Source organism: Trifolium pratense, linkage group LG4 (genome assembly GCF_020283565.1).
Source record: "Trifolium pratense cultivar HEN17-A07 linkage group LG4, ARS_RC_1.1, whole genome shotgun sequence".
NCBI lineage: Eukaryota > Viridiplantae > Streptophyta > Magnoliopsida > Fabales > Fabaceae > Trifolium > Trifolium pratense.
The window spans coordinates 43724110-43794624 of NC_060062.1; the positions used below are offsets into that span (position 1 = coordinate 43724110).

The 70515-nt window shown below is 34.4% G+C and overlaps 6 protein-coding genes and 2 pseudogenes across 14 annotated transcripts; 3 read left to right on the plus strand and 5 right to left on the minus strand.

The window, feature by feature from the left end:
- The first annotated feature begins 9452 nt into the window (after positions 1–9452).
- Positions 9453–18974, plus strand: LOC123923823 (phenylalanine--tRNA ligase beta subunit, cytoplasmic-like). 4 transcript variants are annotated; one of them, XM_045976559.1, is made up of 21 exons: positions 9453–9690; positions 10478–10590; positions 10692–10747; positions 10891–10988; positions 11801–11930; positions 12017–12132; positions 12619–12685; positions 12942–12983; positions 13225–13266; positions 13446–13522; positions 14135–14261; positions 14351–14518; positions 15476–15604; positions 15709–15840; positions 16057–16191; positions 16909–16983; positions 17416–17520; positions 17794–17889; positions 18004–18087; positions 18398–18486; positions 18638–18974. In XM_045976559.1, the coding sequence occupies exons 2-20, from the start codon at positions 10533–10535 to the stop codon at positions 18464–18466; spliced, it is 1806 nt and encodes a 601-aa protein (XP_045832515.1). In that variant the 5' UTR covers positions 9453–9690; positions 10478–10532; the 3' UTR covers positions 18467–18486; positions 18638–18974. The 4 variants fall into 4 exon arrangements, with proteins under 4 accessions (XP_045832515.1, XP_045832518.1, XP_045832517.1 ...); XM_045976562.1 differs by having other exon boundaries at positions 18642–18974; XM_045976561.1 differs by having other exon boundaries at positions 9458–9690; positions 10404–10590.
- A 1475-nt stretch (positions 18975–20449) lies between these two features.
- On the plus strand, positions 20450–22066 carry LOC123923824 (annotated as a pseudogene).
- A 5773-nt stretch (positions 22067–27839) lies between these two features.
- On the minus strand, positions 27840–34236 carry LOC123923825 (ubiquitin fusion degradation protein 1 homolog). 2 transcript variants are annotated; one of them, XM_045976564.1, is made up of 10 exons: positions 34104–34236; positions 32922–32967; positions 32618–32695; positions 30586–30610; positions 30457–30489; positions 30231–30352; positions 29987–30117; positions 29409–29632; positions 28257–28504; positions 27840–28123 (listed from the first exon to the last, which is right to left on the minus strand). In XM_045976564.1, exons 2-10 carry the CDS (start codon positions 32922–32924, stop codon positions 28031–28033), a joined length of 957 nt encoding a protein of 318 aa, XP_045832520.1. In that variant the 5' UTR covers positions 32925–32967; positions 34104–34236; the 3' UTR covers positions 27840–28030. The 2 variants fall into 2 exon arrangements, with proteins under 2 accessions (XP_045832520.1, XP_045832519.1); XM_045976563.1 differs by lacking the exon at positions 34104–34236 and adding an exon at positions 33312–33377.
- Positions 34237–36294: 2058 nt separating this feature from the next.
- Positions 36295–37637, minus strand: LOC123923828 (annotated as a pseudogene).
- A 1460-nt stretch (positions 37638–39097) lies between these two features.
- On the minus strand, positions 39098–48914 carry LOC123923827 (phenylalanine--tRNA ligase beta subunit, cytoplasmic-like). 4 transcript variants are annotated; one of them, XM_045976568.1, is made up of 21 exons: positions 48822–48914; positions 47574–47657; positions 47406–47461; positions 47143–47240; positions 46190–46319; positions 45988–46103; positions 45435–45501; positions 45130–45171; positions 44846–44887; positions 44590–44666; positions 43838–43964; positions 43581–43748; positions 42495–42623; positions 42259–42390; positions 41908–42042; positions 41112–41186; positions 40575–40679; positions 40206–40301; positions 40008–40091; positions 39608–39696; positions 39098–39456 (listed from the first exon to the last, which is right to left on the minus strand). In XM_045976568.1, the coding sequence occupies exons 2-20, from the start codon at positions 47629–47631 to the stop codon at positions 39628–39630; spliced, it is 1806 nt and encodes a 601-aa protein (XP_045832524.1). In that variant the 5' UTR covers positions 47632–47657; positions 48822–48914; the 3' UTR covers positions 39098–39456; positions 39608–39627. The 4 variants fall into 4 exon arrangements, with proteins under 4 accessions (XP_045832524.1, XP_045832521.1, XP_045832522.1 ...); XM_045976565.1 differs by having other exon boundaries at positions 47574–47686; positions 48473–48885; XM_045976566.1 differs by having other exon boundaries at positions 39098–39452; positions 47574–47686; positions 48473–48870.
- Positions 48915–50681: 1767 nt separating this feature from the next.
- Positions 50682–52985, plus strand: LOC123923829 (H/ACA ribonucleoprotein complex subunit 2-like protein). The gene is made up of 4 exons (XM_045976570.1): positions 50682–50921; positions 51641–51710; positions 51875–51980; positions 52692–52985. Exons 1-4 carry the CDS (start codon positions 50786–50788, stop codon positions 52851–52853), a joined length of 474 nt encoding a protein of 157 aa, XP_045832526.1. The 5' UTR covers positions 50682–50785; the 3' UTR covers positions 52854–52985.
- A 1302-nt stretch (positions 52986–54287) lies between these two features.
- LOC123923830 (inorganic pyrophosphatase TTM1-like) lies at positions 54288–61955 on the minus strand. Of its 2 annotated transcripts, none has more exons than XM_045976571.1 (11): positions 61315–61955; positions 59859–59973; positions 58856–59051; positions 58623–58736; positions 58353–58526; positions 57709–57903; positions 56173–56295; positions 55986–56098; positions 55794–55917; positions 54859–55134; positions 54288–54731 (listed from the first exon to the last, which is right to left on the minus strand). In XM_045976571.1, the coding sequence occupies exons 1-11, from the start codon at positions 61658–61660 to the stop codon at positions 54513–54515; spliced, it is 1995 nt and encodes a 664-aa protein (XP_045832527.1). In that variant the 5' UTR covers positions 61661–61955; the 3' UTR covers positions 54288–54512. The 2 variants fall into 2 exon arrangements, with proteins under 2 accessions (XP_045832527.1, XP_045832528.1); XM_045976572.1 differs by having other exon boundaries at positions 59859–59929; positions 61315–61843.
- A 4583-nt stretch (positions 61956–66538) lies between these two features.
- LOC123923831 (serine/threonine-protein kinase OXI1-like) lies at positions 66539–68321 on the minus strand. The gene is made up of 2 exons (XM_045976573.1): positions 67753–68321; positions 66539–67631 (listed from the first exon to the last, which is right to left on the minus strand). Exons 1-2 carry the CDS (start codon positions 68151–68153, stop codon positions 66725–66727), a joined length of 1308 nt encoding a protein of 435 aa, XP_045832529.1. The 5' UTR covers positions 68154–68321; the 3' UTR covers positions 66539–66724.
- Positions 68322–70515: the final 2194 nt, after the last annotated feature.

Genomic DNA, 70515 nt, shown 5'->3' on the forward strand with positions numbered 1-70515 from the left:
ATTTGCGCGAGCAGGTGGATGGGACTTGAAAGGACGAGCCGCTTTGTTTCCTCTTGCCACGTGTAAAGGCTATTTAAATAGCACTCGAGTGGCTATTAATCTGAGATTTGAATCTCGAGGTCGTCGTGGACCGTTGGATATTCGCGCCATTTCGTTTCTCCTGAGACTGAATCTGGGCCGCTTGATCGCGATTGATCTGGTTCGTTGGATCGAATCTGCGGTTCATATGGGAATGGCGCGGATTTTCCTTTACGGACGTGTTGGCCTATATATAGGAGGGAGGTTCTTTCGTTTGAAACTTTACAGTTTCTTACTTCTCCTACCAACTTCCTTGCTTCCATTCCCTCCGGTGATTCACGTCTCCTTTGCTGCTACACTACAAGCGCCTTCTTCATTTCCATTAACCAACAAGTAAGTGCCTTATCCTTTTCTTTTTTTTTTTGATTTTGCTTTGATTGTTTGGTTAAGTAGGACGTAGTTAGTTCACACAGTAGGTAGTTTTGTAGTGTGTTTCTCATATAACTTGGGTAGTCTTTTTTGAGTTGTAAGTGGTGATTAGCACCCTTTTCCCCCCAAAATAAGGATTTTTCGGGGTTTTAAGGCGAAAAATCGCCGCTTTTTACCCACTGATGGTTGGGTTTTTGCTTTAGAACAATGTCGAGCACCACATGCGTTTCGTGCTCGGTTGTTTTTATGAACTTAGCGCCCGGAGGAATTATTTTGTCCCTTTCAGTTTTCGCGTAGTCCTTTAAGTGTTGTTGAGATCCTCGCCCTTTCACTTGATTTGGCGGTGGAAGGGTGGATTTGAATGTCGAATTCACTTTTCCTTCCTCTGCTTTTTCAGGTTTTCTTTTAGATGGCTGAAAGGTCTCAACAAGCCCCATCTCTAGGGCAACAACCTTCTTCCTCGGTTCGTGTTCGAGTCGATCATTCGTGGGTGGCGGATGAACCTCGAGAGACCGAATCGATTTACAAAAATTGTCAGGACGACATTCCTGATTCGATGTGCACGGATATCCAAACCCCCCACTGAAGATTTCGAAGTACGGATCCCAACTGCTCGTCATAGGATTTGCAGTAATTGGGCGTGGGGGACGATCCCCATGTACGAGATCGCGTTCAAACATCTGGGCGTGAGGCTGCCGTTTTCAGATCTCGAGGTGTCCATTTTTCGCCATCTCCACCTAGCCCCCTCGCAACTTCATCCAAACTCTTTAACCTTTATTAGGGCTTTTGAGATGACTGCTGAACATTTGGGTTTGGGCCCTACCCTGCCCTTATTTTTCTACCACTTCGGCCTTCAGCGGAGTTGTCCTCGCGGGGAGAAGGCGAAAGGAAAGCGTATAAAAGGGGCCCCAACAGCCGATACTAAGCACGGATGGGTTTCTTTGAGGCAACGACAGCGCCTCTTTGACATGTACGCGGAATCAGTGCGGGGGTTTAAATCCGCCTTTTACGGGGTCAGGACGATAACGACGAAAGGCTGGAATAATTTTGTCCGCAGGGGACATCGCCTAGACAACCAGGGGCGTGAGGTTCTGAACGAGCAGGGACTCCCCATCAAGGAGGATTTCGCTATATTTCCCTTTTACTGGCGCAAGGAGCATTATTCCATGTCGTCCAATGAGTTTGTTTATAAGTTGGGGGTGCTCACAGCCGATGAAAGGCTTGATTACAAAAAATTAAAGGAATTTGTGGAGGGCTTGCCTCCTTACCTCTTGAGCGATCCTGATGGCGAGCCCTTGTTTGGGGCAGATGGTCAGAGGTTAACCTGCACGAAGGTGATCGCTACGAAGGAGTTGATCGCTTGCGACACTCCAGAGAAATTGACTGCTTTTTGGAGTATGCTCGCAGCTTTCTTTTATCTACTTTTACCAACTGTTTTGCTTCCTTTATTTGCTTGTCTTTGCTTTGCTAACTGTTGATCTGATTTGTGTAGGTACAATGACCAGTGCTTCCACCGCTCTCCGCAAAGCTCGCACTGCCAAGAACAAGAGGGAGGCGAGCAGTGCTGCTACAACCTCCTCCGCTCCCCAGTCCCCGACGGCCTCTGCTGGGGATCGCTCAAAAAGGATGCGGTTGACTGGGGAAGAGACTTCTTCTCAACAGGAGCGGGAAGTGGTGGATCTCTCTGGTCAGGACGACCCTCCAAACCTTGGTTCCCACAGGTTGTCCGCTGGCGTCCCCGCAGATGACTTCGTCCTTCCTCCCATTTACGCCCATGGCGTTCTGCTGATTGGAGAAACTAAAGTGAAAATTAATCCAGCAGATGAGGCCATCCTCGCAGACATGGGTCCTGAGGCTCTCCGCTCTGAAATTGCTACCCAATCCATGGCTCTGCTCAAATTAGTCGAGGTGGCGACTTTTTTGAATGGTCGGGAATGCAAGTACTTGGAGGAGAGGGATGAAGCTCGTAAGGAGTTGCCTCTATTGCAGCGAAGGTTAGCAGAATCCGAGGCCTCCTGCGAGGGTTATAGGGAGGAGCGCAAGACCCTCTCGACTAACCTTAAGGAAGCGGAGGATAGGCTTAAGACAGTGTCGGGGGAGAGGGACGGTGCTGTGCAAAAGGTTGATGAGCTGAAGGTTCTGATTGGCGAGCTGGAAGGAAAGTTGGAGAGGCTCCAGGTCACCGGGGTTGTCGAGGAAGAGGAGAAGGAGCTCGACCCTCAAGGGGCGTACGCCTCCTCTTCTCGTGCTGCTTTGATTGCAAAGATCCAAGAGCTTGAGTCCAACATGATTGCTGCTGCTTCTTTTAGTTTCAACAATGCGGTGGCCCAGCTCAGGATTCTCAACCCCGGTTTCATTGAGGAGGGACTAGATGAGGAGAAGGAGGTGCGTGATGGAGCTATCGTCACCCCTCCTGAAGATGAAATGTAATTTGTTCTTTTTCTTTTGTTTGGGCGTTTTGTTTGCCCTTTGATGTAACTAACAATCATGGCCCTCCGGGGTCTTTAAATTTCAGCACTTTTATTTATTTGCTCGTCTTTCTTCCTTTATCTTTGCGTTTAGATTTAGGTTCATTGTGGCGATGTGTTAATTTTCTCTGAATGTTGAATCGAACGATTTTTACATGCTTGACATTTTTAGGTTCGTGCACGATTATCCTTACGTTGCGACGACCTGTACGCCTCATGCCCTTTTGTTTGTGCTCGACTAAGCGTGAGGTTTTTAACTTAAGTAATTTTCCAAACATTCTATACGCCGAGCTATTCATTTATTCGCGCTAGTGTGTGTTTGGGCGGTGGTCATCGTTATGATAGCTGGTACCATTGATGCCGAGCTTAGAAGGTGCGGGGAACCATTCTAAGTGTTTGGAGATGTTTATCCAAACTAATAACGAGGAGAGCGGCTGTTGTTAAGCTTTCCTCCTCGGGGTGTGAACATCCCATCGCGAGCTGGGGTTCTACCGGTCGTGTACTGCGACGATGGCGTTCTGTGGTCTAGAACTTTCCTGGCGATACATTTTCCCATTTAGGATTACGTATGCGCAAGCTCTTCTTTTGACCTTAGCTGCCTCTTTCCTGTCAATCGGGAGGTTTCCCGTGCTCAAAAATTCGAGCACGGGTGTCATCCAACTGTCGGCGTTGATTTCGCATATCAGGAATACCTCGGTGGGTTTCGCTATGCTTGGTTTGGATAGCGTTTCCTGAATAAGCGATTGATTTCCGCCCTTCTTTTTCTTAGTGCTCGCGAGCTTTGATAAGATATCTGCTCTTGCATTATGCTCGCGAGGAACATGTTTGACTTCGGTTTGTTTGAATTTAGTTAATTTTCTTTGATCAAGTTTAAGTATTCCGTGAGTCGCTCGTCTTTTGTTTGGTATTCTCCGGCTATTTGTGATGCGACGAGTTGTGAATCCGTGAATATCTTAATCTCTTCAGCTTCCATATCCTGAGCCAACCTTAATCCTGCCAAGAAGGCTTCGTACTCGACTTGGTTGTTCGTGGTTGGAAAGGCGAGTTCGAGTGAAACTTCTATGAGCACTTCTTCACCGTTTTCGAGTATTATACCTGCGCCACTCCCTTGTGGATTCGAGGATCCATCCACGAAGATGGTCCATTTGTTTTTATCCGGGGTAGATGGTGTGGTCATCTCGGCTACGAAGTCTGCTAGCACTTGGGCTTTTAAAGCCTTTCTGCTTTCGAAAAAGATTTCGAATTCGGACAACTCGAGCGACCATTTTAACATTCGTCCTGTCATGTCCGGCCTCGCGAGGAGTTGCTTAATCGGTTGATCGGTTCGAACAACGATGGAGTGAGCTAAGAAATAATGTCTTAATTTCCTCGCGGCCATGACTACTGCTAAGGTCGTCTTTTCAATTTGTAAGTACCGGAGTTCGGGTCCTTGCAGGACCTTACTCACAAAATAGACAGGTTTTTGCCCTTGCTCAGTTTCTCTGATGAGAACGACGCTGATGGTCTCCGATGCTACGGCGAGGTAAAGGTATAGGGTTTCCCCTTCGTTAGGTCGCGTTAGGACTGGGGGTTCGGATAATGCTCGTTTTAAGTGTTGTAGCGCGTCTTCGCATTCCTTCGTCCATTCGAATGCGGATTCTTTTCGAAGTAATTTGAATAAGGGTAGCGCGTGTTGAGCGGATTTTGCGACAAAACGAGATAAGGCTGTGAGCATCCCATTTAGCGATTGGATTGACTTCTTCGAGTCCGGTGTAGGAAATTCAAAAAATGCTCTGCATTTATCGGGGTTAACTTCGATTCCTCTTTCGGTTAAGTAGAATCCGAGGAATTTCCCAGCTTTTACGCCGAACGTGCATTTTTCAGGATTAAATCTCATATTCTACTTTCTCGCTTGGTCGAACACTCTTTTCAGATGGGCTGTATGATCGACTTCCTCTTCGGATTTGACGATCATACCATCCATGTAGACTTCGAGCATGTCACCGATTTCATTATTGAAGACTTTGTTCATCATCCTTTGGTATGTGGCGCCCGCGTTTTTAAGCCCGAAAGGCATTACGTTGTAATAATAATTACCGGATTAGGTCATAAACGTTGTTTTCTTTTTATCGATTTCAGCCATTTTTATTTGATTATAACCCGAGTACGCGTCCATAAACGATAGTAATTTAAATCCTGATGAATTATCTACTAATTTGTCTATGTTAGGTAAAGGGTAAGCGTCTTTAGGGCAAGCCCTATTAAGATCGGTATAATCAACACACATGCGTCATTTTCCATTCGATTTCTTAACAAGTACAACATTGGATAGTCAGGTGGTGTACCTGACTTCCGAAATGAAATTTGCCTCGAGGAGGTCTTTTACAGCTTTTTCAGCAGCCTCCGCTTTCTCGGGAGACTGCTTCCTACGCCGCTGAACAACGGCACTAGCCCTAGGATCTAAAGTCAATTGATGACAAGCGACCTCAGGGTCGATTCCGGGCATCTCTGCAGCGCTCCAAGCGAACAGTTCAGCATTGTCCTTTAGGCAAGCGATCAGCTGCTTTTTGACCAAGTCGGGGAGCCCAGTTCCAATCTTGATCCCTTTGAGGGGGTCTTCGCCCAGGGGTACCAGTTCGAAATCTCCGTCCGGAATTGGGCGGTAGATTTTCTTTTCAGCAACGGGGAGGTCTTTCTGCTTCTCTTCCTGATGCTCCTTTTTTGTGAGTCGAGCATCGATGTCGACGGAACCTCTAATAGTGTTTACCCCCGGATTTTTCTTTTGTTCAGATTTCTTAGGGGTCACCACGGTGCTCAGATTTTTTGCCACGGCCTCAAAGCATCTTCTCGCAGCAGCTATGTCGCCGTTGATGGTAGCGACCTGATCATCCGGTGTGTAGTATTTCAGCTTCAGATGAACGGTTGACGACACAGCGTACAGCTCGGCTAAGGTAGTCCTGCCGATGATGCAATTGTACAACGAGGGACAGTCGACGACCATGAATTGTGTCCTCACGGATTTCATTGCCCTTTCCTCGCCAAAGGTGACGATGAGGTCCACATATCCCCAGGGTTTGGTAGTCGACCCGTTGAACCCTTGAAGGTCAGATCCTACATAAGGAATCAAGTTCTTCTCCGACAGCTGTAGTGTTTTGAAGAGCCCTGAATACATCACGTCGCACGAGCTCCCCTGATCTACGATGATGCGGTGGACGTCGAAGTTTGCCATACGAGCTCTCACCAGTAGTGGTATTTGGTAGTTTGGTGAGCCCCCAGGAACTTCTGATTTGTAGAAGGCCAGCGGGTCGGAGCCTTCCTCGGGTTTGTAGACGGTGATGGGAGTCACGAGCTCCCCTGATCTACGATGATGCGGTGGACGTCGAAGTTTGCCATACGAGCTCTCACCAGTAGTGGTATTTGGTAGTTTGGTGAGCCCCCAGGAACTTCTGATTTGTAGAAGGCCAGCGGGTCGGAGCCTTCCTCGGGTTTGTAGACGGTGATGGGAGTCACTGAGCAAATACTCTCTAGCTCCTCGAATTTTCTTTTCACCGAGCCGAGGGTGACTTTGTTGAGCCCTCCCCCTGTTATCACTAGTGCTTTGGGGAAATTTTCCCACGAGCCATTCAGGTGGGCGTTGAAATGCCTCATGAGCGCTCCCTCATCCGACCCTAGGGATGGGAGTGGGATCTCTGGTGCCGAAATGGCAAGGGCCTGAGGGACTATGCCTCTGTTGTTTTCTTGCTCGGAGACATCAATGGCCATTGCGACCTCTTGAGGCTCCCGCTGTTGTTGTTGTTGTACTTGCTCGCCATTCTGAACGTATCTTCGGGCATAACCCTTCTGTATCAGAATTTCGATGGCGTCTTTTAGGTGGACACAGTCTTCAGTGACATGTCCATGGCTTTTATGATAGCGACAAAATTTCGTCCTATCAGTATTTGCCTTCATGGGCTGCTGTCTTGGGAAGTGGATCCCAGCCTTCTTGAAGTCCGCAGCGGAGACTTCAGCAAAAATGCGGTCTCTTGACGCATTCAGTGGAGTGTAAGTTGTGAACTTTCCACGTGGAGGTTTGGACTCCTTGATCCTATCCTCCCTTCCTTTTTCGTTACCTCTTCGCGAGGTTCCAGCTTCATCTTTCTCGTGGTTCCTGGGTTTTTCCTGACTTTTAGGCCTCCTTAAATCTATGGCCTTCTGTTTTTCCTCGTAGGCGATGTACTTCTTCGCCTTTTCGAAGAAAGCATCCAACGTTTTCGGATCTTCGATCCCGACAGCTTTGGCAAAATCGTTGTCCCGACGGAGTCCCCTGTCGAGGAGGTACAGCTTCATGCTTTCTTCGACCTTTACCTCGACGGCCGCTTTGTTGAAGCGCTCCAGATAGGACCTGAGGGGCTCCGTTTCGCCTTGAATAATGGCCTCGAGGGTCGCTTCCGTTTTTGGATGGCGCTTCGAAGACGTGAAGTGGGCCCGGAAGCGGGCGCAGAGGTCCGACCAGGAATGTACGGATCCCGACGCCAAGCTCTTATACCAAGCCATAGCTCCTTTCCTCAGAGTCGTGGGAAAGAGCTTACACTTGATAGAGCCTCGTACATTTCTGTACTCGAGGAGAGCCTCCAGATTCTCGATGTGCTCGTCTGGATCTGTCGAGCCATCGTAAGTATCCATTGCCGGTGGTTTCTCGAGACCGGCCGGTAGAGGGAGTTCCCGGATCCTTCGGGAGAGGGGGCCTTGGTGACTAACCCTTTCTTCTAGGGATCGGTGTCTTTGGTGGCGAGGAGGATTGTCCTTTCTCGGGGAGTGCCTCCTCGGTGGGGTGGAGTTTCGAGATATGTCCTCGTTTCTCCTTGGACTCATCCTCCTCTCGCTTCTTCTGCGAGGTGGTGAGCGTGACCTGGAGAAGGTTCTGCTCCTCGCAGGTGTGGGTGAACGGTGAGCTCGGCGGGCTTGCACCGTCACCCTCGATTCAGCAATTGCGTCGATTCGACGGCTTTGGGATTCGAGCCTTTGGTTCTGCTGCTCGAATCTTTGGTTTTGCTGCAGGATAAGGTCCGACTGGCGATTGATCGCATTGACCAGCGCAGCCATGATGTCCTGCACGGGAACACCCGGGGGAATAGCCATTGCTGGAGTCGCCTGTGGCGGGGTAGCCACAGGGATCTGCGGTTCTTCTGGATTGTATGGCTCATCATGCATGTTTTGCCCTCCTTGGCCGTCTTCCGTTACGGAGGCGAACTGGCCGTCCTGCGGGTGGTACGACGCGTAGTCCATTGGTTGACCGTCGTTCTCCGCCACGTGCTCCGAGATTTGGTGGTTGTTTCCGCCAGCCATTGATCGCAAAGTGGTTGTTTGAAGGAAGTTTTTTAGTTTTTGGTTTGAATAAACAGGGAAACTATTGTCCCCACATACGGCGCCACTGATCGTGTAGACCAGAAGAGTTGCGAGTCCGCCGGCGTTTATAGTGGTTGAGAGTGTTGAGACCCCTGTTGAAGCGGAGGGGGGTTGTGTACCTGCAGGCACTCCGACGCTCAAGTCAGTTTGTGTGTAAAGGTTTTCTTGGCTAAAATAATGCGTACCTTGTGAATGTAGTGGAGTCACATATATATAGCCCCCAGCGCTGGGCCAAGGCCCTTGATGGCATTAATGGCCATCAAGTGGCTGCCGGAAAACGGCTTGGAGGCCTTGATGTGCAGTAAATGCCCATCATTCCGGTTTACGGCCGTTACGATACGTAAGAGTATCAGACCATTGGAGGCTTGCTCGGATCTGATGCTCGAGCGCGATGCTCGGCCCAGAACATTTTCAAAGACTTTTTTATAATCAGGATGCTTGACATGAGATTTTAATGAATTTCTTTGGATTTCAAAGTACTTTATGAACTTATAGGTTTTCAAAAGATTTAATAAAAATTAGGATTCTTAACACAGAATTTTGCATAACGTTGCCTTGATTATTGACAAAATGATCTATGAGCACTGTTTTATATATTGAAGAAATTTTATTGGGTATTCATTTGGTGATATGATACATATTGGTGATAATCATTGGGTATATGCATATGTTTTTTTTTTTACGGGAAATCGTTTACAAATGATTCATAACAAATGACATCTATAATGAAATGAGTAAACTATCAAATATTCATAACAAATGACATTTATAATGAAATGAGTAAACTATCAAATATCCCCCTAAAGTATAAAAATTCGTCAAATACCCCATGAAATTTGAAAATAGGCAAATACTCCTATGAAATTGTAAAACATCAATCAAATACCCCTCGTCCGTTAACTCCGGTCAAACTAAACATCAATCAAATCTTAATTGAATATCACGAGATTTATTTAATTTTTATAAAAGTCTTTGATTGAATATCACAAGAATTTTTATCATAAAAAAATCTTTTAAAATATTATGAAATCATAATCCAATACACCCCTAAGAAAGCGGCAAACTTCCCTCAGTCTTTTGCTTAACAAAAAAAGAAAATAAAAGAAAAATCTCTTATTTTTTTTTTCCTGAGGATTGGGCTTATAATAAATACTGGCCTTTTTATCATGGGCCGACAAGGAAACTAACGGCGAAGTTACAGCTTCTCACAAACTTGGAATTCTGAAACCACTTGGAATTCACAAACTTGAAGTTACAGCTCTCAATCCCTCTCTCACTGCTCTCAATCTCTCTCCCTCACCTCGCCGTAACGCCGTTCATTCTTCCGCCGCAGCCGCACCACTGCTCAGCTCACCGCACCACACCGCACCACACCGCACCGCACTCACTCTTTCTCTTCGTCTCGTTTCAGGTAAGCAAACTAACATACTGCAATTAATTTTTAACAACCTAACCTTCTCAATCTAGAATCTTTGTTTGATGATTTGGTGTTGTTTTGAATTTTAAATTTATTAAGCTGTTTTGATTGTTAAGTGATTATATAAATAAGCTGTTTTGGTTATATAAATAAGTAGTTTTGGTTGGTTCTGCAATAGTGTTTTTGTTCTAAAATAGTGAGAATGAAGGGTTTTTGTTCTAAAAACTATTTGATTTCATGATGCCTCTTGTTGTAAACTAACTTGGTGATTTTCTACTTTGTGATATTATTGTCATCGTAACTGCAACTAAAACTTTGTTTAATTGTGGACATTTGTGTTGTGTTCACTTTGATGGATCAAAATCACCTTTGTTGATGAAGCACTTTCTTTCTTTTATAAGCTGATGACAAACCTTGTATTCTTGATCTTAATTTTTCTCTTATACACAATATTAAATAAGAATAAGATAGTCTTGTGATATTTGTATTCAGTTTGAAATGTAGTCTCGTTGATCAGATATCAGTTTCTTTCTCACAGTTGTTTGTTATGGATTTCTTTCATTAGGGGAAATTACATTATATTATGTTGATTTCATAATTGACCAAGCCTTACAATAGGCATACTACAAGTGTATATTGTGAAGAATATTTTCTTTTGCATAAAAAGAGAAGTACTAATGTAATTTAAATATGTTTTTGAATTGCAGAAACAACTTTGTCTTTTAAATATTATTGTATCTAGAAATTTGGTTGATAAAATTCCCTCCAAAATTTTGCCTAGGCTCTCTAATATTACTGGAATCGCCACTGCCTATCTCGACGACCAGAACAACACCATGCCTACCATCGGTGTAGGGCGAGATCTTCTTTTCGCGGCTCTTGGAAAAACTTACAGTCAGCTTCCACTTTTCACAACAACCAATCTCTCTGATTTTATTTTCATAATAATTTTTTATTCAAGATTATCACACCTGCATTTCTTTTCTTTTTTTCAGCACAAGAGGAATTTGAAGACTTGTGCTTCGATTTTGGGATTGAGCTCGATGATGTTGTAAGTAATTTTCCCCCTTTTTTTTGTTGTTGTCAAATTTGAGCTTCAGTTAGTGTTTTTTAATAGTAATTGTCAACATTATCGTTAATCTGAGACGGAATCAATAGTCGTTATCTGATGAATACTGTTTGATTGTATATTAGACTACGGAGAAAGCAATTGTGAGAAAAGAGAAGCATTTGGAAGAAGAAGCTGATGAGGATGAAGAAGTTATCTACAAAATTGATATTCCTGCGAATAGGTACTCCCTATGATGATATCTTTGATATGTTTATGTTATGCTCTATGAAGCACGGACACCGGACACAACACGGAAACGTCCACACCATATTAAAGAATATGACACAATTCAATGTAATTATAAGTGTCGGTGTTTGGGAGACGCCTAATCCGAGAAGTGTCTGTGCTTCATAGTTTATGCTGCATATGTGAATCAACAAAATGTGGTTAATTGTGTAAATGTTTTTTTATGTCCACCTTTCTGCTATGAAGCACGGATACGACACAAATACTAACACTGACACTGGACAATACCGATAATAATTTGAATAAATGAAATAATTCAATGTAATCATGTTTTTTACTGAGTCGGACACTGACACGTGTATGACATTTGGACACGCTTAATTTGAGAAGTGTATGTGCTTCATAGCCTTTCAATTCTCATTCATTTGGTTAATGTGGTTTTATGGTTTTATTAACCAAGTATCCGGTCTAGATTTTTATTTTTTAAATAATTTATTCTGATTCTCGTCTTAATTTTCTTCTTTGATTTGGGATTCGTACTCTATGCTGCATTTGAAATAAGGTTTTAGTACATTAATAGAGACTGACAAAAAAAATTAATCAAACTTGATACTCAGTTAAATTTGAATTAATGCAATAATGTTTCTCTATTGTTGTAAAACAAAGTTGAAATACCCATTATGAATGATTTGGCACTTAAAGCACGACATGACACCCTGTTACTGTTTTGAAATCATATATGGAAAAAATGTCATTTTCTTTAAAGAAAAAATGTCTTGCTAAGCTGCTGTTTATTTTTTTGCTTAGATATGACCTACTCTGCCTTGAAGGACTGGCTCAAGCCCTCCGAGTTTTCTGCGGGATCCAGGAAATCCCTACTTACAAATTGGCTGACATTAGTAAGGATGCAATGCTTAAAATGCATGTGAAGCCAGAGGTAATTAATTATGCTGTGAATACACAGTTTTTTAGTACGAGCCTTTTTGAAGTGGAATGTGAATTCTTTCTTTTGCCTCATTGCAGACATCTTTGATTCGTCCCTTTGTTGTATGTGCCGTATTAAGAGGTTTAACTTTTGATAAAGCGAGATACAACAGCTTTATTGATCTACAAGACAAGCTGCACCAAAATATTTGTCGGTAATGTGATTTCAATAGCTTAGCAGATTTCATATGTTTGGTTCATTTTCTGTAAAACAAATCTATCACTAAATTCTGTTTCTACCTTTTTCCCTGTCTCACATTCTCTCTAGACTCTTCAAACTAAAATAGCGTTGTGAATTTAAGTGCTGTCATGTGTTCCCTTTTTCCCATCCTTGTTATTATTTTTATATCATACATAAATTTTCAGAACATAAAAAATTATCCCCATACTCCGTGTTAACTTTGTTTATTATTTCAATATTTTTTATATCCTAATCTCTTGCTTTTCTATCTTTGATGGAACAATGGGAAAACACTTCTTGCCATTGGCTTTTGGATTCTTTTTATTTCCAATTTATGCTGTTTTCTTTCTAAATTAGGTTCCCTTTTTATTCAGCAGTTTTTTTTTATGTCGTTTCTGTGATATCATCACAACACTTTAAGAAAAAAAAAATTCACTTAATTTGTTTTCATTCTTTCCAGGAGAAGAACCCTTGTTGCCATCGGCACTCATGATCTGGATAAATTAGAGGGTCCTTTTACCTATGAGGTTGATTTCTTTCAAACTCTAGATCATTAAATTATATGTTTTGTGGATAGAAAACTTGACAAATTTAAGATTTTGAAAGACATTTCTGTACTGCTGCTTAATTTGGTGTACTGGTATTTAGGTCCTGGCCCTGTATATGATTTTTTAAGGCAATTTAACCAAGAGAGATCTCAATAATTAATTGCCATTTTCTTACTAATTTGATTATACCTGGCTAGGTTATCAGCAAGTGATTTTTCTCATGTTTTTCTTTCAGGCTTTACCACCTTCAAGTATTAACTTTACGCCTCTAAAACAGGTAACTTTTATTTAGGGCATTCATTTCTGTGAAAGCATATTTTTGATATCACATACTATTACTACTACAGCCTCCTTTGATGCAAAATCACATGTTTTGACTTATACTATGCTCAAAGATAAAAATATTTTGTATCCAAAAAAAAAAACAAGATAAAAATATTTATGGTCTATGAATTTATTAATCATGCTGCAAGTCAAACATTTAATGATTTTCCTCCATCTGTTCTTTGGCATTGTAGGAAAGGAGCTTCAGGGCTGATGAGCTCATGGAGTTCTACAAAGTGAGTTTTTGTATATTGTTCCCTTGCTTTATATATCACATAAGTTGTTATAAACCTAGAACAAGTAGGCTTTTGAGTCATTCAAGTCCACCCAACATGGTGTTCATTTATTCTATTTTTCTGTTTGGACATACTTCCTTTGAGATGTGTCTGAATACTTTTTTGATTTAACTTGACAGTCAGATTTGAAACTGAAGAAATTCTTGCATATAATCGAGGACTCCCCCGTTTATCCTGTTATATATGATAGTAAGAGGTATATAATTTCATTATACCCTCATTTAAATTTGCAAAACTTTGAAATCTTTTAACTCATTATGGTCATTTTGGTAATATTATCACAAGCTTTGTTTGCATATAAGCATATTACGATTATTATCTGTATTTTATTTTAGCGTATGGATTGGAGTGCATGCTAATTTACATTACACTAAACTAATAATAAAATTGAGGATGAATGTTGCAAACTAAAAGTTGGTGTGTAAATGCTCATTATGATTATAATTTAGATTGTTAAAAAATGATCAGGATGTATGAACAAAATTTAATGATAAAATTTTAAGAAAATTTTATTTTCAAACATGTTTAATGTTTATTACTTCTAAACAAGAAAAAATCATGTCAATGTTTCTAAAATTTTATATACTTAACTCTTAAATATTTTTTTCAGAACAAGTTAAATTTTAACTGAAGTATTAAAGTTCTTAAATTCAGAGTCAAACAAGACCTCTAAAGCTTTGAATTCTCCCCCTTATATTTTTTCTATTTATTGCACTTTCTTGTGAATGGAAAATTGTGGCACTTGGCCTTAAATTTTCACTAATTTGTTGCTTCGTATAGTTATTGATATGCTATGATGTTTTGACAGAACTGTTTTATCTTTACCCCCAATTATCAATGGTGCACATTCAGCCATCACTTTGGAGACAAAGAATGTATTCATTGAATGCACTGCAACTGATCTGACAAAGGCGAAAGTTGTTTTAAATACAATGGTAGAGCATTGAATTTTGCTGACTTTTATGTTTGCATTTTCTTGGTGTTACAATGTTTTGGATTATGACAGACTATTCTGTTTTCTTAGGTAACAGCCTTCGCGGAATATTGTGAAAATAAGTTTGTCATTGAACCTGTTGAAGTGATTTCTTCTGATGGAAAATCTCACATATACCCTGATTTATCTGTCCACACTATGGAAGTTCCTCTATCATACATTAATGGACGGATTGGAATATCGTTGGAGGCAGAAGAGGTAATTATTTCCCATATCTTGCTAATGCAAAACTTAAGGAGAAGTGTTCCTTCATGTTGACTGGTTGTAAGCTTTCTATCATCATTAATTAGGCTCGAGGCATCCATTGATCTTTTCCTTTACAAATTATGTTTTTACAATGGGTGATTATGCTTATATTTAAACGTTGAGGTATTTGTTGGATAATCGCTAGTGAGTTATGGCTCTAGAGTATTATTTTTTAATTTATTTTGGGTTTTATACACAGTAGTGTGTATCACTTTTCTTTATGCGATTAATTTTTCTTTCTGCATTTCTTATTAGACAGTCATTTTTAGGCTATGTTTGGATTGATGGAATGAGATGGAATGGAATGGAAAGAGATGGAATAGAATAATGTTCCATTGTTTGGATTTGTAAAATAATAATGGAATGAAATGGAATAGGATAGAATGGATTCCATCACATACCACCACTTACCTTCAATTTTGTTCCTCTCCTTTCTAAAATATATCCAAACAATGGAATGGAAGATTTATTCCATTCCGCTCCATTCTATTCCACTCCACCCTTTTCCGTCCGTTCCATTCCATTATATTCCATCAATAGGAAAAAATAAATAAATTAAAAAACGGTTTTCTGCTGTTGTTCTTTCCAGATTTTAATTTACAGCTTGAATTTTTTGACATGTCAATTTATCTCTTGGACTAAAGGTCTGCATGTCTATAAACAATCGAGAAATTTTATTTTTAAGATTTGTACATATTACAGGTTGACTATGTATTCTTTTGTTTGGTCGTTTTACTTCTATGGTTGAGTTCTTCAGATGTTCATGTCATTTATTACCTTAAGTTTTATTTTGTTTGGCTTTTATGTGCAGTGTATTGTCTCTAATGTAGGATCCAATGCTCATGTTTTCTGATAGAAACTGAATGGATATTGTCATTCTCGTTTCTTAATTTTTCCCAATTTCTTCAGGTTACCAAGCTCTTATACCGGATGCAATTGTATGCCAAGCAATCTACATCTGACAATAAACAGTCCAACATAATTGTATCGGTACCTCCTACTAGAAGTGATGTTCTTCATCCATGTGATGTTTCGGAGGTACTGGCAGTGATAAGCTTGATGATTCATGGATACACATATTGGACCTATTACATATATGTTTGACTGACAAGGCATCCCTCTTTTGGTTCTGTTATCTGCAGGATGTTGCGATAGCTTATGGATTCAATGCAATTATGGATCAAGCAATAGTCGATAATAACGCGTCAAATAGATTAGCAGCTTCCTTGACACTACTTCCTCTTAATGAGATGAGTGATCTAATCAGAAAAGAGGTATAGAATAAAAATATAGATCCTGTGACTCCTTTGATTGGATCTGATTGAAGTATGGCTCCTTTTGATTTTCCTTAAAATATGGCAATCAGTTTGTGTCTGTTAAAAGTTAAAACTAATGCAACAGAATAAATTACTACATGAATATTCTTGAATGATATTGTTAATATTTGACGTACCTAGTTACCTGAATCCTTTTATTCCCAAATTCTTCAGGTTGCAATGGTTGGGTTCACAGAGGTGTTAACATTCATACTCTGCTCTAAGAAAGAAAACTTTTCCATGCTAAACCGCAAAGATGATAAATCCAAAGCGGTTATCATTGGAAACCCCAGGTCTTCAGACTTCGAGGTTCATACACTTCAACTCTTTTAATTGCAATGACAACATAATATCTTCTTAAAATGGTTCTTTTAAGTATTGATCTTTTTGCATTATTCTCCGAGGTGGTTATTCCAGTTGCTGCACAAATTACTAATAGTATTCACTGTTTATTTTCATAGCTCTTTGGATAGCTTTTATTTTTATTATTTTGTTTTCTATAATGTTTGATTTGGTGGAGTTCCTCGTTATTTATTTTCATGATCTGTTGTATACAGTATACACATGCAATAGAAGTCCCCCCCCTCCTAAGAAACACTGTTAATGCTAATTTTTACCAAAAAATAGAAACCTCTATATTTTTAGTTTTCCTGCTGCATGTGTTATGCTCCCACTTTCCTGTATTGGATGGACTAATATCTGAAGTTTACAATCTCGATCAAGCACTTGTATTTTATCTGCAGTGTGCTCATTTATGTTGACCTGGCATATTGTTGGGCCCACTACGTTGACGATGTTTATTGCTTTAACCTTCCCATGTTGCTGAGCACCTAAGATACAGTCCATCCTATCTGTTGATAATCTAATCTGTTCCGTTGCATAATATGCTTTTTGAAAATGTTTTGAGCATATAATTGGATAATTGTATTTGATTGATATAGTGGTTTTTCCCCACAAAAAAGAATTTATCTTTGAACTTTTTAGATTTTTTTCCACTTCAATTTACTTTTTATATATTATATTCAGGCTGTCCGGACTACTCTTATGCCTGGTATTTTGAAAACTGTTGCTCACAACAAGGATCACCCAAAACCCATAAAGGTATTATTTAACTTCCTCAGTTTGGTCATTGAACTTTTTACTATGATCCTATGCAGTAATAGCATTCTATGAAAGTTGGATACTTACATGCACATATTCAGTTTCACTTATACTAAATTGTACGGGATCTTTTGTATTAATTATCTCCGTTCAGTGTAATATTTATTTATGAATCATCTTTTGGAGAAATTAACCTTATTTCTGAAATTGACAATTAAGGCTTAGTCTGGTTTCTTCTTCCAATGAGTTATTTTTTACTAAATTCTTCCAATGAATTGATAATAAATTAACATGTGCAATTAGAAAGATTTAAACTACAGCAAGACAAAATTGATTAACTCTACCTCTGCGTCAGATAATGCAATTTATCATCTCCCCCGCGCTAATATGTTGCAAGCTAATATGAATTTATTTTTGAAACTTTTCGTTCAGATTTTTGAAGTGGGTGATATAGCTATTTTGGATGACAATGATGTTGGTGCAAAAAATCTCCGCCAATTTGCTGCACTACACTGTGGTGCTCATGCAGGATTGGAGGTATATTAATGACTTGATGGCAGTTTATTTGGTTTTTTGCTCTCCGAGTACATCAGTATCTTTACTTGATTATAGATAATTATAGTTAAGGATGAGTGAGCCTAGATTTTTCTTATCCAGAAGTGCTTGGGATTTAATTTACACTTGCTATAATTTAGCAAAAGTGTGATATTTTAAAATAAATACACTACTCACAGTTAGCATATATTTTATCTATATGAGAGAATAATAAAGTGGTTAATTGTACTTAAACTTATCAATGATGATATGCAGATAATTCATGGCTTGGTGGACAAAGTAATGGAAAAGAATGGGATTACCTTCTCACCTGGTGATAAATCAGGAGGGTATTATATTGAGGAGTCAGATGTAAGTGTATATTACTACACAGGATCCATCTGTGTTTTCTTTTGTACTTTGTTTTGTTAGGAACACTTATTCTGCTTCTGACTACTAATTTATGAACTTAACTGCTTATTGAAGGAGCCCGAGTTTTTTGCTCGTAGACAAGCAAGAATTATTTATAAGGGAAAGCAAATAGGGATTTTTGGCATTGTTGATCCGGAGGTACTTTGTGATCACTGAAATTGTGTCTTCTTGGTTTAATATATGGCCAATAGTTTGGTACACAATTTTGCATTCCCTTTTTTTAAAAAAAAAAATATATATTCTGGTAATTGTATATATTTTCTGGAATTAACTCATACACAGTTGCGTTTTTACTAGTTAAAATGATTAAAAAAGGGGCAATTTGCAGAATGGAAGCTTAAGTATTCCATTTTCCTATTGTATCTCTCTTGGAATAAATGCCTCTGTAAATGTACTTGGAGTCATATACATCTAAAACAAATTATTCTGCCTGTGTATTCTTTTTCAGGTATTAAAAAACTTCGACATTACGGATCCCTGCTCCTTTGTTGAACTCAACATTGAAAGTTTCTTGTAATGATTATTTGAAGCAAATGTGTAAGTATTTCCACTATAAACTATTTCCTATGGTCAGCACAGTTTTATATTTTTTCTTGCTTTTTGCTTTTTTGTATCTTTTACCCCTCTTCCTAATTACTACCTCATCTCCTTGTCAAAATTTTGCTACTGATATTTGACTTGTTTTTAGGTAGCCATTGCCCCCTGGACATTTTGACTGTTACCTGATAGAGGATAATTGTACCTTAAATTATAGAGCTATTGTTGAAGGCAGTTTTTGTCCTTAAAAATCAAGACAGATGGATACTGCTGAGTTTTTTTGCCAATACAGAACTAGAGTAGTCTCGAGCAAACATTTCTCACACTTTATGCATGTGTTTATACTATATAGTACTAGTACTTGTTTAAGATTGTTCGATATTTTGTGTTTGATCTATATTTGTTGATGTTAGTGATTTTCTTAGACAAAATGCATCATGCAATCCTTTAAAGTTGTTTAGCTATATCTGCTTAGTCATTTGGTTTTATATTTTTCTCCTACATAGATCATTCAAGTCCCATGATGTGTTTATTGTTGCTCTGTTATGATACAAATTTGGAGACCTGCAATAGCTTCGGAACATTTTACATGTGTATGTTATTTTACTAACATGACGTAAATGAGATTGACCACTTAGGGTCTGTTTGGATTGACCTATTTTTGAGCTTATGCGAAATAGCTTACGTAAATAATTATGTTTTTATGCATTATTGTAAGTTTTTCAAGCTAGTTTATGAGAAAACGGCTTATAAAGATACAATTTTTTATGGTAAAACTTTATTTATTTACATAAGCTATTTTCATAAGCTTAAAAATAAGTCAAATTCAAAGGGACCCTTATTCTATGTGTATCCTCTTCTCATCTGTGTAATTTTGTTTATAAAGTTTTTTTTTATAAAACCAAAGATGAATTAGTCTACGTGGTAAAGGTTTTAGACCGCAGGTTGATTTAAGCATGTGGTTAGATGTTCAATTCCTAGTACTTGTGTATGAAAATAATTTGGTTGATAGAGAGAATACACTTTGTATGCCTGACATATTTCGCGACGTAGATTAGTCATCGTTAATGATGGTGAATACTTTATCTATTATGGTAAAAAAAAATTATAAATTAAATCAATATTTTGTTAAAAGCATTACTCTCTATGGTTCTAACTTCTAAATATAATAAAAAAACATCTTTCTAGATTCATTAAATAAAACATGTACTATATGTCATTTTATATTCAAAACCGGAGTAGTATTATAAATTTGGGAGGAGATAAACCATTAAAGTGGCTGATCACGTATTTCAGTGGAGATTAATAATGACAATCAAAGAATCTCACAAGTAACATACTCCTTTCCGTCTCAAAATATAAGAACTTTTTAACCAATGTACGTATGCCAATACATATTTTTGATTACGAATATCTTTAATTCTCTATTAGTAAAAATTATAAAAATTTGATATTTTAAAAATATACATCGAAACAAATGAAACAAGATCTTATATGATAATATTTACATATACTTTTAGAAAAATAAGGTCAAAACAAGACATATGAATATTGCATTTAGTCAAAGAAGGTCTTATAAAATGGGACGGATGGAGTAATTACCAATATAGTGCTGATACTACAAAGTGCTTTCAAAGAATATATCGGTTTAAGCCATTGAGTGCATATAGTGCATTGCATTTGAAGAAGAGAAGTTTTCACAAGTCACAAAACACGAGATAAACTAAACTGAAAAACTGACAATATCTTTTTATCAAAATTAACTTTATGTTTTATTTCTATTTTTGTTATGTTTAACAAGTGCACCGGATGCACCGTTTAATATGACCTTTTTTTTTAGTAAAATATCTTTTTCCTATTATAATTCTATAGTTTCACATTTGAATTTTCTTCAGTCTTTCACAAGTTATGCTTTGTTCATAAACACATAATAATTTATTAAACCAATCAAAACTTGTAACAAACTATGAACGTTTTCTTTTAATGAGGTTAATAATGATGAGTTGGTAATACATTTTCCACCTACTATTACACTGCATGCATAGCATGGTGCCAATATGACTATAAATATATTGATGTGTACAAAGTTAATTACATCAAAGATCATTAAACTTTTTATTTGCAATCAATCATGTTGAATATGCCTATGGTTGTGATCTCTGCAACTCTTGTGATCTTCCTATTGTGTTCTCATCCATCAGTTGCTACTACATTACTGAACAAGCTTCAGCTACCATCACCAGTGACAGGACCTGAGTCACCGGCATTCGATAGAAACGGCGGAGGACCGTATGTTAGTTCCTCAGATGGAAGAATTTTTAAATATGTTGGTCCAACTGAAGGTTTCATTGAATATGCTTCAACTTCACCAAACAGGTAAATATATAAATCATTTATTAACTTATACCTTGATTCAAATCCTAATATGAGTTGTATATAAGTGCTAATATTTTGGGCTCAGGAATAAGACAGTCTGTGATGGCCTTGCTGATTTCTCAGCAGCACAAGCAACATGTGGGAGGCCTTTAGGATTGGGGTTCAATCATCAGACAGGCGATTTGTATGTAGCTGATGCTTATTTTGGACTTGTCAAGATTGGTCCTTATGGAGGCAATGTAACTCAATTAGTTGGACCTGCACAAGGCAATTCTAATAGGTTTACTGATGGTTTGGATGTAGTTCCTTACACTGGAGTCGTTTATTTTACCGAAGCTAGCGCTAACTTCCAGCTCAAGTAAGCATAATTCTTTCGACTTAATTACAATGTTTTCTTTTGCACCTAAATGCCAATTTTACTGCATTACAGTAATAAATGTGCATGTCACTTGATTTTTGTAGAGATTTCGAGACACCGGTAAATAGCGTAGATAAATCAGGAAGCCTACTGAAATATGATCCGAGCACTAATGAAACGACAGTGTTGCTAAGTAATCTTGCAGTGCCATCTGGTGTGGCAGTAAGTAGAGATGGCTCATTTCTACTTGTTAGTGAATATCTAGCAAACAGAATTCAGAGAGTATGGCGGAAAGGACCAAATGCAAATTCATCAGAACTATTCATGCTGCTTGCTGGAAGACCAGATAACATCAAGAGGAATTCAATAGGAGATTTTTGGATTTCAGTGAATAGTTTTATAGGGTCGCCAAGATCTCCACGACGTGCGATTTTTCCTGGGGGATTTAGAGTGACTGAGGATGGTTTAATTTTACAGAAAGTGTCTCTTGCATTGCATCTGAGTATGGTACTGAAGCAGCTAGTGAGATTCAAGAGTACAATGGAACACTCTAGAGTTTTTTACTCACATGTATCTTTGTATTGCTATGGAAAAAATAATACATAGCTCCGTGCGCGCCTCAACCTAATTCTTACTCGAGCGGATCAGTGAGAATTAAATAAACAAATAATTGATCATATTATATATGTGACGATGCTATTGCTATCCACCTCCCTTGTGATGCTATATCTAGTTGATATGGTGCAAATGTACGGCTTTATCGCGTAGTAAAATTATCAATTTATGTAGACTTGTTGAGTACTAAATATATTTTTTATGGTGCTTAGCTAAAAACAATATCTTGGAAGATTTAATATGGTTATGTTTGAGAAAAGATTTAATATAAATAAATATCTTAGAATTACGGGTTCATCACAAGAATACATTCAAATTTCAAATCTTTCATTTGCTATGGAAATTCTATTTAAAAACAAATCTAGATGTCAAATAAATTAAATGTACGTAGCTCATGTCTCCTCTCGAGTATGTCGACAACCACATGAGTGTGTTTTAAACCATTATGGTCTCTTATTCTCATGCATGACTTACAATATTGCTAGAACCCTTTAAGAACAATTATTCTATATCACCTCAACCACCGTGTGTTTGGATGAGGGATTCTAGAAATTCAAGGGATTTTAAATACCAGGCAATTCAATTGATTCAATTGAATTCCCTTGATTTTCAAATTCCAGTGTTTGGATAAAGTGTTGAAATTCCATCAATTGTAAAATTCTTTGTTTGGATAATGTAATTGAATTTCCTTCATTTAATTTTATTTATTTTAATAAAATCGACCCTAAACCCAAAAATTGGCTGAAAAACCGAAAAAATCGGCGGAAAAACCTAACAGTGCGTTTGGGTAAATCAATTTAGGGAGGGAAAGTAATTTTTCAGAGTAATTAAATTGATTTGGGTCAAAATCCACCGTTTGGATAAAAAAAGGAGAGAATTTTTAAATTGACAGAATTTTAAGGGGTAATTTTAAAAGACCAATTCTAGAGAATTTACAATTCCACCCAAAATAAGAAAATTTTGCAAATTCCTCGTCATTCTCTTCACACGCGTTCTCTCTCTCTCTCTCTCGTGAAAATCTTCATCGCTCTCTCTCAACAACTCCAACTCCATCGCTTTATCTCCATGGATCTCTCTAACTCCGAATCGATCTCTCTCTCCCTCTCTCTGAAGATTGTTTTCTGACTCGATTTTACTCTCTCCAAACTTGATCTATCTCTACAATTTTAGTTTCTTTCTCCATATTTGTTCTTTTTTAATAGTAATCTCTAAACCAGCGCGGTTGACTTGTGAAAATTGGTTGTGGCTCTGCTGGTTCCTGGATGTGTGCTGAACACATTACAATTTATTTTAGCCTAGAACTTGTTTTCATTTTAGAGTTCAGGTCTTATTTTGCTCTGAGGTAAGAAACATGTTTTTGTGCTCACTTTGTAAGTATTTTGTGCTCTTCTTCTTAAACAGCTATCACATGCTCTTGCTGTCTTGGCACCCAAGGCACCTGCATCTGCATCACTTTTCATGACTTTGATCATAAAACTATGTTGTTTATGGTTTTTTTTTTCTCAAATGAAATGTTAGTAACAATGATTCAATTAATATTTTGTGTGTGTGTTGAGACTAGACAGTGATGAAAGAGTCACTGTTTTTTTTCTCTGCTTCATGCACTTTTGGTAATTTGCTACAGGAATATTAATGGAGGTTAATGGGACCTACCAATTGGTTTGATCTTAGTGTTGATTGGTTAGAGAGTTGAAGTTAATCTTATTTTGTGCCTTATAATGCTTAGTCCAAATAGTGTCTGGTACATGTAGTCTAGTTATTTGAAGGCTTTTTAAATGGTGATATGCATTTGGCAGGTCTGGTTTGGTTTATGCATTTTGATATGTTGTTTGGTGCTAATGTGCATTTTTTGTGTTGGCAGGTCTGGTTTGATTTATGTAGCATGTGCAAAGATATAGTTGTGCAAAGATCTAGAAAGTGAAAGATGGGATTTGCAGTTTGCGGCAGTGATGTATCTCTGATAACTAGCAAGGATTTGACGATATAAATAGATACCCTTGAAGTACAATATGTGTTGCTTATATATTTTTGTTTGACATTTACGAAGTGATGAAAAAGATTAGACATTTGGTATATGATTGTGCGAAGATATAGTTGTGCAAAAACCTAGAAAGTGAATGATAGCAATTGTAGTTTGTGGTGGTGATGTATCTCCGATATCTAGCAAGTTTTTTATGACACAAATAGATACTCTTGAAGTACAATATGCGTTGTTTATATATTTTTGTTTGACATTCACGAAGCGATGAAATCGGATTATTTTGTTTGATGTATCTACGATTTTTGTTTGACATTCACGAAGTGATGAAATTGGTTGATTGGAAATCCCAATTTACGGTTAATCGGGTCGATTTTAGGGTTCAATTACATTACCCAAACAAAAGAATTTTACAATTAAATATTAATTATAATTATTATGTTAAGATAAATAAAATTAAATGAAATGTACCAAAAAAAAAATGGAGTTTTCACAAAAAAAAGTATGAAGGAAATTCAATTACATTACCCAAACAAAGAATTTTAAAATTGATGGAATTTCATCACTTTATCCAAACAATGGAATTTGAAAATGAAGGGAATTCAATTGAATCAATTGAATTGCCTGGTATTTAAAATCCCTTGAATTTCTTGAATTGCCTGGTAAATTGAATCAATTGAATTGCGATTTGTTTTATTTTGTTTTATTTTTTGTGCAATCTTCTTGTTCACTTCTCTTTATTTATTTATTTATTTATTATTATTCATAGTTTCAACAAACACTCTCTCACAAAATAAAATAATAATTATTTATTTATTTATTATATTCGTTTCGTGTGTTCCTCTCTCAATTCTGAGATCAAACATCATCCATCAGGTTTTTTCTCTCTCAAAAACTCGCTAATCTTAATCTTTCAGTTAATCGATCCTAATTAATCCTCAATTTTCCGATGCTTTCTCAATGTTTATCACTATTTTAGTTCAATTACCATTTAATTGAACGATGATGAGTGTTTTTTCCGCCATAGACTGTTTGTTTTCAACGGTTCTACTTCTACGGGTTTAGGGTTTCCTCAATTGTTTATGTAGAATACCCAAATGGCCACGCTTAGCTGCAACATGAAAAGCGTTCATATCAGACTTGGAACGAATCATGAGAATCTCAAAATCACACAATTTGAGCAAAAAGGTGAAAACTTCCTTCAGATTATGGTTTGCAGCTATGTAAAGTGGTGTTTCACCATGATCGTTTTGAAGAGACATAACATCAGAAACAGAGATAGGTGATGATGATGATGATGACCCATTATTACTATTATCATCATCATCTTCGTTTTTCAGCTTCTCTAACAGTTTCTTTAACCCATCAAGGTTCCCAGATCCAACCATGGTGAAAATTGATTGGTGGGTCATGAAACGAAGACCCTTTGACTCCATAATGAAAATAAAAATATGATTTTTATTGTTTTTTTTGGTGTTTATTTTTCACTGTTTTAGCTTTGGATTGAAGTTAAAGTTTCTCACTTTCATCATCATCATTATCATAGATAGATAGAAGAAGAAGAAGAAGAAGAAATTATAGAGAGAGAATGAAAGAAGAAGATGAAATATGGATGATGATGAATGTATGGGTGCAACAAGTGGTGATTCTCCATCGCATTCAATTCTTAAAATAAATTAAATAAATTATTTATTTTATTATTTACAAATTTCAATTCAATTATTGATTGAGTGATTGAAAGTGTGTTGTATTAATGTAGTCAAGTCTTTTTTTTGCACACAAAATCCAACTGAATTTGACTTTACACAATGTGACAATAACACTAATAGTGAAGTCTTTTTTATCCTATTTTTTTATATTCACACCAATGGAAATTAGAAAGATAAAAATAAGTGTAACATGTAAAGACTGAGATTAACAAAAAATTAGAGAAAGAAAATTATCTTTAGTCTATAGCATTATTTACTCTTTCTTTCCCGGCATATTATAAAAATTATTGTAAAACAATTGTTAAAATAATACTACATCCGTAATACTTTATAAGCAAAATTACACCGAGTATTTTTTAAAAATATACTGGATATAATTATTATTAAATTATCTTTGGTAGAGAGAGATTAGCAAATTATTATTAAATTGAAAATGATATGATGGAGAAAAAAAAAACTGTTGTTTATGAGTAAAGAAAATATATGCAGGAATTCGAGCCGCAAACACTCCACTTATTCACCTTTAAGGTATAATTACTTAACAAAAAAAATTGGTGATTTTTTTTTTTATAAATAGTTATACAGAACTCCAAAACATTTAAATTTAAAATATGCAAATATTTTAAAAGTCAGCAAAAAAAAAAAGATTCCGCTTTTAAAAAAAATTTAAGCTAAATTTAAATTTTCAGTATTTTTCTATAAAGAGCGTAATAAAAATTAAATGCCAAGGAAACATATTCATCCTTCGAGAGTCAAAAGACAAAACATCCTTCAATATGTCAAAGAAACACAAATATCATCACAATAATTCTTAATGGACCAGGAGAATTTTCGGGTTTGATGTTGAAGGAAACAAAAGCTACGAATTTTCATCACACACGTCTAAAACTATAGTTTTCACCACATTTATGTGTCGCCATTTTTAACTTGGTTACCATGGAAGAAAGTTGAGTCTTTCTGTATACACACCGACATAACATAAAAATTTAGACCATCCTATAATTTGCTCATGTGGGGGTGCTTGTCCCTCTAACAGTGGCTAGTTGCTCTTCTCTTTATTCCATTATTAAGCAACAATAAAGAAGGTGCCAACTCTGAAACTGGAGGATGATTCCATTCAACAGCTATAAACATTTTTCATTAAACTTACTAACAAAAGTTAGTAATAGTAAATTACTATTACTATTGCCAAAGGTCTTGTTTTTGCTTCAATGGAACTCTGCATCTCGAGTTATACCTTTAGGGCCCGTTTGGTGCGCAGGATAGGATAGTGACAGGATAGGATATACAACAGGATAGTGATAGGATAGGATATCAGCAGGATAACCGTTATCCTCGGTTATCCTATCCTATGTTTGGTGCACACAGGATAACAAACATAATAACTATTATATCATATTTTTAATACATATTTGTTCATACCAATATGATAAGATACATAACATATTTAAATGACAAAATTACCCTCGTAAAACAATTGTTATTTGTTAAAAATTATATTGTAATACTTTGAATTTTATAAATAAAAATATAAATAAGTAATTGTACAAAAAGAAAAAGTAATCAAATAAGTTTAAATTTTAAATACAAATCATGAGAAAATAAACAAATTAAGTTTTTTATATGAATCATGATCAAATAAATAACTCAATTATACATGTTAGATAAACTAAATAAATATATGATATATGTAAATAATAAAACTACCATTGCAAAAGAATTATATTTAAGTTGTTATTAAATTTAAATTAATATTCTTATTTTGCAATTTTTTAATAATTATTTTAATTTAAAATATTGTAATTTTAGGAGAATTTTGATTTTTTAGATTATATAAATTACAAAATTACCCTTGTGAGAAAATCACATATATATTTAAAAATTAATTATTTTATTATTAATTTACTATCAAATTATTTTATTAATTTTCAATTTTTTATTTTAAAATATATTTTATAGAATAAATCAACGATTTTTTTTCTTATCCTATCCTGCTGGTAACCCAGCTCAAATTCAGGATAAGGATTTTAACTAGAGAAACAGGATAGGATAAGCTTTAGGATTAACTTATCATATCCTGTTGTGTCACCAAACACTGGATTGAGACAGGATATGATATAGTTATCCTATCCTGTCTCTTATCCTGTGCACCAAACGGGCCCTTAATCTTTAGACTTGAGATTTACCAAATCTTTTTAAAGACAATAATGACCTGCTAACTTTCTAAAAGATGAAACAGCAAAAGGTTTCACTTTAGATCTATACACATGATATTTGATGCAAATCATATGGGCCATTAAAATAAAGTGTCACCTCCTTTAGCGCCAGAGAAGAATATGTAGTCATTGACAAGTAATAATAATTTAAGGTAAACATCTAGTTATTTTTTGTGGCGTCTACAGGTTTGGTCTGTCTTTTGCTTATAATACAAAAAGCAAAAAAGATACAGGTTTTGCAATAGACTTGGATCCATGCACAGGCCAAAAGTGTTTTAAGTTAATATATTAATCAACCTCTTAAAGAATACTTCTTCCCGGTGAAAGGCTGAAATTTATCTTCTTTCTCTTTGGGGGGTTCTTGTTTTGCTTTTGCCTCAGTTGCCTGCAATGAGACAGAGAAAACGGAGAGCTTAGCAGTCCATCAATTACCACTCAAAGGATAGGGGGTCTGAATGTAACAATAAGCTCACGAATTAAATGTTAAAAAGATGCAGTCTCTCGAGCAGCAGAATTACCTTTCCGGTTTCTTTACTGCGGTTTGGATTTGACCCAAACACAAGCTTGCCCTGAGTTTGAGGAGCATTACTTTGTGAACTAGAAGCTGTGGAAGACTGTGAATTCACATTTGGAGCAGCAGGACTCTTGTCCTTGGAGCCAGAGGAAGTAACTGGTGGAGGCTGATAACTCAAAGGCTTTCCGTCCAAGCGTCTCCCAGATCCAGTAAATGGGTTGAACTTGGGTTCTTCAGCAGGGGTTTCTTTATCTGTAAGGAGGAACAAGAGTCTTGATAATAAGTATTAATAACGACACCGAATGGCATCACTACAATGTAGATACTAGCTTCAACTTGAATAACACCCTATTACAGCAATATCTTCAAATCTCAGTAAAAGTACAAAAAAACTAGATGATGTTTTTCATAATTGCATTTTTCACATTCTTAAGTCTAAAAAAAAACTACTTAATTATTCTACTACAATATCATGGAACAAGGGGGGTTGGATAGTTCTGCCTGTTTGAGCTAAGGGTTAAAGCCACTACAAGGAGCTAAAGAACCAGAGTCCAAACCCTAGTGAAGGAGAAAAAACGAACATGATAACTATTATTAGACCAACATTTGTCTATCAATAAAAATTTCGAGGAAACATCTCCACAATACCAGCTCCTACTTACAAAAACATCATGCTTCTTAAAGATTGGATGTGTCCTTAATGAAAATAAGCAGTCAACCAAAAGTACAAAGAAGTGGAATAAGCATACTGTCGAATAATTTTTGCCAATTTAATGAAACATGAACCGATACTCGTTAACTGTAAGAATATCAAGTTCCAGTATGTAATGCAAGTGAGGCATGACCAGCTTGCAGAGCATCCCCATCAACAAATTTAAAATAAAAAACCATCTTCCATTATCTCCAAAATTCAAACCTAAAGACTGTGGTGCTAGGCCAAACTTATTGAGCAAATTTAATATTAGCAAAGAACTCTACCCTGTATTAGAACCTTTCAATATCTTATCTATAATTTATGAATGCAGCCTCTTACAATAAGTTTCCAATATCAATTATAGCAGCATGCAACACACACATATACAAGAAAAGATGAAAGCCATCCCACGGGACAGAGAGAAGACACCAAAATGACAAAGATAAGTCAGTCAAACCCTACCAGCTTCTGGTGCCTTTCCAGCAGAACGTGCAGCAATGGCCTTTTCAGGTTCCTTGTAATCTAAGGGAGGGGCGAAGTCCACTTCACAATCAGTCTCAATGATGCTTATAGCATTGGCAGGCTTGCTTTCAATAATATCAATATAATATTTTTTGTTATTGTAAGCCACCATAATGCTATCTCCAGTAGTCAGGCAGGAAAAATTCCTCAGCGTAGTTTCTAAGCTGCACAGAAAAAATAGTCAGTTATCAACACAGATCTAATTCCAGTCAGTGCTTGCAAGGAAATACAGAACAAATGGAGGGTGCCACGATAGAATTAAAACAAACAAAACAATATAATTTTTTTAAAATAAATCAACTAATTCCCCTGAATCACTAGTGGACATGAATTCATAGACCTGTAACTGAATCTAGTTCTAAACCATATTAAATATAGTTATATGGAATAATTACTTCACATATAAAATTGGAAGGAGAAACACATTTGAGCTACAGAATTACATCCTTGCAAGAGGTATTCATAAGTTGGGATATATCATAGCTTTATTAAACTGAAACAAAATAACATCGACTCACATAGCCTTTGGATTGGAAATATCCAAGAAGTCTTTAGTGTGAGGCTGTAACTTAACATATGTTCCCTTTGGAAGTGTCACATTTTTCACTCTTACAATGTCCCCCTCTTGTAAAAGCATGTTCTCCATCATCTGCATAAGAACCCATGAAGAGCATTTCAATTAAAATCAAAGCTCTGAGGAGAACCATATTAGTGAAACAAGCTTACAAGCATATTCACAAACAATCACTTTTGAATTCCTACCCAGTATGGCATGTATATCATGCCTTCCTCTGCAATGAACTCCAGAACACCACAATGAGAAACCCGCTCAGCAGCATCATTACGAAGTTCGAACAACATCGGATAATCAATATGCAGAGATGCTGCAAATTAGACTTCACATTAGTAATGAAAAGTCATAAGTAAGATACATACAACTGGGAAAAGAATGCAAAATAGATAACAGTCTAACATTGACAGAACTAACCTAGACGATCAAGGGCTGATGGAGGCATTATAACTGCAGCACAACAATAATTTAATTTTCACATTAGACAGGAACTCAGAAAACAAGTTATTCCAAAAATTCAGAGCTAACATGGACATTGAAACTTACTTTTGTCACCACTTTCAAGTTGGGGCTGCAGGATTGAGATGCAAAAAATAACAAGACAGAAAAGTTAGAATTGTTTTTTAAATAATTGATTTAAACTTTTACATGTCACAACTCTCGTGTTAACTACTAGAGATTAATGACACCTCAATTGGATACCTTTGGTTTTTTTGTTTTTTTTGTGGTAAACCAGTTTTTCTTTCTTTAGATCTGACATTTCATTATCCTGACTACTAGTTTAAAGTTTGGGTCAATAAAATTAAATTTTGATAATAAATATCAGTTATGAATTCTTAATTTGATTTTAATGCTATAAGTCAATATATTATGGTTGATTTACCAAATAATATAGATTATTTTATCTCTACCAAAAAAAATAAAATCTATATAGATTATTTTATGTTATGGACTGGGTCAAGGCCCGTGCTCGGCCCAAACAAGATCGGCCCGCGTCGATGGTCCAACCTTCAAACGGACACGGGCAGACAGCACTCAAAATGCATTCAAGGCCCATATCCCCTCCCCATTGATGACAATTCCACAACCTCCGCCTTCGCATCAATGCCAGTCAATGCATTCAAGGCCTAGATTCCCTCTCCCCATTGATGACAATTCCGCAACCTCCGCCTTCTCATCAATGGCCTTCGATGTCAGTCGATGCATTCAAGGCCCAGATTCCCTCTCCCCGGATTCACTCGAAGGACTCAAGTATGTTATCTATACTATAACCTCTCACTTCACACATCTACCGACTTAAGCATGATTGACATCGGTACGTCTTTCTGATCAAGTAAGACCAATTTAAATTTAGAACCCATGATAATCAGGGTATTTGACTCTCTGATGGGTACACCAGGGTGTCCCTACAACTTTGACAATTTTAACCTACTATGGGACTAATCCTCGATTTGGCTGCTTTAGAAGCACAAGAATTAACCCTTGGATTTTGAAACCTCACAACAGGGATGTCTCCCGGGAATCGAACTGGGGTTATCATCATTGGGGTAAGAGTTTGTATCCGGTGCAACCAATCCCTTTTTTAATTTATGATAAACATGACCTAATTAATAGAAGAGGAAGCTAACATAAAGTAACACAATTTGGATCCTCGGCTGCAGTTTTCACTGCTGCAGTTTCTGCTGCAAGAATAACTGCCATTGGATTAATCTAGTGGTTAATATATTATATTAGAAATAAATTATTATTTTAGGAAAAAACAGCCCACCACGATCCCCACCAGTTTTGCGCGTGAACAGTTACTAGTTACTACGAGGGTTAGGGGAGCAATTGTCGGTGTATGCTAAAGTCATGTTTCTATGAGTGCTTCTTTTCTTTTTCCTCTGCTATTTCAACTTTCATTCACAAGCACATCAAATTTTATATTATTTTCTTTGACATCTATTTTCTTTTTGCACGAATTCAATTGATATATTAGCAAATAGAAATAGAAATACAAACAATTATCATCTACTTTTATGTCCGCCATTGTTGAATCACAGAGAGAGAAAGTGAGATCTGTAGGCATCTAGCTTTTAAGGATTTTAGAGAGAAAGCTTGGAGCTTTCTAGAGAAATAGAAAAGGATTGGCATGAGAAAGAAGTTACTGATAATAAGTATGCAAAATAGAGATACAAATAGAAAATTGTTCCATCAAATTCAAAACCCCAAATTTTCACATGCTTAGAGTTGACCACACTGAGTTCCATGAAAGAAGCAGAGTAGTTATCCGCGTGACAGAAGCAAAGGAGGAAGGATCAGCCTATTTTTATCTAAAAAAATGATAATATATTGATCCAATATGCCAGCCGCTAGATTGATCCAACGGCCTTTATTTTTGCAGCAGAAACTGCAGCAGTGAAAACTGCAGCCGAGGATCCAGATCGAAAATAACATCTGTAGAAATAATAATAAATAATTATTATTATATAACCCATGCCCGAGTCTAGTCATGATAAGCAATACATTTAACAGTGGCAATAAACGTTTTCAAAATATGTACACAATATTAGAAACAGATGCTGAAAGGCATGCTAACCTTTTCAATAAAAGAAGCAGGGTAACATCGATACGTCTGCTCAAACGATGTCCCATGATATCCATATCCATCAAAAAACTGCGTCAAGCATACAGACAGTAGTTAAATCACAATATGCAACAAATATCACCACCACAATCATAGCATCATCAATATTGCATACAACTAGAAAAATTTGATCTTGTTTTGGGTTTGTATCCCATTGTCAAATATTTGTCCAAATTAACTTGAAAAGAGAAAATCAAAACAAATACAGTTTCTTATACATAAAAGACACTTAGCATTTGTAGGAAACAAAAGATACCATTTTGTGATGATTGAAACAGCAGAGTATCAAGTCTCGAAGTTCCCTGTGAGAGTAAAATAAATTCTACACATGAGTAACTTATTATATAGTAAAAAACAATAAACTAATCAAAATAAGATTCCTAAACTTAACAATAATAACTCTGTAGTGAACTAATGAAATCAAAATTAGAACAAAAATTAAACAATTGAGGAAACCCTAAACCCGTAGAAGTAGAACCGTTGAAAACAAACAGTCTATGGCAGAAAAAACACTCATCATCGTTCAATTAAATGGTAATTGAACTAAAATAGTGATAAACATTGAGAAAGCATCGGAAAATTGAGGATTAATTAGGATCGATTAACTGAAAGATTAAGATTAGCGAGTTTTTGAGAGAGAAAAAACCTGATGGATGATGTTTGATCTCAGAATTGAGAGAGGAACACACGAAACGAATATAATAAATAAATAAATAAATAATTATTATTTTATTTTGTGAGAGAGTGTTTGTTGAAACTATGAATAATAATAAATAAATAAATAAAGAGAAGTGAACAAGAAGATTGCACAAAAAATAAAACAAAATAAAACAAATCGCTTAGAGTGTGTTTGGATGAGGAATTCTAGAAATTCAAGGGATTTAAAATAACAGACAATTCAATTGATTCAATTAAATTCCCTTCATTTTCAAATTTTATTGTTTGGATAAAGCGATGAAATTGTTTGGATAAATTTTTATTAAGAATATTTAATTAAGCTTGCATCAACTCTTGCAAACCCTAAACCTAACCAAAACTTGCAAATTTACCTTGGACCAAATTTAGGAGAGACTTTGTTTTCTGATTTTTGTTAGTTAGGGGCATTTTAGGTTTTTTGATGTGGTGTCAAATTTTTAGATATGGGTATTTTAGGTTTTTTCAGGGCACATTGGCTTCTTATAGATATATAGATTGTATGTACAGAACTTATATACAAATTGATAATTATAATCTCATCCAAAACATACAATAAACATATGCCTGAAAGCAAAATGCAAAAACCATATGAAATTATGCATTTACAACACTGAAAATACAAATTGATCATTATAATTGCTTAAAATCAAAAACCGATGAAATCACAAAATGCAAAATCAACCCAGAGAAATTGACAACACACAAAAATGAGATAAATCGGAAAAGGGAGAGTAGAATTTACCAGAGATAGATCAAGTTTGGAGAGAGTAAAATCGAGTCAGAAAACAATCTTCAGAGAGAGGGAGAGAGAGATCGATTCGGAGTTAGAGAGATCCATGGAGATAAAGCGATGGAGTTGGAGTTGTTGAGAGAGAACGATGAAGATTTTCAAGAGAGAGAGAGAGAACGCGTGTGAAGAGAATGACGAGAGTGTTCACCTTAATTTTTCACAATGTTTTGCTAGAACACACAAAAAAAAAAAGAGATATAGATTCCCTACTGCAAAATTTACACGTAATTTTACACCGTATTAAATCTCTTCTATTGAATTGAAAATAGACGGTCCAAATTTCAATTCAGTGTCAAGCTCATGATGTATTGTTCACTATTTGACCATTAAAGATTTTCGTATCATATATGTGCAAGAGTCGGGGTTCGAACCCCGAACACTCTACTTATGGTCTATTTGGTTCGGGGGTTTTGGAGGGGAGGTAATGGAATATTTTAAATTAATTGTGTTTGGTTCAATTTTTAGGATGGGAGGGGAGATGAGATGAGCAAAATCCCTCCAAATCCCAATTTTTGCTTCCCCCCATTTGGGGGGATTTGGAGGGGAGGGGAGGGGAAAGAATATTTGTTATTATGATTTTAATTATATTAACATAATTATCCTCATAATTATTTTAAAATACCAAAACTATCCTATTTTGTATGTTCTAAACTTTTTTTTTTCAAATCTTTTTGTTACATATACACAGTATTATTTTTTTCCTGCCTAAAAAATTTACTCAGTATTTTTTTTTACCTTGCATAAAAACTTTTGTGCTAATTTCTTATATCCGTTTATTTTTTATGTAAGTGTTTTTTATATGTTACATAAACATCTTTTCTTTTGTTTTCAAATATGTTCTTGTTACGTATTACAAGCATGTTGTTAAAGATTATTCTATTAAACTTTAAACACAAAGATCATATGTGAAGACCAAAATAACTATTTAGAGCTCATGATATGGTTATTGTTGTGATATATATATTAGGATAAATAAACAAAATTTTAATATAATAGATATTCCAAACATTATTCCAACACTTGTAGTCCCAATTTTATTACATTAGATATATGAAGCACAAAATACTTAGTTAAAGTTAAATACAGTGGGATCTACAGAGTTAAAGTTAAATACATCAGGCTCTACTGATTCTGATGGAGGTATGCTTAGTAAAGAAGAAACACAATTATCCCAAACTTTTCCACTCCTTTGCCACATTAAACTGTTCTCCTTATGTGGTTTAGATGCCAAAATAAATTTAGTCATGTCATCATGACATTGTTTTCCAACCTCATTCACAAGATTAAAACAACATTCATTACTAGCTGTTTGATCACCAACAAATATACTTAAGGTAATCTCTTCACCACATGGTGGATATACCTTTTTTGCACAATTTTTCAAATAATTTTGATACCTTGTTGATGATGGACTTGGTGCTTGCACATTAGATGAAATTCCAATTTGGACCAACAAGGCAAAACATGTCAATACTATTGATAATAAGTTAATGGTATTGAATGTAGCCATGACCATGAGTCAATTTTTTTGGAGATTTATGGTTAAGGTTAACTCAAATAATTTGTTGGTGGCTTGTTAGTCCTAATGTGAGCTATATATATTTATAATTTAAAAGTAATTAATATTTGCATGCATGAGAATAAGAGACCATAATGGTTTAAAACACACTCATGTGGTTGTCGACATACTCGAGAGGAGACATGAGCTACGTACATTTAATTTATTTGACATCTAGATTTGTTTTTAAATAGAATTTCCATAGCAAATGAAAGATTTGAAATTTGAATGTATTCTTGTGATGAACCCGTAATTCTAAGATATTTATTTATATTAAATCTTTTCTCAAACATAACCATATTAAATCTTCCAAGATATTGTTTTTAGCTAAGCACCATAAAAAATATATTTAGTACTCAACAAGTCTACATAAATTGATAATTTTACTACGCGATAAAGCCGTACATTTGCACCATATCAACTAGATATAGCATCACAAGGGAGGTGGATAGCAATAGCATCGTCACATATATAATATGATCAATTATTTGTTTATTTAATTCTCACTGATCCGCTCGAGTAAGAATTAGGTTGAGGCGCGCACAGAGCTATGTATTATTTTTTCCATAGCAATACAAAGATACATGTGAGTAAAAAACTCTAGAGTGTTCCATTGTACTCTTGAATCTCACTAGCTGCTTCAGTACCATACTCAGATGCAATGCAAGAGACACTTTCTGTAAAATTAAACCATCCTCAGTCACTCTAAATCCCCCAGGAAAAATCGCACGTCGTGGAGATCTTGGCGACCCTATAAAACTATTCACTGAAATCCAAAAATCTCCTATTGAATTCCTCTTGATGTTATCTGGTCTTCCAGCAAGCAGCATGAATAGTTCTGATGAATTTGCATTTGGTCCTTTCCGCCATACTCTCTGAATTCTGTTTGCTAGATATTCACTAACAAGTAGAAATGAGCCATCTCTACTTACTGCCACACCAGATGGCACTGCAAGATTACTTAGCAACACTGTCGTTTCATTAGTGCTCGGATCATATTTCAGTAGGCTTCCTGATTTATCTACGCTATTTACCGGTGTCTCGAAATCTCTACAAAAATCAAGTGACATGCACATTTATTACTGTAATGCAGTAAAATTGGCATTTAGGTGCAAAAGAAAACATTGTAATTAAGTCGAAAGAATTATGCTTACTTGAGCTGGAAGTTAGCGCTAGCTTCGGTAAAATAAACGACTCCAGTGTAAGGAACTACATCCAAACCATCAGCAAACCTATTAGAATTGCCTTGTGCAGGTCCAACTAATTGAGTTACATTGCCTCCATAAGGACCAATCTTGACAAGTCCAAAATAAGCATCAGCTACATACAAATCGCCTGTCTGATGATTGAACCCCAATCCTAAAGGCCTCCCACATGTTGCTTGTGCTGCTGAGAAATCAGCAAGGCCATCACAGACTGTCTTATTCCTGAGCCCAAAATATTAGCACTTATATACAACTCATTAGGATTTGAATCAAGGTATAAGTTAATAAATGATTTATATATTTACCTGTTTGGTGAAGTTGAAGCATATTCAATGAAACCTTCAGTTGGACCAACATATTTAAAAATTCTTCCATCTGAGGAACTAACATACGGTCCTCCGCCGTTTCTATCGAATGCCGGTGACTCAGGTCCTGTCACTGGTGATGGTAGCTGAAGCTTGTTCAGTAATGTAGTAGCAACTGATGGATAAGAACACAATAGGAAGATCACAAGAGTTGCAGAGATCACAACCATAGGCATATTCAACATGATTGATTGCAAATAAAAAGTTTAATGATCTTTGATGTAATTAACTTTGTACACATCAATATATTTATAGTCATATTGGCACCATGCTATGCATGCAGTGTAATAGTAGGTGGAAAATGTATTACCAACTCATCATTATTAACCTCATTAAAAGAAAACGTTCATAGTTTGTTACAAGTTTTGATTGGTTTAATAAATTATTATGTGTTTATGAACAAAGCATAACTTGTGAAAGACTGAAGAAAATTCAAATGTGAAACTATAGAATTATAATAGGAAAAAGATATTTTACTAAAAAAAAGGTCATATTAAACAGTGCATCCGATGCACTTGTTAAACATAACAAAAATAGAAATAAAACATAAAGTTAATGTTGATAAAAAGATATTGTCGGTTTTTCAGTTTAGTTTATCTCGTGTTTTGTGACTTGTGAAAACTTCTCTTCTTCAAATGCAATGCACTATATGCACTCAATGGCTTAAACCGATATATTCTTTGAAAGCACTTTGTAGTATCAGCACTATATTGGTAATTACTCCATCCGTCCCATTTTATAAGACCTTCTTTGACTAAATGCAATATTCATATGTCTTGTTTTGACCTTATTTTTCTAAAAGTATATGTAAATATTATCATATAAGATCTTGTTTCATTTGTTTCGATGTATATTTTTAAAATATCAAATTTCTATAATTTTTACTAATAGAGAATTAAAGACATTCGTAATCAAAAATATGTATTGGCATACGTACATTGGTTAAAAAGTTCTTATATTTTGAGACGGAAAGGAGTATGTTACTTGTGGGATTCTTTGATTGTCATTATTAATCTCCACTGAAATACGTGATCAGCCACTTTAATGGTTTATCTCCTCCCAAATTTATAATACTACTACGGTTTTGAATATAAAATGACATATAGTACATGTTTTATTTAATGAATCTAGAAAGATGTTTTTTTATTATATTTAGAAGTTAGAACCAGAGAGAGTAATGCTTTTAACAAAATATTGATTTAATTTATAATTTTTTTTTACCATAATAGATAAAGTATTCACCATCATTAACGATGACTAAACTACGTTGCGAAATATGTCAGGCATACAAAGTGTATTCTCTCTATCAACCAAATTATTTTCATACACAAGTACTAGGAATTGAACATCTAACCACATGCTTAAATCAACCTGCGGTCTAAACCTTTACCACGTAGACTAATTCATCTTTGGTTTTATAAAAAAAAAACTTTATAAACAAAATTACACAGATGAGAAGAGGATACACATAGAATAAGGGTCCCTACTTATTTTTAAGCTTATGAAAATAGCTTATGTAAATAAATAAAGTTTTACCATAAAAAATTGTATCTTTATAAGCCGTTTTCTCATAAACTAGCTTGAAAAACTTACAATAATGCATAAAAACATAATTATTTGCGTAAGCTATTTCGCATAAGCTCAAAAATAGGTCAATCCAAACAGACCCTAAGTGGTCAATCTCATTTACGTCATGTTAGTAAAATAACATACACATGTAAAATGTTCCGAAGCTATTGCATGTCTCCAAATTTGTATCATAACAGAGCAACAATAAACACATCATGGGACTTGAATGATCTATGTAGGAGAAAAATATAAAACCAAATGACTAAGCAGATATAGCTAAACAACTTTAAAGGATTGCATGATGCATTTTGTCTAAGAAAATCACTAACATCAACAAATATAGATCAAACACAAAATATCGAACAATCTTAAACAAGTACTAGTACTATATAGTATAAACACATGCATAAAGTGTGAGAAATGTTTGCATAAAGTGTGAGAAATGTTTGCTCGAGACTACTCTAGTTCTGTATTGGCAAAAAAACTCAGCAGTATCCATCTGTCTTGATTTTTAAGGACAAAAACTGCCTTCAACAATAGCTCTATAATTTAAGGTACAATTATCCTCTATCAGGTAACAGTCAAAATGTCCAGGGGGCAATGGCTACCTAAAAACAAGTCAAATATCAGTAGCAAAATTTTGACAAGGAGATGAGGTAGTAATTAGGAAGAGGGGTAAAAGATACAAAAAAGCAAAAAGCAAGAAAAAATATAAAACTGTGCTGACCATAGGAAATAGTTTATAGTGGAAATACTTACACATTTGCTTCAAATAATCATTACAAGAAACTTTCAATGTTGAGTTCAACAAAGGAGCAGGGATCCGTAATGTCGAAGTTTTTTAATACCTGAAAAAGAATACACAGGCAGAATAATTTGTTTTAGATGTATATGACTCCAAGTACATTTACAGAGGCATTTATTCCAAGAGAGATACAATAGGAAAATGGAATACTTAAGCTTCCATTCTGCAAATTGCCCCTTTTTTAATCATTTTAACTCGTAAAAACGCAACTGTGTATGAGTTAATTCCAGAAAATATATACAATTACCAGAATATATATTTTTAAAAAAAAAAAAAAGGGAATGCAAAATTGTGTACCAAACTATTGGCCATATATTAAACCAAGAAGACACAATTTCAGTGATCACAAAGTACCTCCGGATCAACAATGCCAAAAATCCCTATTTGCTTTCCCTTATAAATAATTCTTGCTTGTCTACGAGCAAAAAACTCGGGCTCCTTCAATAAGCAGTTAAGTTCATAAATTAGTAGTCAGAAGCAGAATAAGTGTTCCTAACAAAACAAAGTACAAAAGAAAACACAGATGGATCCTGTGTAGTAATATACACTTACATCTGACTCCTCAATATAATACCCTCCTGATTTATCACCAGGTGAAAAGGTAATCCCATTCTTTTCCATTACTTTGTCCACCAAGCCATGAATTATCTGCATATCATCATTTATAAGTTTAAGTACAATTAACCACTTTATTATTCTCTCATATAGATAAAATATATGCTAACTGTGAGTAGTGTATTTATTTTAAAATATCACACTTTTGCTAAATTATAGCAAGTGTAAGTTAAATCCCAAGCACTTCTGGATAAGAAAAATCTAGGCTCACTCATCCTTAACTATAATTATCTATAATCAAGTAAAGATACTGATGTACTCGGAGAGCAAAAAACCAAATAAACTGCCATCAAGTCATTAATATACCTCCAATCCTGCATGAGCACCACAGTGTAGTGCAGCAAGTTGGCGGAGATTTTTTGCACCAACATCATTGTCATCCAAAATAGCTATATCACCCACTTCAAAAATCTGAACGAAAAGTTTCAAAAATAAATTCATATTAGCTTGCAACATATTAGCGCGGGGGAGATGATAAATTGCATTATCTGACGCAGAGGTAGAGTTAATCAATTTTGTCTTGCTGTAGTTTAAATCTTTCTAATTGCACATGTTAATTTATTATCAATTCATTGGAAGAATTTAGTAAAAAATAACTCATTGGAAGAAGAAACCAGACTAAGCCTTAATTGTCAATTTCAGAAATAAGGTTAATTTCTCCAAAAGATGATTCATAAATAAATATTACACTGAACGGAGATAATTAATACAAAAGATCCCGTACAATTTAGTATAAGTGAAACTGAATATGTGCATGTAAGTATCCAACTTTCATAGAATGCTATTACTGCATAGGATCATAGTAAAAAGTTCAATGACCAAACTGAGGAAGTTAAATAATACCTTTATGGGTTTTGGGTGATCCTTGTTGTGAGCAACAGTTTTCAAAATACCAGGCATAAGAGTAGTCCGGACAGCCTGAATATAATATATAAAAAGTAAATTGAAGTGGAAAAAAATCTAAAAAGTTCAAAGATAAATTCTTTTTTGTGGGGAAAAACCACTATATCAATCAAATACAATTATCCAATTATATGCTCAAAACATTTTCAAAAAGCATATTAAGCAACGGAACAGATTAGATTATCAACAGATAGGATGGACTGTATCTTAGGTGCTCAGCAACATGGGAAGGTTAAAGCAATAAACATCGTCAACGTAGTGGGCCCAACAATATGCCAGGTCAACATAAATGAGCACACTGCAGATAAAATACAAGTGCTTGATCGAGATTGTAAACTTCAGATATTAGTCCATCCAATACAGGAAAGTGGGAGCATAACACATGCAGCAGGAAAACTATAAATATAGAGGTTTCTATTTTTTGGTAAAAATTAGCATTAACAGTGTTTCTTAGGAGGGGGGGGGGGGACTTCTATTGCATGTGTATACTGTATACAACAGATCATGAAAATAAATAACGAGGAACTCCACCAAATCAAACATTATAGAAAACAAAATAATAAAAATAAAAGCTATCCAAAGAGCTATGAAAATAAACAGTGAATACTATTAGTAATTTGTGCAGCAACTGGAATAACCACCTCGGAGAATAATGCAAAAAGATCAATACTTAAAAGAACCATTTTAAGAAGATATTATGTTGTCATTGCAATTAAAAGAGTTGAAGTGTATGAACCTCGAAGTCTGAAGACCTGGGGTTTCCAATGATAACCGCTTTGGATTTATCATCTTTGCGGTTTAGCATGGAAAAGTTTTCTTTCTTAGAGCAGAGTATGAATGTTAACACCTCTGTGAACCCAACCATTGCAACCTGAAGAATTTGGGAATAAAAGGATTCAGGTAACTAGGTACGTCAAATATTAACAATATCATTCAAGAATATTCATGTAGTAATTTATTCTGTTGCATTAGTTTTAACTTTTAACAGACACAAACTGATTGCCATATTTTAAGGAAAATCAAAAGGAGCCATACTTCAATCAGATCCAATCAAAGGAGTCACAGGATCTATATTTTTATTCTATACCTCTTTTCTGATTAGATCACTCATCTCATTAAGAGGAAGTAGTGTCAAGGAAGCTGCTAATCTATTTGACCCGTTATTATCGACTATTGCTTGATCCATAATTGCATTGAATCCATAAGCTATTGCAACATCCTGCAGATAACAGAACCAAAAGAGGGATGCCTTGTCAGTCAAACATATATGTAATAGGTCCAATATGTGTATCCATGAATCATCAAGCTTATCACTGCCAGTACCTCCGAAACATCACATGGATGAAGAACATCACTTCTAGTAGGAGGTACCGATACAATTATGTTGGACTGTTTATTGTCAGATGTAGATTGCTTGGCATACAATTGCATCCGGTATAAGAGCTTGGTAACCTGAAGAAATTGGGAAAAATTAAGAAACGAGAATGACAATATCCATTCAGTTTCTATCAGAAAACATGAGCATTGGATCCTACATTAGAGACAATACACTGCACATAAAAGCCAAACAAAATAAAACTTAAGGTAATAAATGACATGAACATCTGAAGAACTCAACCATAGAAGTAAAACGACCAAACAAAAGAATACATAGTCAACCTGTAATATGTACAAATCTTAAAAATAAAATTTCTCGATTGTTTATAGACATGCAGACCTTTAGTCCAAGAGATAAATTGACATGTCAAAAAATTCAAGCTGTAAATTAAAATCTGGAAAGAACAACAGCAGAAAACCGTTTTTTAATTTATTTATTTTTTCCTATTGATGGAATATAATGGAATGGAACGGACAGAAAAGGGTGGAGTGGAATAGAATGGAGCGGAATGGAATAAATCTTCCATTCCATTGTTTGGATATATTTTAGAAAGGAGAGGAACAAAATTGAAGGTAAGTGGTGGTATGTGATGGAATCCATTCTATCCTATTCCATTTCATTCCATTATTATTTTACAAATCCAAACAATGGAACATTATTCTATTCCATCTCTTTCCATTCCATTCCATCTCATTCCATCAATCCAAACATAGCCTAAAAATGACTGTCTAATAAGAAATGCAGAAAGAAAAATTAATCGCATAAAGAAAAGTGATACACACTACTGTGTATAAAACCCAAAATAAATAAATAAATAATACTCTAGAGCCATAACTCACTAGCGATTATCCAACAAATACCTCAACGTTTAAATATAAGCATAATCACCCATTGTAAAAACATAATTTGTAAAGGAAAAGATCAATGGATGCCTCGAGCCTAATTAATGACGATAGAAAGCTTACAACCAGTCAACATGAAGGAACGCTTCTCCTTAAGTTTTGCATTAGCAAGATATGGGAAATAATTACCTCTTCTGCCTCCAACGATATTCCAATCCGTCCATTAATGTATGATAGAGGAACTTCCATAGTGTGGACAGATAAATCAGGGTATATGTGAGATTTTCCATCAGAAGAAATCACTTCAACAGGTTCAATGACAAACTTATTTTCACAATATTCCGCGAAGGCTGTTACCTAAGAAAACAGAATAGTCTGTCATAATCCAAAACATTGTAACACCAAGAAAATGCAAACATAAAAGTCAGCAAAATTCAATGCTCTACCATTGTATTTAAAACAACTTTCGCCTTTGTCAGATCAGTTGCAGTGCATTCAATGAATACATTCTTTGTCTCCAAAGTGATGGCTGAATGTGCACCATTGATAATTGGGGGTAAAGATAAAACAGTTCTGTCAAAACATCATAGCATATCAATAACTATACGAAGCAACAAATTAGTGAAAATTTAAGGCCAAGTGCCACAATTTTCCATTCACAAGAAAGTGCAATAAATAGAAAAAATATAAGGGGGAGAATTCAAAGCTTTAGAGGTCTTGTTTGACTCTGAATTTAAGAACTTTAATACTTCAGTTAAAATTTAACTTGTTCTGAAAAAAATATTTAAGAGTTAAGTATATAAAATTTTAGAAACATTGACATGATTTTTTCTTGTTTAGAAGTAATAAACATTAAACATGTTTGAATATAAAATTTTCTTAATTACCATACCAAAAATTTTATCATTAAATTTTGTTCATACATCCTGATCATTTTTTAACAATCTAAATTATAATCATAATGAGCATTTACACACCAACTTTTAGTTTGCAACATTCATCCTCAATTTTATTATTAGTTTAGTGTAATGTAAATTAGCATGCACTCCAATCCATACGCTAAAATAAAATACAGATAATAATCGTAATATTCTTATATGCAAACAAAGCTTGTGATAATATTACCAAAATGACCATAATGAGTTAAAAGATTTCAAAGTTTTGCAAATTTAAATGAGGGTATAATGAAATTATATACCTCTTACTATCATATATAACAGGATAAACGGGGGAGTCCTCGATTATATGCAAGAATTTCTTCAATTTCAAATCTGACTGTCAAGTTAAATCAAAAAAGTATTCAGACACATCTCAAAGGAAGTATGTCCAAACAGAAAAATAGAATAAATGAACACCATGTTGGGTGGACTTGAATGACTCAAAAGCCTACTTGTTCTAGGTTTATAACAACTTATGTGATATATAAAGCAAGGGAACAATATACAAAAACTCACTTTGTAGAACTCCATGAGCTCATCAGCCCTGAAGCTCCTTTCCTACAATGCCAAAGAACAGATGGAGGAAAATCATTAAATGTTTGACTTGCAGCATGATTAATAAATTCATAGACCATAAATATTTTTATCTTGTTTTTTTTTTTTGGATACAAAATATTTTTATCTTTGAGCATAGTATAAGTCAAAACATGTGATTTTGCATCAAAGGAGGCTGTAGTAGTAATAGTATGTGATATCAAAAATATGCTTTCACAGAAATGAATGCCCTAAATAAAAGTTACCTGTTTTAGAGGCGTAAAGTTAATACTTGAAGGTGGTAAAGCCTGAAAGAAAAACATGAGAAAAATCACTTGCTGATAACCTAGCCAGGTATAATCAAATTAGTAAGAAAATGGCAATTAATTATTGAGATCTCTCTTGGTTAAATTGCCTTAAAAAATCATATACAGATACAGGGCCAGGACCTAAATACCAGTACACCAAATTAAGCAGCAGTACAGAAATGTCTTTCAAAATCTTAAATTTGTTAAGTTTTCTATCCACAAAAACATATAATTTAATGATCTAGAGTTTGAAAGAAATCAACCTCATAGGTAAAAGGACCCTCTAATTTATCCAGATCATGAGTGCCGATGGCAACAAGGGTTCTTCTCCTGGAAAGAATGAAAACAAATTAAGTGAATTTTTTTTTTCTTAAAGTGTTGTGATGATATCACAGAAACGACATAAAAAAAAACTGCTGAATAAAAAGGGAACCTAATTTAGAAAGAAAACAGCATAAATTGGAAATAAAAAGAATCCAAAAGCCAATGGCAAGAAGTGTTTTCCCATTGTTCCATCAAAGATAGAAAAGCAAGAGATTAGGATATAAAAAATATTGAAATAATAAACAAAGTTAACACGGAGTATGGGGATAATTTTTTATGTTCTGAAAATTTATGTATGATATAAAAATAATAACAAGGATGGGAAAAAGGGAACACATGACAGCACTTAAATTCACAACGCTATTTTAGTTTGAAGAGTCTAGAGAGAATGTGAGACAGGGAAAAAGGTAGAAACAGAATTTAGTGATAGATTTGTTTTACAGAAAATGAACCAAACATATGAAATCTGCTAAGCTATTGAAATCACATTACCGACAAATATTTTGGTGCAGCTTGTCTTGTAGATCAATAAAGCTGTTGTATCTCGCTTTATCAAAAGTTAAACCTCTTAATACGGCACATACAACAAAGGGACGAATCAAAGATGTCTGCAATGAGGCAAAAGAAAGAATTCACATTCCACTTCAAAAAGGCTCGTACTAAAAAACTGTGTATTCACAGCATAATTAATTACCTCTGGCTTCACATGCATTTTAAGCATTGCATCCTTACTAATGTCAGCCAATTTGTAAGTAGGGATTTCCTGGATCCCGCAGAAAACTCGGAGGGCTTGAGCCAGTCCTTCAAGGCAGAGTAGGTCATATCTAAGCAAAAAAATAAACAGCAGCTTAGCAAGACATTTTTTCTTTAAAGAAAATGACATTTTTTCCATATATGATTTCAAAACAGTAACAGGGTGTCATGTCGTGCTTTAAGTGCCAAATCATTCATAATGGGTATTTCAACTTTGTTTTACAACAATAGAGAAACATTATTGCATTAATTCAAATTTAACTGAGTATCAAGTTTGATTAATTTTTTTTGTCAGTCTCTATTAATGTACTAAAACCTTATTTCAAATGCAGCATAGAGTACGAATCCCAAATCAAAGAAGAAAATTAAGACGAGAATCAGAATAAATTATTTAAAAAATAAAAATCTAGACCGGATACTTGGTTAATAAAACCATAAAACCACATTAACCAAATGAATGAGAATTGAAAGGCTATGAAGCACATACACTTCTCAAATTAAGCGTGTCCAAATGTCATACACGTGTCAGTGTCCGACTCAGTAAAAAACATGATTACATTGAATTATTTCATTTATTCAAATTATTGTTGGTATTGTCCAGTGTCAGTGTTAGTATTTGTGTTGTATCGGTGCTTAATAGCAGAAAGGTGGACATAAAAAAACATTTACACAATTAACCACATTTTGTTGATTCACATATGCAGCATAAACTATGAAGCACTGACACTTCTCGGATTAGGCGTCTCCCGGTGTCAGACACCGACACGACACTTATAATTACATTGAATTGAGTCATATTCTTTAATATGGTGTCGACGTGTCCGTGTCGTGTCCGGTGTCTGTGCTTCATAGAGCATAACATAAACATATCAAAGATATCATCATAGGGAGTACCTATTTGCAGGAATATCAATTTTGTAGATAACTTCTTCATCCTCGTCAGCTTCTTCTTCCAAATGCTTCTCTTTTCTCACAATTGCTTTCTCCGTAGTCTAATATACAATCAAACAGTATTCATCAGATAACGACTATTGATTTCGTCTCGGATTAATGGTAATGTTGATAATTACTATTAAAAAAACACTAATTGAAGCTCAAATTTGACAACAAAAAAACGGGGGGGGGGGGGGGGGGGGGGGGGGGGGGGAATTACTTACAACATCATCGAGCTCAATCCCAAAATCGAAGCACAAGTCTTCAAATTCCTCTTGTGCTGAAAAAAAAAAAAAAAAAAAAAAAGAAATGCAAGTGTGATAATCTTGAATAAAAATTTATTATGAAAATAAAATCAGAGAGATTGGTTGTTGCGAAAAGTGGAAACTGACTGTAAGTTCTTCCAAGAGCCGCGAAAAGAAGATCTCGCCCTACACCGATGGTAGGCATGGTGTTGTTCTGGTCGTCGAGATAGGCAGTGGCGATTCCAGTAATATTAGAGAGCCTAGGCAAAATTTTGGAGGGAATTTTATCAACCAAATTTCTAGATACAATAATATTTAAAAGACAAAGTTGTTTCTGCAATTCAAAAACATATTTAAATTACATTAGTACTTCTCTTTTTATGCAAAAGAAAATATTCTTCACAATATACACTTGTAGTATGCCTATTGTAAGGCTTGGTCAATTATGAAATCAACATAATATAATGTAATTTCCCCTAATGAAAGAAATCCATAACAAACAACTGTGAGAAAGAAACTGATATCTGATCAACGAGACTACATTTCAAACTGAATACAAATATCACAAGACTATCTTATTCTTATTTAATATTGTGTATAAGATCAAACTGAGATCAAGAATACAAGGTTTGTCATCAGCTTATAAAAGAAAGAAAGTGCTTCATCAACAAAGGTGATTTTGATCCATCAAAGTGAACACAACACAAATGTCCACAATTAAACAAAGTTTTAGTTGCAGTTACGATGACAATAATATCACAAAGTAGAAAATCACAAAGTTAGTTTACAACAAGAGGCATCATGAAATCAAATAGTTTTTAGAACAAAAACCCTTCATTCTCACTATTTTAGAACAAAAACACTATTGCAGAACCAACCAAAACTACTTATTTATATAACCAAAACAGCTTATTTATATAATCACTTAACAATCAAAACAGCTTAATAAATTTAAAATTCAAAACAACACCAAATCATCAAACAAAGATTCTAGATTGAAAAGGTTAGGTTGTTAAAAATTAATTGCAGTATGTTAGTTTGCTTACCTGAAACGAGACGAAGAGAAAGACTGAGTGCGGTGCGGTGTGGTGCGGCGCGGTGAGCTGAGCAGTGGTGCGGCTGCGGCGGAAGATTGAACGGCGTTACGGCGAGGTGAGGGAGAGAGATTGAGAGCAGTGAGAGAGGGATTGAGAGCGGCGGCCGGTGGCGGTGGGTGAGAGAGGAACAGCGATTTTGAGAGAGAGGGATCGAGAAAGAGAAAGCAAATTCTAACTCTTCCTTTTTCTGTTTTTGTTTTCATTTAAAAAAAAAAAAAAAAAAAAAAAAAATATATAAGAAGGGCAGCCCAGGCACGTGCCAGGCATGCCCGGCAGTATACTCGCCACTGGAGATAGGTGCTTTCAGAATTCCAATTTTGTGAGAAGCTGTAACTTCGCCGAGCTTTTGTTTGCCGTTAGTTTCCTTGTCAGCCCATGATAAAAAGACCAGTATTTATTATAAGCCCAATCCTCAGGAAAAAAAAAAAAAAAAAAGAGATTTTTCTTTTATTTTCTTTTTTTGTTGAGCAAAAGACGGAGGGAAGTTTGCCGCTTTCTTAGAGGTGTATTGGATTATGATTTCGTAAGATTTAAAAAAAAATATTATGATAAAATATCTTGTGATATTCAATCAAGACTTTTATAAAAATCAAATAAATCTTATGGTATTCAATTAAGATTTGATTCATGTTTAGTTTGATCGGAGTTAACAGATGAGGGGGTATTTGATTGATGTTTTGTAGTTTCATGGGAGTATTTGCCTATTTCCAAATTTCATTGGGGTATTTGACGAATTTTTAAATTTTAGAGGGTATTTGATAGTTTACTCATTTCACTATAGGATGTCATTTGTTATGAATCGTTCAATAAAATTTCTTCAATATATAAAACGGTGCTCATAGATCATTTTGTTAATAATCAAGGCAACGTTATGCAAAATTTTGGGTTAAGAATCCTAATTTTTATTCAATCTTTTGAAAAACTATAAGTTCATAAAGTACTTTGAAATCCAAATAAATCCATTAAAATCTCATGTCAAGAATCCTGATTATAAAAAAGTCTTTGAAAATAAATATTTTAAAATCTCACAAAATCTTTTAAAATCTTCATAACTTTTTTGCTCAAAATAGTCTTTCAAAATCTCAATCCAATACACCTCCTTAACTTAGAATGAGAGATCAAGGTGTGTCGTTCTTGCTGTGAAGTGAATAGATAGATGCATTTGTGAAACTCGAATGCCAACATAAGGAGACTTTGATGATTTGTGAGTCTTGTCCATCTCATCTTAGTAATTTATTGTTAGCTGATGTTATGGGTATTGTGACTCGTCGAATCATCGTTGTTTTTTTTTTTGGGGTTTCGACCCTCTTTTTATTATAAAAAAAACCAGAGAGAAGTTATCTCCCTAACATTCTCAAAAGTATAGTGGCAATATGGGTCCATCTGTTTAACCCACTGTTTTATGCAGGCTCAATTGTGATTTTGAACTTAACCTCTGACTTAATTTGGTTTGTTCAGTTTAACTTTCTGAAAAATGAATTGCGTTAATCTCCAAGTTAGTTTATTCAAAATATGAAATTATTTTATTGTTTTTACCGATTTGTGAATAACTTAAAATCTTTTTTAATTGCTAATAAATGCAACAATAACATATGAACTTTTAAGATTCACGAGAATGAAAGAAAAAAATTTGTTTTAAGGTGACTTTTTGAACTTGACCACCTAGATAGACTGTTTTTATCCCTACTCAAATATCCTTCTATCCACTATTCTCTCGATTATTGTATTATATATTTTTGGTTATTTTCAATATTTTGTGCGTAAAACAATTGCATAGTTCGTCTAATAAGTTAGCTTTACATTAATAAACATTTTCCACTATAATTGTGCTTTCAGTTGTAACGAAAATGATAAACATATTCCAATTCAAATTCACTTTGTTTCCTGTTAAATATTTTAATCTTGTGTCCCCATGAGCTTAGATCAGCTGGTATATACATCGCATTTTATATGTATGAGTCAGTGTTCAAACTATGGGCACTCCTTAGTTTTTTAATAATTTCAAAGGAGGGCACGCGAGAAATAGCGGTGTGCGCGAAAAGAAAAGGCCAAAATATTATTATATTAGCCCAATAAATATGGGCCGGACTGGCTTATTGCTGCCTAATGAAAACCCGGATTGGCCCAATAAAAATTTGGATAAGTTATAAGCTTTCATTCACGTGTCTCTCAATAAACCCTAATTACTCAGAGTTGAGATTCCTGAGACCGTAAAACCCTAAAATTCCCAAATTTCTTTCACCGGAACACAGAAAGAGAGAGATGGGGAGCGACGGCGAAGGTGAGAAATCGGCGCAGAAAGAGATTGAAAGGAAGAAGATTCTTGCGTTAGCTCCCATTGCAAAACCTCTTGCTGGGAAGAAGCTTTCCAAGAAAACACTCAAGCTTGTAAAAAGAGGTATCTACCTAATCTTTGAATCAGTGAAAATCGTTAACTTTAGTTATTATAGTCTCTAAGCATTTTAGTATTTCTGGGTTGATCGATGTAGTAAGAAAAATCAAAACTTTACTTTTACTTCAAAGCTGAATATGTATAAATGAATAAGGTTCTTATTGTATAACACATCAATGCTATGGAATGAAGTATGTGAAATTTTGTGCTTGATGTTAATATATTGAATGGCAAATTTTAGTTTGGTAACACTAGTGATTTTGTTAGTGTTAGTAGTAGTTGAACTTAGTATATGAGGTTATAAGAACTTCAGAAAAACAGTTTATGACATTGTTTATTAGTTGTTTTCAGCTTATTTTCTTACGTTTTTAAAGACAGCTTATGAAATCGGCATATAGCTTATACAAAAACAATTTAACTTTATTTTATATTTTGATATTGAAATAGCCTATATGTAAGCACTTAACATGAGAAGCTTATATGTAAGCACTTATCATGATATTGAAATAGCTTATATGTAAGCACTTATCATGAGAAGCACTTGTGCTATAAGCTGCAGATAAGCTGTTTATCCAAATTGGGCCATATTTGCTGCTGATGTTTATTTGTTTGTTCTGTAACTGTATTTTTTTTCCTAGGAGAGAATGAATTGTTTTGACACTATCTCATACATACACGCATCTTATGTGACTGTATTAATCTATAACTTATGTGTGTTCTTTCAGCTGCTGAAAACAAGTGCATAAAGAGAGGGGTTAAGGAAGTGGTCAAAAGTATAAGGCGAGGTCAAAAAGGGTCAGTATTAAGCTTAAATTAGTTTGTTTACTATGGGCTTTAGAAACAATTAATTAATGTTTTCAGAGCTGTTGTTCTCATTTATCCTCTTTGAGAAAATGCACATAGTCTCGAGGATTATGTGAATTCCCAATTTTTATGTTCTTTTGCTTTTGTTTATGTAGAGTGTGTGTTATAGCTGGGAACATATCACCAATTGATGTCATCACTCATGTTCCTATTCTATGCGAAGAAGCTGATATTCCATATGTATATGTCCCATCTAAAGAAGTAAGTAACTAATTTTACCCTGAATCTTGATGCTTTTTACTTCATCTGTTCTAATTTTTTGAATAAAATCTAAATGTTTCTTTGCTAAAGCAACATTTATTTTGTAATGGAGGAAGTATTTTTTAGTTAATATTATAGACTAAGTGTTTTTTTTACTATCTACACTTATTTCTTGAGTTTAATTTGATGCCATAGTTGTTTTTCTTTTAAGATGTTTTCGCCATTAATAAGATTTTATTGGAGTACCGGTCAAAAGGTGTTGTGCTGCACAGTTTTGGTGGAACTTGAGTGCTTTTCTTCACTTATTCAGCCAACATTTATATTTATAATAAAAAGACTAATAATTATCAAGAATTAAGTGCATATGAATTGTTCATTTTTCAAAAAAAATTGAATGTGTTCCCTTCTTTAATGGATTGAATCATTTAGAGTATGTCATTCCTTAAGAGATAAACTTTCAATTTAGATGCATCATTTATAACCATCTTATAGAACTGTAATATGAAGGAAATAGCACAGTTTATAGAGAAAAAAAAATTCATTTTTGCTTCTGCAACCTACACACAAGCATGGACTTTTTTTTTATGAAATTGTTATGCTTGAAAAAAGCTGCTATTCCATAATTTGGTTTCATATATGTTGAGAATAATAAATTTAATTGCTCTAGTTCTTGAAATTTCATATACTAAATTATTAAGATCTTTTTTCCAGGACCTTGCAACTGCAGGAGCAACAAAGAGGCCTACATGTTGTGTTTTAGTGATGACCAAACCTTCAAAGGGAGAACTAGCTCAAGAGGCACAAGAAAAACTAAAGTCAGAGTACGATGAAGTTGCATCTGATATTACTGAGCTTACAACTTCACTTTTTTGAAGCAAACACAATGTATCTGTACTGTTGTTAGCTACAATGGATTAACATATTGGCAATGTACCTTGCAATCATTTTGATCTATGGATAATGTGATCTTTCTATTTCCTTATTATAAAGGTTGTTGCTTGCTTATCTTTTTTATCAGTCTACTGATGTTTGAATGTAATGCTCAATTCTAATTATTAATGCGAGCTTAAAAAATGATAATTCAAGTCAAAAGAGTAAAAATTCTAAAATATTTTTCTATTGTCAAAAGAAAAACTGTAATTTTTTGTTTTGTACCATGTTTATTTCTGAAACAAGACAACAGAGTCATTATTAGGAATTATGTTTTGAGTATTTAAAGTGATCTTTCTATTTCCTTATTATAAAGGTTGTTGCTTGCTTATCTTTTTTATCAGTCTACTGATGTTTGAATGTAATGCTCAATTCTAATTATTAATGCGAGCTTAAAAAATGATAATTCAAGTCAAAAGAGTAAAAATTCTAAAATATTTTTCTATTGTCAAAAGAAAAACTGTAATTTTTTGTTTTGTACCATGTTTATTTCTGAAACAAGACAACAGAGTCATTATTAGGAATTATGTTTTGAGTATTTAAAGCAAATTAGTGTTTCTTTGACATACAAATGTGACATTTTCCCTTTTTACTTATTTTTTGGCAATTCTTTAGTTTGGTTGGGGTGGATTTAATAATAAAATAACCCAGCAAGAAACATTGGTTGCTTGTTTGCTATATTTTATAATGTATAGCCTATGGCTAAGGCTTTGAGGAAAAAATAAACACTTGCGCTAAGGTGAGATAAAATAAATTGATAAAAAAAAAGTTTTTTTTTACTAAAAATAAGATATTCATTCAAATCAATAGTTTGCAAATCTGTGACTACGCAGAAAGGTGATTTTGGTGGTACAAAACCGTCACCACTATCCCTAGGACGAATTAAGTTAGAGAGAAGTTAAGTTAAATTTTTTCTCACTAAAAACTTAAGCTTGGCGAGGAAATAGCAAAGATTATGATTTGTAAATATTAAAAGTTTTGTGGTACAAAATTATAGGTTTTATTAATTTTAAATAAAATAAGAACATTTTATTTTCTAAAAAATCAGAAATTAATTTTTTATCAAAATTAAAAAATAGTTGAAAGTAGCATCATCAAAACTTCCAGCATGAAAAATGCCAGACAGCAACACTGCCCCAAAACAGCTGCCGAGCAACCACGCAGATTCACTGCAATAACTTATTACTACCAGGTCCCCATCTCCACGGCACGGCAACCCCTTGTTACATCTGTGTATCTAAAACCATACCCATGGGATATATTGATTAGAAAAAACACTGGATATATGGGTTCAAACTAATGAAATCTGATTATGTGAATATTTCATCATGTGGATGGATTATTTTGCCAGCACAAAGATATTAACAAGCTTATATATTGAGTAAACGTATTGGCTCGTTTACACTTATTACTTATATCAGCACAAAGATATGAGTTATATGTTACATCTTAGTGAATGTCAATATATACCCATCAGCGCGCCTAAGGTTGTTCACTACTGCTTCATGTTATGCAGAACGGCAACTGTTTACAGAAGCCTTTTAGCTATACTGATGAGGAATTCTCATAAATGGTAATTACAAAAAACAAAATAGACACACGTTATTTTTTAGATGTCAAACCCTTGAACAAGAGCACACCAACAGCACCAATGGCCAGAGTCAGAACCAGGGGGATGGCAACAGATTCAACTTCACGCACACTGCCTGCCTGGTCTGTTCTTCCCAGCCGCGATCTTTCTCCGAAGTATTCATGCATAAGATTGCTCAGAGTGTCTAGTTGATGCATGATTTGACGCTGTCCTCGAGCAACAAGTAATACCTATTGGGGGACGGGGGAAGGAACAGTGCATCATGGTCAAAGTAATGTTCAATTCTGTATTTAATCCAATACGGCAATACCACACTTATTGTCACGTGAATTCAAAATGAGAGGATATATCACCTACCTCTTCCATCAGGGGAGACTCTCTAACCAGTTGAGAGGAAGATGTAGAATGAGGAAGCAATGATCCAGCAGTTAATGAACCATTGCCTAATCCAGTAATAAAGAGAGAAGTGGGGACAGAGCCATTGCAGGCCTCAGCCTGTGAAGCCAAGTTTTGTTGACTGGCTGAAACTTTTTTGACGTCAAACTTTGAATTCAGCTCTTCAATACGGGAGGTGAACTCGTCCATTCTTTCATTTAGTGTGGAAATTTGATCAGAAAGTTGAATGATAACTACCTGTTAGCTTAAAAGCAAATATCAGTGGCTGAATCACTCAAATGAATAGGAAAATAAACAGAAAATAAAACCTTTAGTCAGACACCTATCAATTGTAGCACCTTCTCTAAGCCAAAATAATGCATAAATAAATTTCCTCGAAAGTTGAATATAAACATGCTCCCATTCTCTAAGTTTATTGCCAATATGCAGTGGAATTGCATCTCAATATTCTTTCAACATTTCTATCTACTACAGACTCAGCAGTAGCTTTTCTATGTTCCATAAAATAAGAAAGATGGGTAATACATCAATGAATGAGGTAGCTAAATTGATTGTCAGTGTATGACTTCTTATAACAAATACTCCCTCCGTCCCAAATTATAAGGGAAAATAAAAAAATCACACTTATTAAGAAAAAGTAAAACATGAGAATTTGAAGTATGTTTTTGTGGGTTTTACTTGGAATAAGTTGCATAGGAAGATGTAAAAACAATTTTTATTGGTTGTTGTTTATTGAGAAAATGAGAGAGAGAAGAAATTAAATGCAATTTGCATTTAATTTTATGAAAATAAGGAAAAAAAACATTCTTGAAAATGATTTTTCTCTTATAATTTGGGACAAAAAAAATGGGCTTTTTTCCCTTATAGTAATTTGGGACGGAGGGAGTATATCTTACTTGGTTGGCCATCTGAGCAGGTGATTCTAGAGCTCTCCCATTAAAACTTCTGTTATTTATAGCAAGTTTAGTCAACTTAGGTAGCATCTTGTCCCTTTGATTTGAATATGACTGTGAAACACCACTGCAGGAGACCAACATGTCAACTTCTTTATAAGGCAAGTTACATATGTGAAGAAAATTAGTAAGTACCGATTAAGATACTTCATCCTCCTATCTGCAGAAGCTCTGGAAAGTGCTTCTTTGGGGCTTGAAACCAAATCATCTTCTATGCTGAGTTTTGACTTCAGATCATCTGGCAGTGTCTGAAGCTTGACTAGATCAGTGATTTGTTGTACAAATGCAAAGCACAAGAAGAAGCTAGTGTGAGTATTCATACCATCACATCATTTACAAGCTTTTCTAGTTGAATTTGTTCAATGTAAGTGCGAGGAACATAGGAACCATCCAAACCCAGTTTCTCCGCCACAAATTTAACATAGTTTCTATCTTTCCCTTGTACCTTCAAAACAACATGAACAAATACTTGGTTACTTAAAACAATAAAACCACATACACACATGGAATATATATAGGCATTTGGCCCAAGTTCCATGGCCACTGTCCTATCAAACAAGGAGACAATATTGTAACAAAAAAAGGAGAGAATTACAGCAACGCAAACAGAAAAGAAAAGGAAATATGTGTAGGTCAAATATATTTATAAATAAACACCAACGGAACACAAGAACTAATCCTACTATAAACAACCAACCTGCTTAATTTAATTTAATAGAACAATGGACCATAACTTACTAATCTTATGGTGAGTTTGGTTGAGTGGAAGGAAAGGGGGAAGGAAGGAAAACTCGGAAATCGATGAATGAACTTGTACTAAAAGTTTAGTCCAAAGTTGTTCCTCGATTTCTGATTTTTCTTTCCTTCCACCCAACCAAACACACCCTTAATCTGGAGAATATTTTTTGTATTGATACGAAAATGGCTTTAAAATAGCTATGCATTAGGAAACCGAAAGGATATGCCAGTAAATGAAACCAAGAACAAAAGAAACCATATTTTTAAAACCTTTATATCATATTAACAGTGAATTATTATATATATACCATAGAAACCGTTAATCAAAATATATATGATAGTTAATATATTCTAAGTAGAGTATGTATAATGTATAAAATATTTTCTAGAATAAGATATTGTACTAGTAGTGTGATACTTTACTTTTTTTAGTAAACTAATAAAATACATTATCAACAAATATGTTTGACTGAAAACTCTTTCATTCTACCACATGTACTTCATAAGCATCGGTTGTTTGAACCTCGGCATGTAATTATGAAGTAAATGATTCATAACCACCTCTACCCATCCAAGTCATAAGACAGACAAGATTGAAACAACCGATGTTCTTAGCATATGTCATAAGATCATAAAACAGACAAGATTTGAAATCAATAAAACATTAAACTGAGAGAATACTAATCCTGGCATGTTCTTAGCATATGCGAGTTAACCGGGTGTGGGTCAACACTCATTACCGTTAATATGGGATCTTAGGTGGGCCAAGAAGTGACTTTACCCCAATAAATGAGAGCTTGTTTCCACTAATAGAACCCGTGGCAAGCCGGTTACAAGTTAATAATAACAAATATGAACGGAAGAAACACTCAACAAAAGAATAGAGAGAAAAGAGCAGGTTGTGTGAAGAGGGTCAAGCTAGTATTAGAAATTTTATATCAGCAGATGAAGAACATAATCTTTAGGTACCAATTTATTGTACCCAAAAAATTATATCAGCAGATGAAGAACATAATCTTTAGGTACAATTGATGGACGGACAACTGACAATAAGGGTATAGATTAAAACTACTTTTCACGTGATCAACAAGCATAGAAAAAAAAAGTAATGGAGAGATACCTGGACATATTGGCGATTAAGTTGTTCTAGCCAATCAGTTTTTATGGACACTTTATCATCGTGAAAGACATGGCTGCTTCTTTTCAGGATTGCTGCAATTGTATACCCCAAGGCCATCAGCCCTCCAAGCAGGCGCACACTGACCTCAAAAGTAATTCTAGGTGATATAATGAATGGACTATCCGTAACCCATTCCTGAAAACAAGAAATCAATATAGGGATTTTCTAGTAATTTTGCTGCAAGTGCAAACTTTTCAGCTAATCTCAGACATGTGAAGGTAGGGTATCAAAAGACAGGATCTGCAAAACCCTGAGTTTGTAAGCTGTAATTTCAATAGTATCCTCCATTGTGAAGCACAAGTGTTCAAATATTTTTCAAACTTTTTCAACCAAACTTGACACTTCTTTTGACCGAATTTTTTATTAGCACATATGCATACACACATACCATAGAGATCGATCAAAAGAAAGAAAAGAAAAGTGAAGTAGAAAACTGCTTGCTCAAAAAGATAGGACCATTTTTTATCTCACAGAAGGACAAGAAACTATGAGTGAAACATTGGCATATAAGTAAATGCATATCATATCACCAACTCAAACAAAACTTAGGTCTTGCTAAAGTGTTATGTTTTAAATCACCTAACCTCAAACATAAGATTGTACTTCCCATCCCTGTTTCTCATTCTCAAATATGATTGACATGCTTCAGGGTCTTCTCCAGGGGGTAGAAGATATATGTCATATGTTTCCTCATTGGTTTCAGTATGCTCTGCAGCAATAACTGCCTTGATTTGATCCACTGTCACAGCTTTTGCTGACTAAAACAGTTGAAACAATAGAAGTAATGTATTGTCAAGAAGACACTTGAAAATATAAAGAACATTACTGTATGATAATATATAGCATAGGATCACCTTCAATATGTAGGTGGGATTCTGGAATCCAGTGAATGGATTAAACTTGTTAATAATTTTTATATGCGCTGTTTTCAGATCTGGCTCTATAAAAGCTTTATACATGGGATATACCTACAAAAGGAAACAAAATAACAGGTAAGAATTATAGCAGATAACTCTTAGGCTTAAAGATTTACGTTTCCGAAACTCGTAAAGGAAAGACAAACTCTAACATGGGATCAGAGAGAAACCGTTTCAGAGATTTGATGAATTATTTCTTCAGGCTCTTGACCAGCTCGTTGAATGTCTCGTAAAACACGTTTGACAAGATCAAAATGAACTCCACCAGTGACAGAAACACGAAGATCAAGCAAAGGTCGTAATTTCTCACTTAAGGCATATATGCCTTCAATGATTACAATACGAGAGCTAGGGACTTCAATAGTCCTGTAAGGAAAATAGTACAAAAGAAACCAACAAATAAGTATAAATGCAATCTCATCTTGATTAGGAATAAAATGATGTTATTTGTTAAAGCTAGTGTGTGTCCAAATTTCCACATGCTCTCTTGCACCTCTTCTAGCCACACAATAAACACTCATGTACACGTACGTGTTTTGTGTATCTCTCTACATCGCAGACTGCAAATGTTGCAAGGTGAATGCAGAGACAGAGAGCAACGGTGCATACTACAAAAATGTTGTTACAGGATATTATGCATATGTTTTTGATCCACACATGACAACAAGTTTTTCTATTATAAAGCTGTTTTGGTAATCAATATGTTTGGGCATGTGAGTGAAATTGGTTATAATCACCGACAAATTCACTTGCACAGAAAAATTACTTTTCAAAAGGAAAAGGAGAAAGAAAAAAAAAATTGAGCATTTGCATATAACATGTACATCTAAACGTCATTAATAAATTCACAGGTTATATGTCTCTAAACCAATCACTTTTCAAGTTGGATATCCAAAAGTAAAAGCATAATAGATTATTGAATAATATTTTATTCATAGATAATTCAAACACAATCCAAAGATTCCATATAACCAAGCATTTGAAGGACTTCCGACTTTCACACCTAAAGCATTTTTAATACATTAACTTCATAATGGATGGCATGGTTAAATTCTATTAGCTTTTGTATTCTACTTTTCGGGTTTACCTCATTGGTGAGAGTAAACCTAGATGGCACAACTATAAAAGAAAATTTTGCATATTCGTAAAAGGTGAAGACGAGTAGTACACAACCTGTATCCAATGCGAGAACTAGACTTGAAATCATATATCGGAACCTGAGCAGGCTTCCCTGATTTAAGATCCTGTATATTTTTTAGCAAGGTATCATAATCCGTCAATCGAGGGTCTGTTTCAAATAATGATGACATTAGAACTCTGGTTTACATAACATCCCTTCCTAATTCTTGATTATTGACTAAGATGATAAACATGTAAAAGCATTTCCAGTAAATGAAATGAGTAAAATAAGATTATATACTGTGGGAAACTTGACCATATTATCAACAATAGATGATAAACATGACATGCATGATTTGTTGGTACTTTTAATGGTTATCTTGTATCACTATCATTTATTCTACCTTGAAACGCGCTTTGCACATAATATTGTTACTTGCGCGCCCGCACAGACAAATGATTTGTCAGTATTTTTAACAGCTATCTTGTCCCACTTCAAAAATTTCTATGCATGTAATGTTGTCTAGTTACCTCATTAATGCTGTTTATTCATACCAAAGTTAACCAACTTTTAACTCACTTATATATGTCCGAAAATTGAAATAACTGTTGCATATATAGCGGACAAAAAGCCGTGTAGTCTACTATGGGCCAAGAAAGTGGGAGGGGACACCATCCTCGCTTCTCTTTTCTACATTATACAAATTTCACCCTAAAAAACAAAAATCTTGACACAGGTTCTACCACTGGTCATAGATAAAATGGATTCTATCCAATAAATAAAAAATGCTATATCTAGCTCCCACTTATTTGAACTTTTCTTCTCACAGAAGCACTTGTAAGACTGTTTAAGAGAACTTACAGAAATAACTTATGACATATTCATAAGTTGTTTTCAGCTTACTAGTATTTTCATAAGCTCTCTAAGATAGCTTATGAAAACATTCTATAGCTTACATGAGAACAATTTAACTTTATTTTATCTTTGGTAATAGAAACAACTTATAGTACATTAAAACACTTAAATGAATAGTGTTTATGCTATAGGCACTTAATTAAGGCTCTGTTTGGCAATGCCAAATTTTGAGCTAATAATTTATAAGCTTATATAGAAGAAAAAAAAACCTGTTTGATTACATTTTTCTCTCACCAACTTTAGCTTATTTTTACTAGCTCATAACTTACTTTGATAAGTTAATTCGATTAACTTATAGCATATAATTTTTTCTTCCGATTTTATCTCTCTCGTCTTACTTGAAAAAAATTTAAAATATTAATTAAACATAGATGAAGAGCTAGTTTTACTAAACACTACAAATTCAATCAACTACCTTATCTGCTGTAAATTATTCCCTATAAACTTATCCGTTATAAACTAGTTTATTAGCTAGTTGAGCCTAATAAGTTGTTTATCCAAACAGAATTGTGTAACAGTAAACTTTGCAACAATAAATTAAATAAATCAAACTTTGCAATAAGAAAAAGTTGTATAGAAAAGATGATACCGTACCATCAAAGTTTCCATCAATGATTCGACTAGCATCATTATAATTATCCATGGATATAACAGCAATACTCGGCATAAAACTCAAAACCTTATCAGTAAAAACAGTTTTGCCAGCACCAGAAGGACCAGCAACTCCAACTAACACAATTCCATCATTATTTTGAGCCAATAACTGACAAGCACGAATAACAATGAAAAATCCTTTCTCAAAAGATAAAGAATCTTGAATTGGAACAATTTCATAACGATCAGATGATGAATCCTTTCTTTTAATAAGTTGAACTTGATCTCGTAATAAACCTTGACGACGCTGTGGTGATTCAGCACCAGAAACGGTTTCTTGTGCCATTAACAGAAGATTGTTATGAAATTGAAATCGGTTGTAGTAAGTAGTTATGAAAAGTGAATTTGCAGAGTGAGCAGACGTGAGGTGAATTTGCAGGTGGAAGTGAGGATAACTCCAAAACGTGCCACGCACACCAGTCGGTCACGATTGGTCGTCGTTTCGTTTATTTTATTGCGATGACGACGACTTTTTTGTTTTGACAAGTTATTTTATTATTTATCTATGATGACTTCATCTAAAAAAAGGAATCTATGATGGCTTGAAAAGTTGAAATGGATTATTCTCAGCATTTTACTGTTGACTGCAATTCAGTTCACGCTGCACAAAATTTGGAATTTCGTAAAAAGTCTATTGACAGGTGTCCTCCCTCAGTCCATAATGAGTGAGCCAGTTGACTGCGTCACGCATGCCAATATATAACTTTAACGATTAATATGTATAATAGTAAAAATTATAAAATATAATATTTTAAAAATATTTATCGAGATGAATCAAACAACATCTTATATGCTAATATTTGTTTTTATTTATTAATAGAAAAATATTGTATATGTGAATAGTGCATGGCTCACTCATTTTGAGATGGAGGGAGTAGTCGTTTATGTGAGTCAAACCCATAAAATAAGGGTTAGCTCAAGCAAGAGGGTTTGAGTAGTATATGTTAAAGGTTTTATGTTTGAGTTTTATCTTTATTATAAATCAAAAAAGAAAAAAAAAATTGGAATTTTAATTGACGACATTTTTACGAAAATGGATTCAATGCATCGTAACATCAAATGGTTTAGATTTTAATAAAGTTTCAATTTTTTAAAATATATAATTTCTAACTTTTAAGTTTAAATTGTCTGATCTTAATCAAACAATTATAATATTGTTGACCGTATGCAGTCAAGGGATGCCGATTACACCCAATCCAGTTTTGTTTTTTTCTTTTCTTTTCCTGAAGACACTACTAAATTCTCATGCACAACATATTGAGATTTCAAGTTTGAATATGAGTTGGTTCAAAAAAAAAAAAGTTTGAATATGAGTTGAGTTAAAAAAAAAAGGTTTGAATATAAGTGATAGTATTTGACAGATTAGTTAGGATTTGTTGACTTTAAAAGATTTATTCTTAATTAGGATGACAAGAAAACTTGTATCCATAGATAAAATCGTTCACGAACAAAGTGTGGACTGTGGATAGTGTAAATGGATACTCGTTTACATTTTTAGAGCTTGACTAAAAAAACATGGGGTAATAAATAGTGACAAAAAACTATATTGAGACTTGAATTATACTCCAAATGTAGACAGAGTCACATCGTATTATATATATAGAAGAATAATGCTAGAGGAGTAGACACACTATGGAGTAAATGATATTTTCAATTGTTTCATGCCCACTTACTTGTTTGGGTTATTTTTATGTTTTCAATTGTGCTGAAGATACTCATTGATTGGTTATAATATACATCTCATTTTGACTTGTTAAAAAAAAAAACTTCTCAAGAGTGTCAAAATCTTAAATTATAATTTCATCATGAGAACGACTAAGATTGTTTATAGTTAGACATTCCCAACGGTCTATAATAAATGGATATTTTAATTGTATAAAATGTGAAATTTCAGTCTTAAAATTTTAAACTATCTAGACAATCGGAAAATTGTGACTGCACAACTGCATCAACAACTGCATCAAGTGAGTAACCGCAAAGAATCCAAATCTGGGTGACTGCATGTGACTCCAATTATTTTGGCATCAGAAAAATTTATTCCGCGGATTGGACAAAGTAGTAAATGATTTCTGCAAATTTTACTTTTTCTTCTAAACTTTGACTTCAATTTCAAATCAATGTTGTCTTCATCGTCATCATCATCATCATTCCCCAATCATCAATGGCTCTAGGACGTGTTCCTCAACTTCAGAGGAGAAGACACGCGCAGCAAATTCGTATCACATCTTCACGCATCACTCTCAAATGCTGGAATCAACACTTTTGTTGATTATCAGCTTGACAGGTTCCTTCTTTATCATTTCTCCTTTTCTGATCTTTATTATTAGTTAAGAGAACATGGAATTAATTTCCATTTGCATTTCCTTGTTGTCTTAAAAGCCAAAAGTCCCTAAAGAGATGAAAGTACCCTAGTATATATTATTATCCTTGAAAAAAAACACAATAGAATTGGGATGATGATTACAAATTTACAATAATGAAGTCATCAAAGAAACTAGTTTTTGAAGGACTGCACTGAAATTCATAAGCACTTTAATTTGATTTCCTTTTTTGAACCCTTCTTTGAAATAATACATTTTATATAGGCAATGTCAGGGGAATTGGGTGGACTCTGATGAAGACTATGAAAGCCTCCCACCTTTGAAACGTTCTAGGAAGGTAAATAAGGTACTTTTAACGTATTCTGGCAAAGACACTAGCATTCATCGCTTCACCAGTTAATTATTCTAAATACAAGCAACTTATTGAAGAGGACCCTCTAGCCATGATGGAGAAACTCCTTTCAGGTGAACTCAGTTTTTCCTCAAAGACCTCACAATCTACAAAACAAGCAAAAGCTACTCAAGTTGAGATGGACCCAATTAATACACTGCTTGATGACTTAAGACATCTAGTTTTTTCGAGTAACCTTTTAAAATATCTGCCAAATGACATGAACCGTAGAGAAAAGGTAAAAGGTTTATTATTTGAACTCGATGATAGGGTCGATGAACTGTCTAAGAAACACGTTTTGGGTCTTACTGAGCTCACTAAAATCTTCAATGAAGCCGAAATCATCATTGATGGTAGTCGAGATAATGCAGATTCTCTTCAAGAGCTTGAAGTGAACCACAAAAATACAATGTCTAAACTTCAGGCTTCCAAGGACAAGATGAAGAGATTTTCTGAATCAATTGCTGCTGGCCAGAATAAAATCAGAGATATAGATCATCAAATTGAGGATATACAAACACAAATTCAATTGCTTAAGCAGCAAGTAAATAAACTTCATCAAGAAAAGTCTCTTTTGAAAGATACTTGTTCGAAATGTCACGAAAAAAGAGTCGATATTATGAAAGAAGTCAAAAGTATATCTTCAGAAGCTGTGGAAATCCTTGAGAAAACTTCCAGCCTCGAAAAGAAAGAACAAGAATTCAATTTGAATTACAAGAGACTCCAAGAGCACTATACCAAATTGAAATTAGCACCTCCTTTTTGAATTTAGATATGTTTATAATTTGTTCAACCACTTTATAATTTGTTTTGTGGTATGTAACTATGATTACCATTTTGTCTTTCATCTTGCGTGACACTAAAAAGTTGAGCTTCATTGTTCATGGTCTGATTACATGCTTGAGCTTCAATGGTTGAATGATTTGTGCCATAGCCGCCGGCCCAATGGCCGAGCAACCCAAGTAAAGATTTTAGGTCCCAAAATTTTGGATGAAAACAAAGGGCCTCAAAATAGTTCAATTTAGTTATAAATATAAATGTGACAATTAAATTTTTAGTATTTTCCAGTTAAGTTGGTGAAGTTGAAGGTCTCAAATCCTTTTTGACTCGATTTTAATCTCAACCTTAGTAAAATTTAGATTTTCTATTTATTTTTCATACAACTTTACATTTTTTTTTTCTAGAAGGCCTCACAATAGAATATATTTTAGGCCTCTAATTATGTTGTTTCGGTCCTTATTTGTAGAATCTATAATTATGTATGTCAATCATTTTTTTTACAATACATACAATGTATTTTTTTAAAAAAATTGTTTATTTAGAAATATTCAATAGTTATTTTCTTCATTGCCCCAGTATTTTCCTCGTTACCATTATTTGAGAAAAATATCACAAATGGGAAAATGATCGATGACATGCATGCACACACCATGGTTAACTTTGACAAAGTTCTACTGCATTCAAATTCCAAAAATCTAACAACACCAACCACAAATTTACAATGTGTGGAATATTTGGAGCAAAGTACACTACGTACACATTATAAATCTGTAAAAAAAATATTCAACAAAAAGTTTAAATGAATAAAAATTTGACCCAAAACTATATATGCATGCATCATGCATGTATGAAATGTCAAGGATGGCGCTTAATGCTTAGATAAAGTCATAAAGCTATAGTGCGAATATTTATTATTCATTTAGTTATTTTCCTTCATAAAGAAACATACAGTCCTAAGTTTGAAAATTAAAACAAAAGACACCAAAACCTCTTTCATTCTTTATTTTCATAATGAATTAGTCATATATACAGCCACGGTGGGTGACAATGGAATAGTACTTCATAGATTGGTCTCCATTTTTTTCTAACTTTTGACCATGATTCATAAAATACAGCTATGGTAATGAAACCCTTTATCTCCTACACAACTTTTTATTTTACTTTTGACAAGTAAACATGTTATTTTGAAACAAATGAGGGATTAAGGAGAGAAATTTTCAATCAAAAGAGATTGTCACATATAATTGGATCTTTAACTTCCACTAAATTACATAAGATATGTGATTTTAAAATTAATAATTTTCAATGTGAATTTCAGTCAAAAATTTGTGCTAGGTCTCATATAAATAACAAAGTAGTTTATAGACCTTGTCAAATAGTCTATTATATTTTTTTTAACCATATAGTCTACTATATCTAATCTTTTTTCTTACTTAAAATTATGTAACATTTATATGTAAACACTAATTCATTAGACAAATACTAAAATATTTAACCGAATATTCATAGCGTTCTAGATTCGCCAAGAGATGACTTAATTATATCTACATCCATCCTAAGAAAAAGTCGGGGACTAAAAGAAGGACTTTCCATCACAGTATCGCCGCCTATGCCTTTATCGGGTGGGATTCAACCACCTTGAGTAACAGAACAGCAACACTAATTTGCTTACTTGCTAGAACCATACTGCTTTTATTATCATAGACTATAATTCTTTCATTTGTGTCATTGTGTGAGATTTCATGTTATATTTATCATTTCTTCTATAAACAAAAAATAATATTATAGTTAGAACTAAGATTATGCCTAATAATATATAATCTACAAAAATAAATACTTATATAAAAAAAAAATCTCATCAAAAAATTAAAAAATCATCATCCTCATTGAGACTACTACTCAACTTATCAATCCACACCCTCTTTTCCTCACCATTACCCTTCTTTTCTTCCATTTTATTACTCTTTTTCTCTTCATTATTACCATCATCACCCTTAGGAAAAAACACTTCATGAACAAACACCTCCACATAGCTTTTACTATACCCCACAGTTTTCTCATTCTCAACTTCAATCAAAGGAGGAATATAAGGTGGTCTTGCTAATTGCAACACCGTGTCCCACTTTACTCCTTTAAAGAAATCATGACCCTTGATTTCATCTACCTTGATCCTACGGTCAGGATCCTTTTCCAACAATTTCCTAATCAAATCCCTTAACGCCGTTTTCTCTCCCGTTAACTCAGGTTCTTTTGACAAAATCCTGTAAAACGTTTCTTTCCTATTTATCCCATTAAACGGCGTCGTTCCGTACAACATTTCGTACAATACGACACCTAACGACCACCAATCAACTTCGTAACCATGACCTTTTCCGTTTACAATTTCAGGTGCCACGTAATCTTCCGTTCCAACGAACGAGTTCGATTTCTCAACCGATTCCGATTCGTTCCGTTTCATCGAGTTCACACTATTTTGCAATTCAAAATCCGAGTCACACGGCGAGATCCCCGAGTTACAACGGTAGAATCGCGAAAACAATCGCTTATTCGCGTGTTTCTCCTTCGAAGAATTAGATCTATCTGACGAGTCATGACTCAGTGATTGAAGTGGCGATTTAGGTTTCAGCTTTGTAGATAGATCGAAATCTACTAGCATTATGTGACCGTTTTCTTGAATCATCACGTTATCTGGCTTCAAATCTCTATACACTATTCCTGAATCATGAAGATATTCCAATGCTAGAACCAATTCAGCTGCATAAAACCTTCACAACAAAAATCAAAATCTAATTAAAAAAATACATATAGTGCTTTATAATCAGACGAATCGAAGCAACAAGACCTGAATCTCAATAAACAACAATTTAGTTTGAGAAAAATTGTTACCTAATAGCGTCATTGGAGAACATTTTCTCAGATTGTTTCTTTCTGAGAGAATGGAGATTACCGCCATGGCAATAATCAATGGCGAATCCAACGATTTTCTCCGTTTCGAAAACACCACGCAACCGTGGCAAAAGTGGATGATCAAAACGACGTAGCACTTCTTGTTCAAATGAAGCTCTCTTATACTCTCCAGAACCTTCTGGATTGTTCTTTGATTTCTTCTGATTTAAAAGATCTTTTGATATTACTTTAAGAGCAACACACTCGTTAGATGACTGGTTACCGGTTGTTGCGAGGAACACGACGCCTTTGGCGCCGCGTCCCACGGCGGAGATAACTTTTAAGTTATTGAAATCTAACGATTTTACTGTGCTGTTTTGGTTGTTTTCGCTGCTGTTCATGGTGCAGCTGACCGGTTACCGGGAAGAAAAAAAAACAGAGTAGTTTTTGTAACTTTGAAGTGTGGTTTGTTTTGTTGTGTGGTGTTTAGAGGTTTTATAATGGTTGAACCGTGCTTGGTGGTGTTGTTGTTGTTGCTTACTTTCTTGTGGGACAAGAATTCAACATTCATCATGTGAGTAAATTGAACTTTATATATGGTTTGAACCGCGTAAAATTGTGACACGTGAGTGATGACGTGATAAATATTGACTGTAATAATTAATAAATGTATAATTGTAGTAGTACTGTATATAGTTGTATTATTTAATTTTTTGGTTGTGATTTGTGATGTAGTGTGATGAAGAAATAACAGCGTTACGTTAGCGTTGGGAGTTAGAAAGTAGAAAGTGAGAACGTGATGCCCAAGAGACAGCAAATGGTGGGTTTGAGAATTGCGTGTGACTGTGACTTCTAGAATCCGTTCCACTCGGGCTAGGGGATGGAATATTGGAATATTGGAATAATGGAATGTTTGAAAATCAAATTCAATTCAATTCAATTCAATTCAAAGTAGTGGGGGTATGATACTAAATTAACTTTTTAAATTCATGATATATTTGAACTAAAAAATATAGCAAATATATTGAACGTTTTATGAATTTAGAAAATAAATTATCTCTTGTATTAAGGACTAGATGAAGTAATAGTTATCGGACTTAATTATAAGTAAAAATGCAAAATTCCATTTTTTAGATTTATTGAATATTTTGCTTATAATTAAGATTCGGAGGAATAATTATTATTACTATTATTATATCCCATTAATTTGAATTAAATTGAATTTGATTTTCAAACATTTTTTCATTTATTTCATCTCTTTAACCCAAGTGTAACGTTATTTAATAAATCTAAAATGTAAATTTTAGTTTATAATTAAGGTGGGATGGAGTACATAAACAAAAAGCCTCCTTATATGTGTTTTTTTTCTCGTAGAAATATGTTTTTTTCTTATTAAAAAATAAATAGATTAGTGGAAGAATGTATATGATGATGGCTAGTTAGTGAGAATCACATAGTCTACCAATTAATTAATTAATAGTCGAATTTTTCTATATTTTTTTCCTTTTACCATATGGAAACGGTCTTTAATCTTTGCTTCAGCATGTTTATGAAGAAAAATAGTCTTTAGCTTTGTTATTAAGCAACACATATAGTTCATTGAAAATAGTCTGAGAACAATTTATTATAAAACAAAGAGTTAAATATGTATTTAGTCTAGTAAATATTTTAAATTTTGTTTTCGGTGCCTATAAAAAATTATAGCAAGTTTTGGTCTCTCAAACATTTTTTGTAAGATTTTTTGTCTCTGCTTTTTATTCAACTAGTATATGTTATTCGAATTTTTTAAAAGAAATTCATAAATAATTCATTTTATGTTAAAAAATTCTAAATTTTAGTTGGAAACTTTCTTATAAATAAGAAACTCTTCGAGGAGTCTCTCAACAAAAAAAAAAATCACAAACATTTCTTCGTCTAGTCGTGGTCGTGCTTCTAAATGGCAAAACTTTATGCTATTTTCAAAGGACTTTAATTGACTTGAGACTTAATTAGGCAAGCACTATCGCACCATTACATTGGAATCTAATTCCAAATCAATTATTGATCTTAAGATGACAATAACTTTCACCCTCGCACAATTGCATGTTATTAGTTATTCATATTTTTGGAACGTATAATTGATCCTTATTGTTTTCTCATCTTTCTAAAAAGAAAAATGAATATGTGTATTGGTTAGCTAAATATAATACTTAGTTAGAGATTAATTCTAAGTTGTGTGGCTTCTTCCTTCTACCAATAACACATGTGTTGCTTGCCGATGCAACGAATGTCTTGAGAAAACTTCGGATAATTGGTTTGTTTTGTTTCCATTTTGTTTACTTCCCCTTACTAAAAAAGCACTTGTTCAAGGCCTAACTATTACTGTTGAGTGATCATTAATATTAATCTTTTTTTCTTCTTCATAAGTGCTATACAGCTGCAACCACTAGAAGTTTTATTTTTCCATCTTTAACTTCAGCCTTCTTTATAGGTTAGCATTTGCCATCTTTTGTTAAGCAAAACATTTTTGAACCTTATACTTTGATTTTTAAATTAATCCTATAAATGAAGGCCTACTTAGTTAAATATTAAATTAGACTTTGTACATGAAATGAATTCCTATTAATTTGTTGCCGTCGACAGCTGTGGTAACATCATGAATTACACTCATCTCAGGTGACTTTTTTTTTAGTGGATATGCAAATCTTAGGTGACTAATGGTTTTATAAAGTGGCTCTAGCTTGTATATGATCAGTTATTGCTACACACAGGTGGATGCAGTTC

Excerpts from the sequence above, each read along its gene's own strand:
- LOC123923823 (XM_045976559.1), top strand. The coding sequence starts at position 10,533 with ATGCCTACCATCGGTGTAGGGCGAGATCTTCTTTTCGCGGCTCTTGGA. Across the intron at positions 10,748-10,890 it reads GGATTGAGCTCGATGATGTT|ACTACGGAGAAAGCAATTGT; the intron begins GTAAGTAATTTT and ends ATTGTATATTAG. Across the intron at positions 11,931-12,016 it reads AAATGCATGTGAAGCCAGAG|ACATCTTTGATTCGTCCCTT; the intron begins GTAATTAATTAT and ends GCCTCATTGCAG.
- LOC123923825 (XM_045976564.1), bottom strand. Across the intron at positions 30,490-30,585 it reads ACTTGAAAGTGGTGACAAAA|TTATAATGCCTCCATCAGCC; the intron begins GTAAGTTTCAAT and ends GTTGTGCTGCAG. Across the intron at positions 30,353-30,456 it reads ATCAGCCCTTGATCGTCTAG|CATCTCTGCATATTGATTAT; the intron begins GTTAGTTCTGTC and ends TCTAATTTGCAG.
- LOC123923827 (XM_045976565.1), bottom strand. The coding sequence starts at position 48,726 with ATGAAAACAAAAACAGAAAAAGGAAGAGTTAGAATTTGCTTTCTCTTT. Across the intron at positions 42,391-42,494 it reads ATCCATGTGATGTTTCGGAG|GATGTTGCAATAGCTTATGG; the intron begins GTACTGGCAGTG and ends TGTTATCTGCAG. Across the intron at positions 40,092-40,205 it reads ATTATATTGAGGAGTCAGAT|GAGCCCGAGTTTTTTGCTCG; the intron begins GTAAGTGTATAT and ends TGCTTATTGAAG.
- LOC123923829 (XM_045976570.1), top strand. The coding sequence starts at position 50,786 with ATGGGGAGCGACGGCGAAGGTGAGAAATCGGCGCAGAAAGAGATTGAA. Across the intron at positions 50,922-51,640 it reads ACTCAAGCTTGTAAAAAGAG|CTGCTGAAAACAAGTGCATA; the intron begins GTATCTACCTAA and ends GTGTTCTTTCAG. Across the intron at positions 51,981-52,691 it reads TATATGTCCCATCTAAAGAA|GACCTTGCAACTGCAGGAGC; the intron begins GTAAGTAACTAA and ends TCTTTTTTCCAG.
- LOC123923830 (XM_045976571.1), bottom strand. The coding sequence starts at position 61,660 with ATGGCACAAGAAACCGTTTCTGGTGCTGAATCACCACAGCGTCGTCAA. Across the intron at positions 56,296-57,708 it reads TTAATCGCCAATATGTCCAG|GTACAAGGGAAAGATAGAAA; the intron begins GTATCTCTCCAT and ends GTTGTTTTGAAG. Across the intron at positions 55,918-55,985 it reads AGGATGAAGTATCTTAATCG|TGGTGTTTCACAGTCATATT; the intron begins GTACTTACTAAT and ends GGTCTCCTGCAG.
- LOC123923831 (XM_045976573.1), bottom strand. The coding sequence starts at position 68,153 with ATGAACAGCAGCGAAAACAACCAAAACAGCACAGTAAAATCGTTAGAT. Across the intron at positions 67,632-67,752 it reads TTCTCCAATGACGCTATTAG|GTTTTATGCAGCTGAATTGG; the intron begins GTAACAATTTTT and ends TTTGTTGTGAAG.